General features: G+C 44.1%; 2 protein-coding genes across 2 annotated transcripts; both read left to right on the forward strand.

Annotated features, from left to right (window-relative positions):
• Positions 1–7,099: 7,099 nt before the first annotated feature.
• LOC138647761 (microtubule-associated serine/threonine-protein kinase 3-like) lies at positions 7,100–49,112 on the forward strand. The gene is made up of 14 exons (XM_069737014.1): positions 7,100–7,231; positions 42,205–42,269; positions 44,790–44,875; positions 45,090–45,298; positions 45,657–45,795; positions 45,882–46,014; positions 46,203–46,365; positions 46,466–46,564; positions 46,781–46,903; positions 47,602–47,681; positions 47,755–47,843; positions 48,169–48,242; positions 48,437–48,498; positions 48,721–49,112. The coding sequence occupies exons 2-13, from the start codon at positions 42,267–42,269 to the stop codon at positions 48,472–48,474; spliced, it is 1,236 nt and encodes a 411-aa protein (XP_069593115.1). The 5' UTR covers positions 7,100–7,231; positions 42,205–42,266; the 3' UTR covers positions 48,475–48,498; positions 48,721–49,112.
• On the forward strand, positions 33,679–36,034 carry LOC138647762 (piggyBac transposable element-derived protein 3-like). Its single transcript, XM_069737016.1, has 2 exons — positions 33,679–33,887; positions 34,264–36,034. The coding sequence occupies exons 1-2, from the start codon at positions 33,692–33,694 to the stop codon at positions 35,175–35,177; spliced, it is 1,110 nt and encodes a 369-aa protein (XP_069593117.1). The 5' UTR covers positions 33,679–33,691; the 3' UTR covers positions 35,178–36,034.
• Positions 49,113–72,089: the final 22,977 nt, after the last annotated feature.

Here is a 72,089-nt window from a genome sequence, read left to right on the forward strand (position 1 = left end):
TGGACCGGGTCAATTTTTACAATTCTGACCACTGTCCCTTTATGAGGTTATAACTCTGGAACGCTTCAACGGATCCCGGTGATTCTGACATTGTTTTCTCGTGACATATTGTACTTCATGATAGTGGTAAAATTTCTTTGATATTACCTGCGTTTATTTGTGAAAAAAACGGAAATTTGGCGAAAATTTTGAAAATTTCGCAATTTTCCAACTTTGAATTTTTATGCAATTAAATCACAGAGATATGTCACACAAAATACTTAATAAGTAACATTTCCCACATGTCTACTTTACATCAGCACAATTTTGGAACCAAAAATTTTTTTTTGTTAGGGAGTTATAAGGGTTAAAAGTTGACCAGCAATTTCTCATTTTTACAACACCATTTTATTTTAGGGACCACATCTCATTTGAAGTCATTTTGAGGGGTCTATATGATAGAAAATACCCAAGTGTGACACCATTCTAAAAACTGCACCCCTCAAGGTTCTCAAAACCACATTCAAGAAGTTTATTAACCCTTCAGGTGCTTCACAGGAATTTTTGGAATGTTTAAATAAAAATTAACATTTAACTTTTTTTCACAAAAAATTTACTTCAGCTCCAATTTGTTTTATTTTGCCAAGGGTAACAGGAGAAAATGGACCCCAAAAGTTGTTGTACAATTTGTCCTGAGTACGCTGATACCCCATATGTGGGGGTAAACCACAGTTTGTGCGCATGGCAGAGCTCGGAAGGGAAGGAGCGCCATTTGACTTTTCAATGCAAAGTTGACTGGAATTGAGATGGGACGCCATGTTGCGTTTGGAGAGCCACTGATGTGCCTAAACATTGAAACCCCCCACAAGTGACACCATTTTGGAAAGTAGACCCCCTAAGGAACTTATCTAGAGGTGTGGTGAGCACTTTGACCCACCAAGTGCTTCACAGAAGTTTATAATGCAGAACCGTAAAAATAAGAAATCATTTTTTTTTCACAAAAATTATCTTTTCGCCCCCAATTTTTTATTTTCCCAATGGTAAGAGAAGAAATTGGACCACAAAAGTTGTGGCACAATTTGTCCTGAGTACTCTGATACCCCATATGTGGGGGTAAACCATTGTTTGGGCGCATGGGAGAGCTCGGAAGGGAAGGAGCGCCGTTTGACCTTTCAATGCAAAATTGACAGGAATTGAGATTGGACGCCATGTTGCGTTTGGAGAGCCACTGATGTACCTAAACATTGAAACCCCCCACAAGTGACACCATTTTGAAAAGTAGACCCCCTAAGGAACTTATCTAGATGTGTGGTGAGCACTTTGACCCAATAAGAGCTTCACAGAAGTTTATAATGCAGAGCCGTAAAAATAAAACAAAATTTTTTTCCCACAAAAATAATTTTTTAGCCCCCAGTTTTGTATTTTCCTGAGGGTAACAGGAGAAATTGGACCCCAAAAGTTGTTGTGCAATTTGTCCTGAGTGCGCTGATACCCTATATGTGGGGGAGAACCAGCGTTTGGGCGCATGGGAGGGCTCGGAAGGGAAGGAGAGCCATTTGGAATACAGACTTAGATGGAATGGTCTGCAGGCGTCACATTGTGTTTGCAGAGCCCCTAATGTACCTAAACAGTAGAAACCCCCCACAAGTGACCCCATATTGGAAACTAGACCCCCCAAGGAACTTATTTAGATGTGTTGTGAGAACTTTGAGTCCCCAAGTATTTCACTACAGTTTATAACGCAGAGCCGTGAAAATAAAATAAAAAATTTCCCCTCAAAATTATTTTTTAGCCCCCAGTTTTGTATTTTCTCGAGGGTAAAAGGAGAAATTGGACCCCAAAAGTTGTTGTCCAATTTGTCCTGAGTGCGTTGATACCCCATATGTGGGGTGAACCAGCGTTTGGGCGCATGGGAGGGCTCGGAAGGGAAGGAGCGCCATTTGGAATGCAGACTTAAATGGAATGGTCTGCAGGCGTCACATTGCGTTTGCAGAGCCCCTAATATACCTAAACAGTAGAAACCCCCACAAGTGACCCCATGTTGGAAACTAGACCCCCCCACGAACTTATCTAGATGTGTTGTGAGAACTTTGAGCCCCCAAGTGTTTCACTACAGTTTATAACGCAGAGCCGTGAAAATAAAATAAAAAATTTCCCCTCAAAATTATTTTTTAGCCCCCAGTTTTGTATTTTCTCGAGGGTAAAAGGAGAAATTGGACCCCAAAAGTTGTTGTCCAATTTGTCCTGAGTACGCTGATACCCCATATGTTGGGGTAAACTCCTGTTTGGGCACACGGGAGAGCTCGGAAGGGAAGGAGCACTGTTTTACTTTTTCAATGCAGAATTGGATGGAATTGAGATCGGTCGCCATGTCGCGTTTGGAGATCCCCCTGATGTGCCTAAATAGTGGAAACCCCCCAATTATAACTGAAACCCTAATCCAAACACACCCCTAACCCTAATCCCAACGGTAACCCTAACCACACCTCTAACCCAGACACACCCCTAATCCTAATCCCAATCGCAAATGTAATCCAAACCCTAACCCTAACTTTAGCCCCAACCCTAACTGTAGCCTTAACCCTAACCCTAGCCCTTACCCTAGCCCTAACCCTAGCCCCAACCCTAACCCTAGCCCTAACCCTAACCCTAGCCCTAACCCCAACCCTAACCCTAGCCCTAACCCTAGCCCTAACCCTAGCCCTAACCCTAGCCCTAACCCTAACCCTAATCCTAGCCCTAACCCTAGCCCTAGCCCTAGCCCTAACCCTAACCCTAGCCCTAGCCCTAGCCCTAGCCCTAACCCTAGCCCTAGCCCTAGCCCTAACCCTAGCCCTAACCCTAATGGGAAAATGGAAATAAATACATTTTTTTCATTTACTTTTATAGTGGGTTTTTTAGCGGATTTTTATGATTGGCAGCCGTCACACACTGAAAGACGCTTTTTATTGCAAAAAATATTTTTTGCGTTACCACATTTTGAGAGCTATAATTTTTCCATATTTGAGTCCACAGAGTCATGTGAGGTCTTGTTTTTTGCGGGACGAGTTGACGTTTTTATTGGTAACATTTTCGGGCACGTGACATTTTTTGATCGCTTTTTATTCCGATTTTTGTGAGGCAGAATGACCAAAAACCAGCTATTCATGAATTTCTTTTGGGGGAGGCGTTTATACCGTTCCGCGTTTGGTAAAATTGATAAAGCAGTTTTATTCTTCAGGTCAGTACGATTACAGCGATACCTCATTTATATCATTTTTTTATGGTTTGGCGCTTTTATACGATAAAAACTATTTTATAGAAAAAAATAATTATTTTTGCATCGCTTTATTCTCAGGACTATAACTTTTTTATTTTTTTGCTGATGATGCTGTATGGCGGCTCTTTTTTTGCGGGACAATATGACGCTTTCAGCGGTACCATGGTTATTTATATCCGTCTTTTTGATCGCGTGTTATTCCACTTTATGTTTGGCGGTATGATAATAAAGCGTTGTTTTTTGCCTCGTTTTTTTTTTTTTTTTCTTACGGTGTTTACTGAAGGGGTTAACTAGTGGGCCAGTTTTATAGGTCGGGTCGTTACGGACGCGGAGATACTAAATATGTGTACTTTTATTGTTTTGTTTTTTTTATTTAGATAAAGAAATGTATTTATGGGAATAATATATATATTTTTTTTTCATTATTTAGGATTTTTTTTTTTTTTTTTTTTTTTTTTTTTTTTTACACACTTGGAAATTTTTTTTTTTTACTTTTTTACTTTGCCCCAGGGGGGGACAATACAGATCGGTGATCTGCCAGTTTGCACAGCACTCTGACAGATCACCGATCTGTCTGAGAGCAGTGCAGCGTTACCAAGTGCCTGTTCTGAGCAGGCACTTGGTAAGCCACCTCCCTCCCTGCAGGACCCGGATCCGCGGCCATTTTGGATCCGGGACTTACTGCAGGGAGGGAGGTAGGAGACCCCCGGAGCAACGCGATCACATCGCGTTGCTGCGGGGGTCTCAGGGAAGCCCGCAGGGAGCCCCCTCCCTGCGCGATGCTTCCCTGCACCGCCGGCACATCGCGATCATCTTTGATCGCGGTGTGCCGGGGGTTAATGTGCCGGGGGCGGTCCGTGACCGCTCCTGGCACATAGTGCCGGATGTCAGCTGCGATAAGCAGCTGACACCCGGCCGCGATCGGCGGCGCTCCCCCCGTGAGCGCGGCCGATCGCGCTGGACGTAATATTCCGTCCTTGGGAATTAAGGCCCACCCCACATGGACGGAATATTACGTCCAATGGCAGAAAGGGGTTAAAGGGAACCTGTCACCCCCAAAATCAAGGGTGAGCTAAGCCCACCAGCATCAGGGGCTTATCTACAGCATTCTGTAATGCTGTAGATAAGCCCCCGATGTATCCTAAACAAATGAGAAAAAGAGGTTAGATTATACTCACCCAGGGACAGTCCCGATCCTGTCCGATGGGCATCGCGGTCCGGTCCAGCGCCTCCCATCTTCATCAGATGACGTCCTCTTCTTGTCTTCTCACTGCGGCTCCAGCACAAAGTACTGCAGTGCGCAGGCCCCAGGCATCTCTGACCTTTCCCGGCACCTGCGCACCGCAGCGTGAAGACAAGAAGAGAACGTCATCCTAACAAGATGTGAGGCCCCGGACCGCGACGCCCATCAGATCGGACTGCCTGCGTGAGTATATTATAACCTCTTTTTCTCATCTTTTAGGATACATCGGGGGCTTATCTACAGCAACAGCATTACAGAATGCTGTAGATAATCCCCTGATGCTGGTTGGCTTAGCTCAACTTGAATTTTGGGGGGCCGGGGAGGGACCCGACGGGGCCGGGGAGGCGGAGGGACGTTTTGCTTTCTTGGGGTTTTTTTGTAGGAAATATACTCATCTATCTGACATTATCAGACACCCACAGTGCCATCACTTTGGGTCCTCGCATGGATTGTGGGGGCACAAGCATTCCACTTGGTGAAGAGAAGTCCAGTGATGAAATGACATCTGCAGGGAGGTCACTGCTCTGGATGACACAGGATGGGGTAAAGCCACAATACCTAGAATAAAACAGAAAAAATCATGCAGAAAACTCAAGTAGTGGCTGACACCAGTGGCCACCAGGCTAATACTGAACAGAATAGCGTGCGAGGAGAGAATAAAGCCCGGGATCTGGAGACATTATCACGCAGTTTTGCTCCCTGAGGTCATAGGTCAGTCATCATCCTGACGTCATGTGCTCCCAATAATATTAATGAGAAAGTTTTATGTTAAAAAAAAAAAAAACACACACAACAGGACCGACTCACCATCAGGCAGAGATTCTCATGTTAAGTAATATCAATCCCTCAGATCTCCATCATCATTCATCCCCTCCCCTGTTCCCCCCTCACAGGTAGCACTATACTTCCCTACACACCCCCCACCGCAAGTGACATCACACACTGACCTGCACAGTATGTGACAACAGCCCCCCACACCATGCAGACCCATGCAAATAACATCAGCCCCACTCAGCAGGTAGACCCCCCTGCACACAGATCCCCCACGCATGCAACATGACCCCCTTCCCAACAGAGACTCCAGCACACAGCCTCTCTTCCCCAGAGACCCCCAGCACGCTGCCCCCCTTCCCAACAGACACCCAGCCCCGCTCGCAAGGAACATGACCCTCTTCCAACAGAGACCCCCAGCATGCAGTCTCCCTTCCCCAGGCAGGCCCCTCCAGCACGCAGTCCCAGGCAAGCAATGTCACCCCCTTCTCCAGGCAGGCCCCTCCAGCGTGCAGTCCCATGCAAGCATCACCCCTGTCCCCAGGCAGGCCCCTCCAGCGTGCAGTCCTATGCAAGCATCACCCCTGTCCCCAGGCAGGCCCCTCCAGCGTGCAGTCCTATGCAAACATCACCCCCTTCTCCCCAGGCAGACCTCCTCCAGCATGCACATGCAGCCCCATGCAAGCAACATCACTCACTTCCCCCAAGGCAGACCCCCTCCAGTATGCACATGCAGCCCCATGCAAACATCACCACCCCTTCTCCCCAGGCAGACCCCCCTCCAGCATGCACATGCAGCCCCATGAAAGCATCACCCCCTTCTCTCCAGGCAGACCCCCCTCCACTATACACATGTAGCCCCATGCAAGCAACATTACCCCTTTCTCCCCAGGCAGACCCCCCCCGTCCAGCATGCACATGCAGCCCCACGCAAGCATCACCCCTTTCTCCCCAGGCAGACCCCCCCGTCCAGCATGCACATGCAGCCCCATGCAAGCATCACCCTTTCTCCCCAGGTAGACCCCCCCCCCCGTCCTGCATGCACGTGCAGCCCCATACAAACATCACCCCCTTCTCCCCAGGCAGACCCCCTCCAGCATGCACATGCAGTCCCATGCAAGCCCCCCTCCAGCATGCACATGCAGCCCCATGCAAGCAACATCACTCACTTCCCCCAAGGCAGACCCCCTCCAGCATGCACATGCAGCCCCATGCAAACATCACCACCCCTTCTCCCCAGGCAGACCCCCCTCCAGCATGCACATGCAGCCCCATGAAAGCATCACCCCCTTCTCTCCAGGCAGACCCCCCTCCACTATACACATGCAGCCCCATTCAAGCAACATTACCCCCTTCTCCCCAGGCAGACCCCCCCGTCCAGCATGCACATGCAGCCCCATGCACATGCAGCCCCACGCAAGCATTACCCCCTTCTCCCCAGGCAGACCCCCTCCAGCATGCACATGCAGCCCCATGCAAGCCCCCGTCCAGCATGCACATGCAGCCCCATGCAAGCCCCCGTCCAGCATGCACATGCAGCCCCATGCAACATCACTCCTTTCTCCCCAGGCAGACCCCCGTCCAGCATGCACATGCAGCCCCATGCAACATCACTCCTTTCTCCCCAGGCACTTACCTGATCTGTGACTATGGAGAACGACCCAAAACACTCCAAATCTTGCACAAAATCCTCGAAATCCCGCCATGACATCCACAGCTCCCTCCTGTCTGCTTTGCTCTATGGAGGAAGAGGCAAATCCTGCACAAAACACTCAAAATTCAAATCCTGCACGAAATCCCGCCATGACATCCACAGCTTCCTCATGTCTGCTCTATGGAGGAAGAAGCGCCGCCCCTTCCGGTCACATGGGCACGACGTCAGCAGAGGTCCCTTAGCCGACTTGGATTTAGCCTCTACCGGCGGGGTTGGAGAGACACGGGAGCAGCCATAGGGGTTTGCCCCGGGATAGGCGGTGCGTGTAGGTATTTATGGTCTTCCAATGATAACATGCTGGTATGTGTGACTGCTCATTAATAGCACGATACCGAGCGCTTCACATGGCTGTCAGCACATACATGGCCGGCACAACGCAGCCTGGGCTATGTAGTGTATGTGGCCAGCTGGGCCTCTCAGTGGGCGGCTCCTTTAGCTTTATTTATGAATTTTGTCCATTTTATTTAATGAACTGTGATCACTTAACTAGGTTTTGAATATTCCCTCTGTGTGCCTGACATCTAATTACTTAGATTTAATATACGGTAATTCGAAATGATATAGTTATTTTTATATAGCGCTAACATATATTCTGCAGCGCTTTACAGTTTTTTGCACACATTATCGTGTGTGTGATATAATAAAAAAAATATATATATATATATATATATATATATATATATATATATATATATATATATATATTATACACACATATACTAGATGGTGGCCCGATTCTAATGCATCGGGTATTCTAGAATATGCATGGCCATGTAGTATATTTCACAGCGATGTAGTATATTGCCCAGCCACGTAGTATATTGCCCAGCCACGTATGTCACGGGTTAAAAAATAAACAATAAATATACTCGCCTTCAGATCCATTGTAGTTGTAACATACTCACCTTTGGATCTGGCGCAGGCGATCAGCGCGGCTGCCGCCATCTTCCGTTCCCAGGATGCATTGCGAAATTACCCAGATGACTTAGCGGTGTTGCGAGGCCGCTAAGTCTTCTGGGTAATTTCGCAATGCATCACAGGGAACGGAAGATGGTGGCCGTCGCGAGCTGCTCGGCAGACAACGGAGGGTGAGTATAGCAGGTTTTTTTTTTTTTTTAATTATTTTTATCATTAGATTTTTTACTATTGATGCCGCATAGGCAGCATCAATAGTAAAAAGTTGAGGACACACAGGGTTAATAACGGCGGTAACGGTGTGCGTTACCCGCGGCATAACGCGGTCTGTTACCGCCGGCATTAACCCTGTTAGCGGTGGCTGGAGGGGAGTATGCGGGCACCGGGCAGTGACTGCGGGGAGTAAGGAGCGGCCATTTTCTTCCAGACTGTGCCTGTCGCTGATTGGTCGTGGCTTTTTTTTCACGACCAATCAGCGACTTGGATTACCTTGACAGACAGAGGCAGCGACCAATGAATATCCGTGACAGACAGACAGAAAGATGGAAGTGACCCTTAGACAATTATATAATATATATATATATATTTAGATGGTGGCCCGATTCTAAGGGCTCCTTTCCACTTGCGAGATAAACGTTCGTGTCTCGCATGTGAAAACCAAGCTCTGGCGCCGGCACTTGGGAGCGGAGCGTGCGGCTGCATGTATTGCTATGCAGCCACACTCTCCGCACTGGAGTGGCGGTGCCAGAGCTTGGTTTTCACATGCGAGACACGGACGTTTATCTCGCAAGTGGAAAGGAGCCCTAACGCATCGGGTATTCTAGAATATGTATGTATATAGCACAGGCCACGTAGTATATAGGAGCCATGTAGTATATAGCATATAAATTACCTGTGCTATATAGTATGTGGCTGCTATATACATACATATTGTAGAATACCCAATGCATTGTATATAATGCAGCCCACGCAGTATCTAACACAGGCCACGTAGTATATAGCAGCCATGTAGTATATAGTACTGCCCACGAAGTATATAGCAGCCATGAAGTATATAGTACTGCCCACGTAGTATATAGCAGCCATGAAGTATATAGTACTGCCCACGTAGTATATAGCAGCCATGAAGTATATAGTACTGCCCACGTAGTATATAGCAGCCATGAAGTATATAGTACTGCCCACGTAGTATATAGCAGCCATGAAGTATATAGTACTGTCCACGTAGTATATAGCAGCCATGAAGTATATAGTACTGCCCACGTAGTATATAGCAGCCATGAAGTATATAGTACTGCCCACGTAGTATATAGCAGCCATGAAGTATATAGTACTGCCCACGTAGTATATAGCAGCCATGAAGTATATAGTACTGCCCACGTTGTATAAAGCAGCCATGTAGCCCGCGCAGTATTTAGCAGTGTGGGCACATATCCCTGTTAAAAAAAAAAAAATTAAAATAAAAAATAGTTACATACTCACCCCCTGGGATCCAACGGCGCTGTGGCGATGGGTGCGCGGCTGCCGCCATCTTCCGTTCCCAGGATGCATTGCGAAATTACCCAGAAGACTTAGCAGTCTCGCTTCTGGGTAATTTCGCAATGCATCTCTGGGACCGGAAGGTGCGAGCGCATCGTCGGACTACGGAGGGTGAGTATAGCAGTTTTTTTTTATTTTTATTTTTTTATTATTTTTAACACTAGATTTTTTTACTATTGACGCTGCATAGGCAGCATCAATAGTAAAACGTTGGGGACACACAGGGTTAATAGCAGCGGTAACGGAGTACGTATCCCGCGGCATAACTCGGTCCGTCACCGCTGGCATTAACCCTGTGTGAGCGGTCCCAGAGTGCATGTTTTAAATCCCGTTTCCCTGATTGGTCGCGCCCAGCCGGCACGACCAATCAGCGAAGCGTGATTTAAATCCCGCGCTTTATGCTGCAGTGTAACGCAGTCAGTTTAACGGACTGCTACAACAATATGTGGGTGGCGGGTGCTGACTGGGGGAAGGAGTATGGAGGAGGTACTGACTGCGGGGGAGTAGGGAGCGGCCGGACTGTGCCGGTCACTCCCAAGAGTGCATTGCGGTCTCGCGAGGCCGCACGTCATCATCTCGTGAGACCGCAATGCATGGACCCGAGCGTCGCGAAGAGCGGGAAAGGCCTGGGCTGCATCCGGGGGCCGACGGACGATGAGTATATAATGTTTTTTTTTAAATTATTTTTAACATTGGATCTTTTTACTACTGATGCTGCATTGGCACCATCAATAGTAAAAAAGATGGTCACACAGGGTTAGGCCGGCTTCACACTCAGCGTATGAAAATACGGTCCGTATATTACGGCCGTAATACGCTGAAAAGTCCCGAAAATAGTGGTCCGTAGCTCCTCCGTAGGCAGGGTGTGTCAGCGTTTTTTGCGCATGGCATCCTCCGTATGTAATCCGTATGGCATCCGTACTGCGTGGTTTTCTCGCAGGCTTGCAAAACCGACATACCGCTATAGAAGTGATCCATGTGTCCCAAAAAGAAAAAAAATATATATATATACTGTCTATATATATATATATATATATATATATATATATATATATATGTATATGTATGTCAGTGAGACACATATATGTATATATATTAATATTTATTCCAGCGCTACACAGCTTGAAAGCCGGTAATTCAATTACCGGCTTTTTCTTTCTCCTTCCTAAACCCGACATGATTTGAGACATGGTTTACATACAGTAAACCATGTCTTCTCTCCATTTTTTTTGCAGATTCCACACTACTAATGTCAGTAGTGTGTATCTGCAAAATTTGGCCTTTCTAGCTCTTAAAATAAAGGGTTAAATGGCGGAAAAAATTGGAGTGGGCTCCCAGGCTTTCTAGGTAAGTTCCCACGATCTATGAACATCCAGCAGAGGGCGCCTCACCGCAAATGAAGCTAAATATAGATCATTGATCTATATTTAGCCTCATTCCCCGGGGTTTTGCAGCAAGGAGCAGCCTGCATTAGCGGAACTCCTTGCTGCAAAATGTTTTAACCCCTTCAGAAGGATTTACATCGTTGGACGTTACAGATCTGCGGAGGGTAAGTATATTGTTGGTTTATTATGTTTTTTTACTTACAGAACGAGGGTCTTCAGTGACTGGATTGGGTGTAGAATAAAATACTCCAACAACCATTGTTTTTATTTCATTAAAATAATTTTAAATAATGTGTTTGTGTTTTATTTAACCCTTTACTACAATTGGATTAATAATGGATAGGTGTCATAATTGACGCCTCTCCATTATTAATTAGGCTTAATGTCACCTTACAATAGCAAGGTGGCATTAACCCTTCATTGCCCCATATCCCACCGCTACACGGGAATGGGAAGAGAGTGGCCAAGTGCCAGAATAGGCGCATCTTACAGATGTGCCTTTTCTGGGGTGGCTGGGGGCAGATATTTTTAGCCGGGGGGGGGGGGGGGGCAATAACCGTGGACCCTCTCCAGGCTATTAATATCTGCCCTCAGTCACTGACTTTACTACTCTGGCGGAGAAAATTGCGCGGGAGCCCACGCCAATTTTTTCCGCCATTTAACCCTTTATTTTAAGAGCTAGAACGGCCAAATTTTGCAGATACACACTACTGACATTAGTAGTGTGGAATCTGCAAAAAAAATGGAGAGAAGACCTGGTTTACTGTATGTAAACCATGTCTCAAATCATGTCGGGTTTAGGAAGGAGAAAGAAAAAGCCGGTAATTGTATAGCTGTATAGCGCTGGAATAAATATTAATATATATACATATATGTGTCTCACTGATATATATATATATATATATATATATATATACCTATTCTATGTGTACACATTTATTCTACCTATTGGACTGTAAGCTGTCAGTGTGATTTTACTGTACACCGCACTGAATTACCGGCTTTTCTCTCTAACAGCGCTGCGTATTTCTCGCAAGTCACACTGCTTGTCCGTGTGTAATCCGTGTTTTTCACGCTTCCATAGACTTTCATTGGCGTATTTCTTGCGCAGTACGGTGACAAACGCAGCATGCTGCGATTTTGTACGGCCGTAGAAAGCCGTATAATACTGATCAGTAAAATACGGCAGATAGGAGCAGGGGCATAGAGAGTAATTGTGCCGTAGTTTCTGCGCTCTTACGTCCGTAAAACTCGCAAGTGTGAAGCCGGCCTTAATAGCAGCGTTAATGGAGTTCGTTACACCGCGGCATAACGCGGTCCATTAGCGCTGCCATTAACCCTGTGTGAGCGCTGACTGGAGGGGATTATGGAGCGGGCACTGATTGCGGGGAGGAAGGAGCGGCCATGTTGCCGTCGGACATGCGCCCGTCGCTGATTGGTCGTGGCAAAACAGCCACGACGAATCAGCGACTTGGGATTTCTGAGACAGACAGAAAGACGGAAGTGACCCTTAGACAATTATATATAGTTCGTGTGTATGTATATGTGTGTATATATATATTATATATATATATATATATATACGCACGCACGCTGAAGAGCCCGGCGTTGCCTGGGCATAGTAAATATCTGTGGTTAGTTAATGTCTCTTATTTTCCCATCATGCCTCTCATTTTCTCCCTTACACCTCTCATTTTCCCCCTCACTCCTCTCATTCCCCCCTAACACTTGTCATTTCGACCTCACATCTGTCATTTTCCAATCACTCCACTATTTTCCCTCACTCCTCTCATTTTGCACTCACACCTTTTCATTTTGACCTCACACCCCTCATTTTCACCTCAGTATATACATGTTTGTCATCTCCCTTATATATAGTATACACCTGCATGTCTTCTCTTGTATATAGTATATACCTGTGTCATCTCCTCCTGTATATATTATATACCTGTATGTCATCTCCTGTATATAGTATATACCTGTATGTCATCTCCCCTGTATATAGTATATACCTTCTGTATGTCATCTCCTCCTCTATATACCTATGTGTCATCTCCTCTTTTATATAGTATATACCTGTATGTCATCTCCTCCTGTATATAGTGTATACCTGTCATCTCCACTGTATATAGTGTATACCTGTCATCTCCACTGTATATAGTGTATACGTGTGTCATCTCCTCCTGTATATAGTATATATCTGTAAGTCAACTCTTCCTGTATATAGTATATACCTGTGTCATCTGCTCCTGTATATAGTATATACCTGTGTCATCTCCTGTATATAGTATATACCTGTGTCATCTCCTCCTGTATATAGTATATACCTGTGTCATCTCTTCCTGTATATAGTATATACCTGTGTCATCTCCTCATGTATATAGTATATATCTGTGTGTCATCTCCTCCTGTATTAGACCGCATTCACACATTATTTGGTCAGTATTTTTACCTCAGTATTTGTAAGCTAAATTGGCAGCCTGATAAATCCCCAGCCAACAGGAAGCCCTCCCCCCTGGCAGTATATATTAGCTCACACATACACATAATAGACACTGACTAGCCATGTGATAGGCACCTGGGTGTGGTGACACCTATGTAATGGAGGTGTGTTTGGTACATGGGAGCGAGTGCTGGCTAGTCTGAGCCAGAGCAAGGAGGCCTGTGAGATGCCTCCTTAGTGGACGGTCTGCTAACTGTGAGCGATACAGACCGGGGTCAGTGAGAGACGTCTGTGGGATACCTCTGAGGATAAGGGGCATCCGGGGAACCTGTGAGATGGTCGCCAACAGGTAACTGACTGTAATCCGTGTTATGCTGACCGGGGTCATTGAAGGACTGTGGTTCCACTGTAAAGCCCAGTGTGTACAGACGGTGTTCAGGCTGTTGCACACTACAAAGTTCCTGAGGTTGCGGTTTATGCAAATCGAAAATAAACCAAATAGACTGTTTTTGTAAGAAAATCGTGCCTGTGTGCGTTTATCTCGTTGCCAAGCGAGTGTCCCCCAAGACACGCAGTAAGCGCTATCTTACAATACTGATTAGCTAGATGAACAACCCTGGTTGCTGCATTAAGGATGGACTGAGCGAGGGGGAGGCCAACTAATAGAGTATTGCAGTAGTCCAGGCGGGAGTGGATCAGGGTGACAGTGAGGGTTTTTGTTTCCATGGTGAGAAAAGGGTGGATTCTAGAGATGTGCTTTAGGTGAAAGCAGCAAGAGATTGTACAGTATATGGGAATGAAGGACAGATTGGTGTCAAACGTAACACCCAGACAGCGAGCCTGCTGCCGAGGTGTTACTATGGTGCTACCCACGGAAAGGGAAATGTCAGATTTAGGGAGGTAGGTAGATGGCGGGAGCAGTAAAAAGATCAGTTTTGGAGAGTTTCAGATAGAGAATGGACATGATGTTGGAGACTGCGGACAGATAGTCACTGGCGCTCTGCAGTACAGCGAGGGTAAGGTCATTTTGGACTCCTTTTTTATATTGATTTAATGTAAATCCATAAATGTACATATCCACATATCCAATATAGATACTTGCTAGTTTAGTTTTTGGTTAATCAGATGTGCAGATGCAAAATATTCTATGATTTATGCCCCCAATAATGATGCCATCTATATACACGTAAGGGTACGTTCTCAGGAATTGCTGCAGTTTTGACAATGCATAGTTATGCAGCGGCCAGCTGTTACCATAAAGTAGATGGCGTTTCTAGAAATCCCATGTCCACAGACTCCCCCCAGATCACCCGTGGAGACGGACATGCGGCACGTCTTTCAGGACCTCAGCATGTCTATTTCTCTTGCAGAGACGTGAACCTCCGCAACAGAAATTACATCCATACAATGCACTGAATGCAGTAAATCGCACGGTTCAGTGATCACATGCGGAATTATCTATGTTCAATAGACTGCAGCGCTTTGGACACAGCGAACATGTGCTGTGTCCAGAGCGCTGCTCATTCTGGCTCGTGGGCACATAGCCTAAAGCTAGCGCTGGTACTATATATCAAGTGATCCACATGTTGATGTGCTGGTAACCCTGATGTGCGTTCCAGCAGCAGCCTTCTTCCATGTTTGGTGTCATGTCAGTGAAACTTCTCCTTAGAACTGTCTCTTCAATGAGAATGATACTGTAATTACTGGTCATGTTGTGCATAGGATAATCCCAGCACCACACCAATACATCCCAGCAGGTGATGTGAGGGTCCTGGTCATGGGTAGAGCCACATGAGCAGGACTCGGCTGTATGACCCAAGGCCCTGCCAGCCTAAGGTGCATCGGTCGTCTGCGCAATCCAGCATTGTTAGAAGATGAGCATATATTGGGGGGGAGGGAGAAAGTATATTTTTTTTGTGATTTGTTTTGAGGCACTGTGGCCGCATCTTCTACTGTATGAGCGGTCACGTGGGGCCGCTCATTTACAGTAATGAATATGCAGCTCCACCCCTATGGGAGGTGGAGCCGCATATTCATGATTGTAATGGACGGCCTCACGTGACCGCTCACAGTAGAAGGTGCGGCCAGGACAGGAAGCAGCGCCAGCCAGCGAGGGAGCCGGGTGAGTATTTTAATAACAGCGGGGGGGTGCGCACAGGGGGTGGGGTCATGGATCTTTATTTTAAACATGATTATTCATGTCTTCTCTACAGCAAACGCTGCTGCAGGGAAGATATGAATCGCGGCTTCAGCACCAGATGCAGGGGACAGCGCTAAACTTTAGCGCTGTCTCCTGCACGGCACATGGACTGCACACGGACAACGTCCATGTGCGGTACGTGTTTTACACGGACCCGTTGACTTTAATGGGTCCGTGTAATCCGTGCGCTCCCACGAACACTAACATGTCTCTGTGTTTGGCACACGGAGACACGGTCCGCAAAAAATCAATGACATCTGCACAGATGCATTGATTTCACTGTGTCTACGTGTGTCAGTGGCTCCGGTACGTGAGGAAACGGTCACCTCACGTATCGGAGCCACTGACGTGTGAAACCGGCCTTATCCAGTTCCTTGCTATTACCTTTCAAGCCATATTTAGTAATCTAGCAATTGCCACATTCAGGTTGTTATCCACCTTTATCTAGATATCTCAGCAAGCCAACCACCGGTTCCCTTGGGACCACACATCTATAAGCCCCTTCCACCAACCAAAAAAACCAGCCAATCTTGGACACGTCCACATCGTGAAATAATCCAGCATTTTCATTCTTACACCTAGGGCATTCAGAGTTAGATCGCAATCCAGCCTTATACAAAACATCCAGAGACTTATATACTTACTAGATGGTGGCCCGTTTCTAACGCATCGGGTATTCTAGAATATGTATGTATATAGCAGCCACATAGTGTATATATGTGGGCGAACCTTCAGGGCCCGGATTGGACTCATCAGCCACCTCCGGACCCATAACTATTAATTCTATTCTAACCCTGAAGTCATGGTCATCTTCGAAAACGAAGGACGAACATCAGTGTATATATAACAGGCCATGTAGTATATAGGAGCCATGTAGTATATAGCATACAAATAGTACGTGGCCTGTGCTATATAGTATGTGGCTGCTACATACATACATACATACATACATACATACATAAGAATACCCGATGCGTTAATACAGGCCACGCAATATATAACACAGCCCAAACAGTATATAACACAGGCCACGCGATATATAGCAGCCACGTAGTATATAACACAGGCCACGCAATATATAGCACAGGCCACATAGTATGTAACACTGGCCATGTAGTATATAGTACTGTCCACGTAGTGTATAGCAGCCATGTAGTATGTACTCCTCGCCATCACCGAAACCTGACTCGCCCCTTCTGACACAGCCTCCCCTGCTGCACTCTTACGGTGGCTTCCACCTTTCTCACACACCCCGCCCCAGCAGCAAACATGGTGGGGGAGTTGGTTTTCTCCTGTCAGATAACTTCACCCCAATCCCACTACCACGCTCTGTTACCCTCCCTTCCTTTGAGGTGCACTCTGTGCGCATCTACTCCCCCTCCAACCGGCTGTCATTTACCGCCCCCCAGGGCCAGCCACCACCTTCTTTGACCACTTCACCACCTGGCTACCTAATTTCCATTCTGCGGACATCCCCACTATCATCATGGGCGACTTCAACATCCCCATTGACTCTTCCCTCTCAGCTGCCACTAAACTTCTATCTCTCACTTCCTCCTTCGGCCTCACTCAATGGTCTTCTGCAGCCACTCACAAAGATGGTCACACACTGGACCTCATCTTCACCCGCCTCTGCTCCCTATCTAACCTCTCTAACTCACCTCTTCCACTCTCTGACCACAACCTTCTCACATTCTCATCTCTCTCCACTCCATGTCTACAATCCCCACCGCACAAACTTTCACACCCTTGCAGAAATCTTAAACATCTTGACCTACATTTATTCTCTGAATCCCTCCTCCCTCTCACAGACAAGTTCCATACACAATGCAGATGATGCTGCCGCTCTATATAGCACCACAATAGCTGTAGCTTTGGAATCTGCTGCCCCACTTACACATACCAAAGCTCGCAAAATAAACAAACAGCCCTGGCACACCAGCCTGACCAAAGAACTGAGGCGAGCTTCCAGGGCTGCTGAGCGCAGATGGAAAAGATCCCACTCCAACGAGCACTTCATCGCATTCAAGCAGTCCCTCACTACTTTCAAGACCACACTCGCCACAGCTAAACAAACCTACTTCTCATCTCTCATATCCTCCCTGTCTCTCAACCCTAAACAGTTATTCAACACCTTCAATTCTCTCCTCTGTCCCCCAGCACCTCCTCCCTCCCCACTTATCTCTGCTGAAGACTTTGCCTCATTTTTCAAGCAGAAGATTGATAGCATCAGAGACAGTTTTGGTCAACAACCCCCCAGAGCCCTTCTTCTCGACTTCCCAGCCCTCCATCTCCAAAACCAACTTCTCCACCATTACAGAAGATCGACTCTCCACTCTACTCTCAAGATCGCCTCTCACCACCTGTGCACTTGACCCGCTCCCATCCCACCTCATCCCAAACCTCACCAGTCTTCATCCCAACCCTAACCCATCTCTTCAACCTATCACTAACAACTGGCATTTTCCCCTCAAGCTTTAAACATGCCTCCATCACACCTATCCTCAAAAAGCCCTCTCTTGACCCATCCTCTGTATCTAGCTATCACCCTATATCACTTCTCCCTTATGCCTCCAAACTACTGGAACAACACGTTTACCTTGAACTGTCCTCCCATCTCTCTTCTTGCTCCCTCTTTGACCGCTTACAATCTGGCTTCCGGTCACACCATTCCACTGAAACTGCCCTAACTAAGGTCACCAATGACCTCTTAACCGCCAAGAGCAAGCGACACTACTCTGTCCTCCTCCTCGACCTGTCGGCTGCCTTTGACACAGTTGACCATTCTCTATTATTACACACCCTCTCATCCCTTGGCATCACAGACTTGGCCCTATCCTGGATCTCATCATACCTAACAGACCGGACATTCAGCGTCTCCCACTCACACACCACCCCCTCACCTCGCCCCCTATCTGTCGGAGTCCCGCAAGGTTCAGTCCTTGGGCCCCTGCTCTTCTCCATTTACACCTTTGGCCTGAGACAGCTCATAGAATCTCATGGCTTTCAGTATCATCTCTATGCTGATGACACACAGATCTACATCTCTGGACCAGATATCACCTCCCTACTAACCAGAATCCCTCAATGTCTGTCCACTATTTCATCCTTCTTCTTCGCTAGATTTCTGAAACTTAACATGGACAAAACAGAATTCATCATCTTTCCCCCATCTCACGCAACCCCCTCCAACGAACCTATCCATTACAGTAAATGGCTGCCCACTCTCCCCAGTCCCACAAGCTCGCTGCCTCGGGGTAATCCTTGACACTGATCTCTCCTTCAAACCACATATACAAGCCCTTTCCGCTTCCTGCCGACTTCAACTCAAAAATATTTCACGAATCCGTTCATTCCTCAACCAAGAATCTGCAAAAACCCTAGTCCATACCCTCATCATCTCTCGCCTTGACTACTACAACCTCCTGCTCTGTGGCCTCCCCTCGAACACTCTTGCACCCCTCCAATCTATTCTAAACTCTGCTGCCTGACTAATCCACCTGTCCCCCCGCTATTCCCCGGCCTCTCCCCTCTGTCAATCCCTTCACTGGCTCCCCATTTCCCAGAGACTCCAGTACAAAACCCTAACCATGACGTACAAAGCCATCGACAACCTGTCTCCTCCATACATCTGTGACCTTGTCTCCCGGTACTTACCTACACGCAACCTCCGATCCTCACAAGATCTCCTTCTCTACTCTCCTCTTATCTCCTCTTCCCACAATCGTATACAAGATTTCTCTCACGTATCACCCCTACTCTGGAACCCTCTACCACAACACATCAGACTCTCGCCTACCATCGAAACCTTCAAAAAGAACCTGAAGACCCACCTCTTCAGACAAGCCTACAACCTGCAGTAACCACCGATCGACCAAACCGCTGCATGACCAGCTCTATCCTCACCTTCTGTTATTCTCACCCATCCCTTGTAGATTGTGAGCCTTCGCGGGCAGGGTCCTCACTCCTCCTGTACCAGTTATGACTTGTATTGTGCAAGATTATTGTACCTGTTTTTACTATGTATACCCCTCCTCACATGTAAAGCGCCATGGAATAAATGGCGCTATAACAATAAATAATAATATAGTACTGTCCACGTAGTATATAGCAGCCATGTAGTATATAGTACTGTCCACGTAGTATATAGCAGCCATGTAGTATATAGTACTGTCCACATAGTATATAGCAGCCATGTAGTATATTGCAGCCATGTAGTATATAGTACTGCCCACGTAGTATATTGCAGCCATGTAGTATATAGTACTGCCCACGTAGTATATTGCAGCCATGTAGTATATAGTACTGCCCACGTAGTATATAGCAGCCATGTAGTATATAGTACTGCCCACGTAGTATATAGCAGCCATGTAGTATATAACGCAGCCCACGCAGTATTTAGCAGTGTGGGCACATATCCCTGTTAAAAAAAAAAAAGAAAAAAAAATTAAATAAAAAATAGTTACATACTCAGCCCCTAGGTTCCAACGGCGCTCTGGCGATGGGCGCGCGGCTGCCGCCATCTTCCGTTCCCAGGATGCATCGCGAAATTACCCAGAAGACTTAGCGGTCTCGCGAGTAATAGCCAGTTTCCTACTCCACACTGATGAGGGGCAAATACCCCAAAACAGCTGTCTGTGGATGGATACCATGTTTTGGCATAGGTGGTTTTCCTTTATGGATGCTGCCCTTCCCGTGGTTGTTCCTTCCCGGTGAAAGACCTGGCTATTTATTGCTTGCGTTGAGAAACACGTGATGGTGTCTCTGCGGCTTTTCTACATGCATTTGCATATTTCCCATAAGGGATGGGGGCAGTGTTCTGGATCACTGCGTTGAGAAACACGTGATGGTGTCTTCGCGGTGTTGGATGTTTTGATCTCCCCGAGGTCATTCATCCTTATGTTTATAGGTATTATTCCTACGCAGTCCTCGGTAGCACAGCTGCTAACCCCCAAAGGTCTGGTTCGCTGGATGGAGACACTGAACCAGACTCGGTAGGATCTAGCGACTGGCAGACAAACCGGATATTGATGAATTTGGGGATAAGTTCTCATTCAGATAAATGGGGCTTGAAAACCAGATCCGGTACAGTCAATGCAGCTTCAGGGTTCACGTGCACACTGGAGAGGTTATACTGGAAAAGGTGATGACTTAGGATGGGGACCTGGCAACATACAGTTACCCAAGCAACCTTTGTATTTTCCCTACATTTTGTTTGTGCACCTTCCCATTTGGGGAAGGTGCTTTTTATACAAGATGCTTCTTGGCTATTGCCTGGGGGCATGTTTGCAGGTGTGCATGCTGCCTTTGGGAGCCTGTGCTTTCACTAGGTGTCCCCAGACGGAGGGGAAAGGGGAACCAGGCATGTCAAACAAAGTGTAGAGAACTGTCTGAGGCCTTAAAGTTGTACTGCAGATTTGGGGTGCATCAATGTCAGAGCGAACTATCCGTCAATAGAATTAAATTAAATACTATGGCAGGGGATGGAGGAGGACCCCACTCCTGGCAGTGACATAAAACAGCTAGACTGCAGTTTGCCAAAAATGTACATGAGCAAGTCCAAATCCTTCTAGGAAAGCATTTTGTGGACAGATGAGACCAAGATAGAGCTTTTTGGTAGGGCATCTTATAGTACTGTTTAACAAAAAAGAATGGATTAAGGCCTACAAAAATAACACAGTACCTACAGGCAAATATGGTGAAGGTGCAAAGATGTTTTGGGGTTGTTTTGCTGGCAATGGATGCCTTGACTGTATGCAAGGCATCATGACATCTGAATATTGCCAAAGGATTTTGGGTTGCAATGAAAATAAACATGTAATTGCAATAACTGTGAGAAATACTTCAGTTTTGTGTGTATTACAGTCATTGCAAACTCCACAATAGCAAGAACTGCTAGCTCTCACCTCCAGTCGTTTATACAGGCCGACTGGACACCCGTTGCCAGTAGCATGTGGCTAGCAGAGCAAGAGGAACAGAACTAAAAATTATATATAAATATATATATATATTTTAAACACACGCACTTATTAGGAAAGTTATATTTTGATCACATGATACTTTTTATACATGTTGTCCTACTCCAAGCTGTTCAGGCTTGAGAGCCAACTACCAAGTAAGTAAATCAGGTGATGTGCATCTCTGTAATGAGGAGGGGTGTTGTCTAATGACATCGAAACCCTATATAAGGTGTGTTTAATTATTAGGCAACTTCCTTTCCGTTGGCAAAATGGGTCAGAAGAGAGATTTGACGGGCTCTGAAAAGTCCAAAATTGTGAGATGTCTTGCAGAGCGATGTCTTGAAATTGCCAAACTTTTGAAGCGTGATCCCCGAACAATCAAGCGTTTCATGGCAAATCGCCAACAGGGTCGCAAGAAGCGTGTTGGGCAAAAAAGGCGCAAAATAACTGCCCATCAATTGAGGAAAATCAAGCGTGAAGCTGCCAAGATGCTATTTTCCCCCAGTTTTGCCATATTTCAGAGCTGCAATGTTACTGGAGTAACAAAAAGCACAAGGTATGCGATACTGAGGGACATGACCAAGGTAAGGAAGGCTGAAAAACGACCTTTGAACAAAAACAAGATAAAACGTCAAGACTGGGCCAAGAAATAACTTAAGACTGACTTTTCAAAGGTTTCATGGACTGGTGAAATGAGAGTGACTCATGATGGGCCAGAGGCTGGATCAGTAAAGGGCAGTGAGCTCCACTCCGACTCAGACGCCAGCAAGGTGGAGGTGGGGTACTGTTATGGGCTGGGATCATCAAAGATGAACTTGTGGGACCTTTTCGGGTTGAGGATGGAGTGAAGATCAACTCCCAGACCTACTGCCAGTTTCTGGAAGACAACTTCTTCAAGCAGTGGTACAGGAAGAAGTCGGTATCGTTCAAGAAAAACATGATTTTCATGCAGGACAATGCTCCATCACATGCCTCCAACTACTCCACAGCGTGGCTGGCCAGTAAAGGTCTCAAAGAAGAAAAAATGACATGGCCCCCTTGTTCACCTCATCTGAACCCCATAGAGAACCTGTGGTCCCTCATAAAATGTGAGATCTACAGGGAGGGAAAACAGTACACCTCTCGGAACAGTGTCTGGGAGGCGGTGGTGGCAGCTGCACGCAATGTGGATCGTAAACAGATCAAGCAACTGACAGAATCTATGGATGGAGGCTGCTTGAGTGTCATCATAAAGAAAGGTGGCTATATTGGTCACTCATTTTTGGAGGTTTTGTTTTTGCATGTCAGAAATGTTTATTTCTAAATTTTGTGCAGTGATAATGGTTTACCTGGTGAAAATAAACAAGTGAGATGGGAATATATAATAATTGCCTAATAATTCTGCACAGTAATAGTTACCTGCACAAACAGATAACCTCCCCTTTTATATTTGAGTCTTTTCGGTTGATTGAGAACATAGTTGTTGATCAATAATCCTCAAAAATACAACTTGCCTAATAATTCTGCACACAGTGTGTGTGTGTGTGTGTGTGTGTGTATGTCCGGGATTGGCATCTGCACCGTCGCAGCTACAGCCACAAAATTTTGCACAGTCACACGTCTGGACCCTGAGAGCATCATAGGCTATGTTGTGAGATGAGATTTTAACCCCGCGCTTTCCAGTTCACCAAACAATTTTGCCCCTATCTACATAATGGGGAAAAGTGAAAGGAAAAGTGTTGGAGGCAAATTGACAGCTGCCAGATGTGAACAAGAGCGATGGCGCCAAAGAGTATATACAGTACAGTTGCTAAGGTGGGGCCCCGACATGGGATACTCACCACACGGGGATATGAACACACACACAAAATGGGCCACACACTACCACGTGCTTGAACACATATACCACCCTCAGCACACATTTCACCACACATACACCAACCTCGCCACATAAAAGTCGAAACACAAAAGTCGCCACTCAAAACTCGCCACGCGCAAAACTCGCCACATGCAAAAACTAGGCTCACGCAAAACTCGCCACAAGTGCAAAACTCACCTCATGGAAAACTCGCCACACGCAAAACTTGCACACGCGGAAAAATTGACACATGCACAAAAGTTGCAACACATGCAAAAGTTGCCTCACACAAAACTTGCACATACTCAAAAGGCACCACACATAAAACTCGCCATAGGCAAAACTCGCCATAGGCAAAACTTGCTGCACACAACTTGCTACACTAACCTGTCACATGCAACTCGACACACAAAAAGTTGCTACACGCATGTTGCCACACAAAACTCATCTCACAAAAGTCGCTACATGCATGTCGCCACACGCAACTCAACACACACAACTTGACAAACGAAACTTGCCCTAAAACACACAAAAGTCTGGAATTATCCTTCAAAAATAAAAATCTGATTAATAAGCAGACAAACTACAAGAGCAACAAATGTACCATATAGGAAATACGGCAGCTGTCAGTCACATGACCTGTCTATTATGTGTATGTGTGAGCTAATATATACTGCCAGGGGGGAGGGCTTCCTGTTGGCTGGGGATTTATCAGGCTGCCAATTTAGCTTACAAATACTGAAGTAAAAATACTGAGCAAATAACGTGTGAACGAGGTCTAATACAGTGGATGACACACAGGTATATACTATATACAGGAGGAGATGACACACAGGTATATATATATAGAGGAGGAGATGACATACAGGTACATACTATATACAGGAGGAGATGACATACAGGTATAAACTATATACAGGAGGAGATGACCTACAAGTATGTACTATATACAGGAGGAGATGACATACAGGTATATGCTATATATAGAAGATGACATACAGGTATATACTATATACAGGAGGAGATGAGACAGATATATACTATATACAGGAGGAGATGACATACAGGTATATACTATATATAGAAGGAGATGACATACAGGTATATATATATATATAAGATGACATACAGGTATATACTATATACAGGGGAGATGACACACAGCAGGTATATACTATATACAGGGGAGATGACATACAGGTATATACTATATACAGGAGATGACATACAGGTGTATACTATATATAAGGGAGATGCAAACATGTATATACTGAGGTGAAAATGAGGGGTGTGAGGTGAAAATGAAAAGGTGTGAGTGCAAAATGAGAGGAGTGAGGGAAAATAGTGGAGTGATCGGAAAATGACAGATGTGCGGTCGAAATGAAAAGTGTTAGGGGGGAATGAGAGGAGTGAGGGAGAAAATGAGAGGTGTGAGGGAGAAAATGAGAGATGTGAGGGGGAAAATGAAAGATGTGATTGGGAAAATGAGAGGTGTGATGGGAAAATAAGAGAAGTGAGGTGCTATAACTAACCACAGATGTTTACTATGCCCAGGCATCGCCGGGCTCTTCAGCTAGTGTGTATATATATATCTGTGTGTGTGTATGTCTGGGATTGGCATCTGCACCGTCGCAGCTACAGCCACAAAATTTTGCACAGTCACACGTCTGGACCCCGAGATCGTTATAGGCTATGTTGTGAGGTGAAATTTTAACCCCGTGCTTTCCAATTCACCAAACAATTTTGCCCCTATCTACATAATGGGGAAAAAGTGAAAGGAAAAGTGTTGGAGGCAAATTGACAGCTGCCAGATGTGAACAAGGGGGACTTAAAGAATGAGAGCGATGGCACCAAAGAGTATATACCGTACAGCTGCTAAGTTGGGGCCCCGACATGGGATACTCACCACACACTGGGATATGAACACACACACAAAATGCGCCACACACTACCACGTGCTTGAACACATATCACCCTCAGCACACATTTCACCACACATACACCAACCTCGCCACATAAAAGTCGAAACACAAAAGTCGCCACTCAAAACTCGTCACGCGCAAAACTCGCCACATGCAAAACTAGGCTCACGCAAAACTCGCCACACGTGCAAAACTCACCTCATGGGAACACTCGCCACACGCAAAACTTGCACTCGCGGAAAAATTGCCACATGCACAAAAGTTGCAACACATGCAAAAGTTGCCTCACACAAAACTTGCACATACTCAAAAGGCACCACACATAACTCGCCACGCGCAAAACTCGCCATGCGCAAAACTTGCTGCACACAACTTACTACACTAACCTGTCACATGCAACTCGACACACAAAAAGTTGCTACACGCATGTCGCCACACAAAACTCATCTCACAAAAGTCACTACATGCATGTCGTCACACGCAACTCAACACAGACAACTTGACACACGAAACTCGCCCTAAAACACACACAAGTCTGGTATTATCCTTCAAAAATAAAAATCTGATTAATAAGCAGACAAACTACAAGAGCAACAAATGTGCCATATAGGAAATCCGGCAGCTGTCAGTCACATGACCTGTCTATTATGTGTATGTGTGAGCTAATATATACTGCCAGGGGGGAGGGCTTCCTGTTGGCTGGGGATTTATCAGGCTGCCAATTTAGCTTACAAATACTGAGGTAAAAATACTAAGCAAATAACGTGTGAACGAGGTCTAATACAGGAGGAAATGACATACAGATATATACTATGTACAGGGGAGATAACACACAGGTATATACTATATACAGGAGAGATGACACACAGGCATATACTATATACAGGAGCAGATGACCTACAGGTATATACAATATACAGGAGGAGATGACATACAGCTATATGCTATATATAGGAGGAGATGACATACAGGTATATACTATATACAGGAGAAGATGACACACAGATATATACTGTATACAGGGGAGATGACACACAGGTATATACTATATACAGGACAGGAGGAGATGACATACAGGTATATACTATATAGGAGATGACATAGGTATATACTATATACAGGGGAGATGACACACAGCAGGTATATACTATATACAGGGGAGATGACATACAGGTATATACTATCTACAGGAGATGGCATACAGATGTATACTATATATAAGGGAGATGACAAACATGTATATACTGAAGTGAAAATGAGAGGTGTGAGGTGAAAATGAAAAGGTGTGAGTGCAAAATGAGAGGAGTGAGGGAAAATAGTGGAGTGATCGGAAAATGACAGATGTGAGGTCGAAATGACAAGTGTTAGGGGGGAATGAAAGATGTGATGGGGAAAATGAGAGGCGTGATGGGAAAATAAGAGAAGTGAGGTGCTATAACTAACCACAGATATTTACTATGCCCAGGCAACGCCGGGCTCTTCAGCTAGTGTATATACAGTGGGGCAAAAAAGTATTTAGTCAGTCAGCAATAGTGCAAGTTCCACCACTTAAAAAGATGAGAGGCATCTGTAATTTACATCATAGGTAGACCTCAACTATGGGAGACAAACTGAGGAAAAAAAATCCAGAAAATCACATTGTCTGTTTTTTTAACATTTTATTTGCATATTATGGTGGAAAATAAGTATTTGGTCAGAAACAAAATTTCATCTCAATACTTTATAATATATCCTTTGTTGGCAATGACAGAGGTCAAACATTTTCTGTAAGTCTTCACAAGGTTGCCACACACTGTTGTTGGTATGTTGGCCCATTCCTCCATGCAGATCTCCTCTAGAGCAGTGATGTTTTTGGCTTTTCGCTTGGCAACACGGACTTTCAACTCCCTCCAAAGGTTTTCTATAGGGTTGAGATCTGGAGACTGGCTAGGCCACTCCAGGACCTTGAAATGCTTCTTACGAAGCCACTCCTTCGTTGCCCTGGCGGTGTGCTTTGGATCATTGTCATGTTGAAAGACCCAGCCACGTTTCATCTTCAATGCCCTTGCTGATGGAAGGAGGTTTGCACTCAAAATCTCACGATACATGGCCCCATTCATTCTTTCATGTACCCGGATCAGTCGTCCTGGCCCCTTTGCAAAGAAACAGCCCCAAAGCATGATGTTTCCACCACAATGCTTTACAGTAGGTATGGTGTTTGATGGATGCAACTCAGTATTCTTTTTCCTCCAAACACAACAAGTTGTGTTTCTACCAAACAGTTCCAGTTTGGTTTCATCAGACCATAGGACATTCTCCCAAAACTCCTCTGGATCATCCAAATGCTCTCTAGCAAACTTTAGACGGGCCCGGACATGTACTGGCTTAAGCAGTGGGACACGTCTGGCACTGCAGGATCTTAGTCCATGGTGACGTAGTGTGTTACTTATGGTAGGCCTTGTTACATTGGTCCCAGCTCTCTGCAGTTCATTCACTAGGTCCCCCCGCGTGGTTCTGGGATTTTTGCTCACCGTTCTTGTGATCATTCTGACCCCACGGGGTGGGATTTTGCGTGGAGCCCCAGATCGAGGGAGATTATCAGTGGTCTTGTATGTCTTCCATTTTCTAATTATTGCTCCCACTGTTGATTTCTTCACTCCAAGCTGGTTGGCTATTGCAGATTCAGTCTTCCCAGCCTGGTGCAGGGCTACAATTTTGTTTCTGGTGTCCTTTGACAGCTCTTTGGTCTTCACCATAGTGGAGTTTGGAGTCAGACTGTTTGAGGGTGTGCACAGGTGTATTTTTATACTGATAACAAGTTTAAACAGGTGCCATTACTACAGGTAATGAGTGGAGGAAAGAGGAGACTCTTAAAGAAGAAGTTACAGGTCTGTGAGAGCCAGAAATCTTGATTGTTTGTTTCTGACCAAATACTTATTTTCCACCATAATATGCAAAAAAAATCATAAAAAAACAGACAATGTGATTTTCTGGATTTTTTTTTTCTCAGTTTGTCTCCCATAGTTGAGGTCTACCTATGATGTAAATTACAGACACCTCTCATCTTTTTAAGTGGTGGAACTTGCACTATTGCTGACTGACTAAATACTTTTTTGCCCCACTGTATGTGTGTGTATATGTACATGTAAACGATATCTAAAAGGAAATTGCTAAACCTGATGTTGCAGGAATGGTTCTTTATGGAGAGAGGCACTTCAGTTTACAAAATGGACATTCTCACAGCGAACTACATCTTCCAGAATGAGACACAGACCTAAACATTAGATCAAGGTTATGCCCAAAACTCCCTTTTTTAGAGAAGGATATATCCCTGAGAAGGGTACTTTTCTGTCTCTGCCTAAACTAATCTTGGCTGTTTTCTTCCCAGCATATCTCCCTGCTGTAATTACCTGATCACTACAGGATGTCCCTACTTCAATGGACGGGGAATGTCAGATCTTGCTCACTCAATCTGTTCTCATTGATATGTCTTGACTCTGGAGATGTCTGTGTGGGGTAGTGGGTTTTTTTTCTTCCTCTCCCCTGACAAAGTACAATGGGTCCTAAAAGTCCTATGGATTTCCTAGTACTCCCTGGAGGCTGGCTCTTGTGTACCCTGTAAGTCCCTATCATAGACCAGATACAAGAACTACAAACTAATAGAAATATAGTGCATCAAGCCATAATCCACATTGACTAATGGTTAGATGACCCTATAAGTAACCATTTAAAATATATGGACACAACCTATGTCCCAATGTGTTAAGGTACCGTCACACTCAGCAACTTTACAACAAGAACGACAACGATCCGTGAGGTTGCAGCGCCCTGGATAGCGATCTCGTTGTGTTTGACACGCAGCAGCGATCTGGATCCCGCTGTGACATCGCTGGTCGGAGCTAGAAGTCCAGAACTTTATTTGGTCGTCAGGTCGGCGTGTATCGTCATGTCTGACATCAAAAGCAACGATGCCAGCAACGTTTTACATGGAGCGAACAACCAGCGAGAACGATAAGTGAGTCGCCGCTACGTCACTGGATCGCTCCTGCAACGTTCTGGAGTTACTGTGTTTGACGTCTCTACAGCGACCTAAACAGCGATGCTGCAGCGATCGACTCGTCTATATCGCTGCAGCGTCGCTAAGTGTGACGGTACCTTTAAGCGATACGACCTGGCCGTGATCGTTGGTAAGTCGTTGTGTGGTCGCTGGGGAGCTGTCACACAGCTTTCTCCAGCGACCAACGATCAGGGGAAAGACTTCGGCATCGTTGAAACTGTCTTCAACGATGCCGAAGTCCCCGGGTAACCAGGGTAAACATCGGGTTACTAAGTGCAGGGCCGCGCTTAGTAACTCGATATTTACCCTGGTTACCATTGTAAAAGTTAAAAAAAAAAAAAAAAAACACAGTACATACTCACATTCCGATGTCTGTCACGTCCCCCGCTGTCAGCTTCCCGCACTGACTGTGTCAGTGCCGGCTGTAAAGCAGAGCACAGCGGAGACGTCACCGCTGTGCTCTGCTTTACAGCCGGCGCCGCTGTCAGTCAGTGCGGGAAGCTGACGGTGGGGGACGTGACAGACATCGGAATGTGAGTATGTACTGTGGTTTTTTTTTTTTTAACTTTTACAATGGTAACCAGGGTAAATATCGGGTTACTAAGTGCGGCCCTGCGCTTAGTAACCCGATATTTACCCTGGTTACAAGTGAACACATCGCTGGATCGGCGTCACACACGCCGATCCAGCGATGACCGGGTGATCAGCGACCAAAAAATGGTCCTGATCATTCCCCACGACCAACGATCTCCCAGCAGGGGCCTGATCGTTGGTCGTTGTCACACATAACGAGATCGTTAGCGGGATCGTTGCTACGTCACAAAAAGCGTGACGTTGCAACGATATCGTTAACGAAATCGTTATGTGTGAAGGTGCCTTTAGAGCCTGCATTCTATTGAGTGCTTATCTCAAATGCAAGATAAACATGCACAGTGTACACAAAGCTGCTAATCAGTGGTGTACAGAGTTAGGGTACCGTCACACTATAACATTTCGATCGCTACGACGGTACGATTCGTGACGTTCCAGCGATATCGTTACGATATCGCTGTGTCTGACACGCAGCAGCGATCAGGGATCCTGCTGAGAATCGTACGTCGTAGCAGATCGTATGGAACTTTCTTTCATCGCTGGATCTCCCGCTGTCATCGCTAGATCGGTGTGTGTGACACCGATCTAGCGATCTAGCGATGCGATCCAGCGATGCGTTCGCTTGTAACCAGGGTAAACATCGGGTAACTAAGCGCAGGACCGCGCTTAGTTACCCGATGTTTACCCTGGTTACAAGCGTTAAACTAAAAAAAAAAAAAACAGCACATACTTACATTCTGGTGTCCGTCAGGTCCCTTGCAGTCTGCTTCCCGCACTGTGACTGCCGGCCGTAAAGTGAAAGCAGAGCACAGCGGCTGTGCTTTCACTTTACGGCCGGCAGTCACTGAGTGCGGGAAGCAGACTGCAAGGGACCTGACGGACACCAGAATGTAAGTATGTGCTGTTTTTTTTTTTTTTAGTTTAACGCTTGTAACCAGGGTAAACATCGGGTAACTAAGCGCGGTCCTGCGCTTAGTTACCCGATGTTTACCCTGGTTACCCAGGGACCTCGGCATCGTTGGTCGCTGGAGAGCTGTCTGTGTGACAGCTCCCCAGCGACCACACTACGATTTACCTACGATCACGGCCAGGTCATATCGCTGGTCGTGATCGTAGGTAAATCGTATAGTGTGACGGTACCCTTACAGGGCTTACCAGTCAGCGAACTGATAGATATGCAGCTGATAAAACAGGTTTTAATGTAATCTGCATCACCCAACAAATTAAGTGACTTGTCACTGAAAGCGGGGTCTACCGTTACATTATGTTCCTCTCAGATGGGGTAGCAAAAACCTATTGATATATTGCCTTTAATTAATGAATACAGGCTCCTTGTTAGATATTTAGTATCAGTACAGAGAACGCACAAACACATAATATGGGGGGAGAAGACATGGATATGAATGTACATCCTGCAATTTCAATGTCTCCCAGAAGATGGCAGTATATAACCACAGAACTAATGTTTACTAGCAGTTAAAAAGAAACAATATAGCAAATAAAATAAAGCCAATGTTAGAAGGCACTAGTCCACTCCGAGTGTAGGGTCCAAAAATTCGTTCTAGGAAAGGCTTGTCTGCAAAATCACGGGGGTAGGTCTGATATTGATCCCATGTATCGCATCATACTTGACAATAAAGTCTGACCATGAAAAGCGATGTGACAGCAGTCAGCTGCTATCTGTGTGCTGTCTGTTTCTCGAGAAGCTTTTTTTTTTTTGTGTGTCTTGCTGATTAAGGGAAAATGTAAACACCTGTCTATTTTTCAAACTTTTTATCTTGCATATGACCACAAAGGACTGCTTAAAACATTCCACCCCATCTCAGTTCTTGGTGTGTTTTTTTTCATATTATATAAACACACTACCCCCATAAGATCTTTTTTAAAGACCTTTCTTGGATGACTTTTTACATGTCGTTTAACTATTTTTATTGCTGATCTTCCCTGTGGCTGGGACTGGTGTATTAGCCCCAGTTACAGGGAAAATTCACCTACTGCCTGCATTGCTGAGCTTACTGGGTCTGCGTCACCTCTGGCGCCAATCCAATGAGGTCTGTGCTGGGTCTTCCAAACTTCATGACTTTGTTATGCTAGGTGAGCACTGAAGCCAAGCAGCGGCCATTAGTGGACGGCTTTGCTCACACTTCCTTTCGACAAATCTCTGCTGTCTGAAGGAGTTGTAGGAGCTGTGGCCTTTACCAGTCATTGATGGAAGACCCGGCGAAGACATCGGTGGAACGGCGTTGATGTGAGTGGTTTTTATTTTACACAGGAGTATATAGTATTTAAGAAGAGGGTTTTCTTAGTGGACCACTCCCTTTCATTATTTGGTTGCAATTATTGCATCTAAAGATGACCCCTTTAACCCCTTCATGACCCAGCCTATTTTGACCTTAATGACCTGGCCGTTTTTTGCAATTCTGACCAGTGTCCCTTTATGAGGTAATAACTCAGGAACGCTTCAACGGATCCTAGCGGTTCTGAGATTGTTTTTTTCTTGACATATTGGGCTTCATGTTAGTGGTAAATTTAGGTCAATAAATTCTGCATTTATTTGTGATAAAAACGGAAATTTGGCGAAAATTTTGCAATTTTCACATTTTTAATTTTTATTACTAGAACTACTGATGGAGTCATTTTGACTCCTTTCGTTTTTTATTTCTCTTCTGTGACTACATTTTTCAGAATTCCGGCTTGAAACTCGGTGACTTTTCCTCAAATATGATGTGAAAAAAAAATTTGGGAGAATAAATAATTTTGGTAAAAAATTTGCGTGTTTTTTTTCTAAATTTACCAAGAACTACTGAAGGGAGTCATTTTGACTCCCTACTATATTTTGAGGTCCTTTTGTCACTAAATGTTGCTATAAAGTTTTGTGCATAGTTTTTTCACTCTGTCTTATTTACCCTGATGTTCATATAGATGTAGTTCAATTTACATGTCAACTTTTCACATTTTCCATGTGTTTTACCTGCTTGTATTACTGTGTAATGCTGAACAAAATAGCTTGTTTACTCTAGGCTCTTATCTTATGCTAATGAAGGGTGGTGTTTTTCTAAGGTCCTAGCAGGAGACAGTATTCTGGATAGTATTAAGAAAAAAGGAGCGCACTCAGCTATCTTAGGTTGGTGCTGGCTGTACTTGGGAAAAACCCAACAACAAGTCCAATATAGAAAAATCAGCCGCACTCTTATGGTATATCTTTGCAAAAATGTGATGTATTTATTCACATGTGTTGAGACAAAATTTTCATATATATACACACACAGCAGGGAGTATAAACGAAGTAGTAACGTTTCGACCCTGCCTAGGGTCTTTCTCAAACTGCGTTTTCTAGATAGTGTGAAAAATAAGAAGTGTGGTCCCTTTAAGGGCTCCTATTGTTGTGGTGTCAGGTCTTCCTGCTTCTGTGGGCGTGTGGACACGCCCACAGAAGCAGGAAGACCTGACACCACAACAATAGGAGCCCTTAAAGGGACCACACTTCTTATTTTTCACACTATCTAGAAAACGCAGTTTGAGAAAGACCCGAGGCAGGGTCGAAACGTTACTACTTAGTTTATACTCCCTGCTGTGTGTGTATATATATGAAAATTTTGTCTCAACACATGTGAATAAATACATCACATTTTTGCAAAGATATACCATAAGAGTGCGGCTGATTTTTCTATATTAGTATTCTGGATAGTAACTTTACTTTCAGTTCAGCTGAAGAGACAAAGAGAACAGACGCAGACATACGAGCTCTGAAGACTCATACAGGTATGAATTGTTATGAAATAGTTTAGCTGTCTGTCAACTGATTCAGCCCACCTACTTTTGAAGGTGGCAGAACAGTTATTATTTCTTTTAGTTTTCATTTCATTTCTATTTTTCAGCAGGGAACTATATAGAATTATGGAATTTGTGAGGAATATGGAGAGAAGACGTTTGATAAAGCCTCAGGATATTCTGGCTACTTTGCAATCCATACCGGAGGATGAATCGGAATCCGAATTGCAGGAACATGTATTTGATTCTGACAGTGATGAAGATTTAATTCCTCAGAACATATCAAGTGAATCTGAAGACTCAGAAGGAACAAATCCAGAAGGTAAGTAGTTATGTGTATTTATTTGTTCATCCACACACTGAGTTAGGGCCTGTGCACACTAGCAGAATTCTAGCCGCAATACAGGCCGTACCTGCCCGCTCATGCCTGAAGCTCCGCTCCGAACCCCGGGCTGGAGCCGCTGTCAGGGACAGAGCAGCGCTTGCTTACGCGCGAGCACGGCTCCGTCCCAGACAGCGGCTCCAGCCCGGGGTTCGGAGCGGAGCTTCAGGTATGAAACTCCGCTCTGTACCTGAGCGGGCAGGTACGGGCCGGATTGTGGTGAGAATATCCGGTCGGATATTCCGCCGCTAATCCAGCCAGTGTGCACGGACCCTTACAAAACAAAAATTCTAAATATTCATCAACTTTTTTCCAGATATTCCAAGCACATCAACTGGGGATCGGGCTCATGCAGTTATGTTGCCTCGTGACCATCCTCCTGGTCGTGGACAGAAAAAATCAGCAAAACGTCCCAGAAATGAAAGAACAACAGATAACGATGGCGGCGAAGGTAATGCAACAACAAACACCAGAGAAGGCGAATCTGAAGGAATACTAGTTTCAGCGGATGGTATTCAATGGAAACCTGTTGAAATTGGACAATACTTGCCTGGTAGGCGTGACAGCCAAAATATTCTTCGAGAAGCACCTGGCCCTACAGGATACGCCAGAAGAAATATCATTATCGATAGTCCTTTGAGCGCATGGCGTTTATTTTTTAATTCATATATATTGACACATATAAAGAACTGTACGCTTGCAGAAGCATGCAGGAACAATAATTTACAGTTTACTCTATCTGATGAGGAGCTAGATGCATTCATTGCGATATTCTATGCTCGTGGAATATCTGGCACGAACCGTCACTCGATTAGCAGTATTTGGTGTAATGACTGGGGAATACCGTTTTGCAAAGCGACAATGTCTAGGGACCGCTTTGTTGAAATTATGAGGTTTCTCAGATTTGATGAGAAATCTACTCGATCGGAGAGACTGCAAACGGACAAGTTTGCTCTATTTTCTACTGTGTGGGACAGGTTTATTGAAAATTGTATTGCGTGTTACAAACCTGGCCCATACATAACGGTGGATGAGCAACTTTTCCCAAGCAAAACTAGGTGTCCATTCACGCAGTACATGCCTTCCAAACCAGATAAATATGGCCACAAATATTGGCTAGCTGTTGATAAGGAGAGCAAATATCTGGCAAATGGCTTCCCTTATCTAGGCAAAGATGACACACGCCGTGCTGAGGACCGTTTAGCTGACCATGTGGTAATGAAGTTATAAGACCCGTTTTTGAAAAAAGGTCGCAATGTTACAACCGATAATTATTTTACTTCATTAAAATTAGCTAAACAGCTAAAAAGCAAAGGAACAACCATCGTGGGAACACTGAATAAGATAAGGCGAGAACTGCCTAAAGAAATAAAATCCATGAAAGAGGAATTGTACAACACTAAAGTGTTTAGAAATGAAGACAATTTTACACTTACAGTATATCAAGGAAAGCCCAACAAAAATGTTGTCATTTTGAGTTCCGTCCATCCAGATGTTGTTGTTGCGTCTGATTCCGCCAAAAAAACTCCAGAAACGGTAAAGTTTTACAATGAAACAAAATATGGAGTAGATGTAGTGGATCAGATGGCACGAAAATATACCACACGAACATCCACAAGGAGATGGCCTGTTCATGCATTTAAAAATGCCTTAGACTTTGCGGGTATAAATGCATGTATAATATTCAAGGAGATTACCCACCAAAAAATGTCACGCAAGCCATTTTTGCAAACGCTTGTGAGAGAGTTGAGTGGTCCTTATGTCACAGATAGGGAAAAGAGTTCCACGTCCCAAGTTTCTACATGTTCAGAAGTGATGGTTCAAACAAAATTTTGCCAGATCAAAGAAAAGTGCAAGAAAAATAGATCTGTCGGCAATCGTAAGACTTGTGGTAAGTCTTTGTGTGGGCAATGTACTGCCATAAATCAAAGGCAATGCCTAAAATGCGAAACACCAAATGTTTAGAAGGTGAATTCTGCGCCATATTTTCATTTTTATGCTCCTCCACCTACATTTTCTCTGCTTTCTGTTCTTCAGTTGTTGTTTATATGTGTGCACTTGAATAAAAAAAATGTTTGAAAAACGTCTATTATAATTATTGTTATTTTCTGTAGAAAAATAAGAAAAGCAGAAAAAAAACAATCAAAAGCATTACTGTTGGATCTCACAATAATAATACATTACAAAAAATATGATTATTAATAAATAACCACAAATGAAACTCTAAAAATAAACGAAAACAAGCAAGGAGTCAAAATGACTCCTTTCAGTAGTTCTAGGCGGGGTCACGAGTCCAGTAGTCCTAGTGTTAAACCAGAGAGTTATGTGCCACAAAATAGTTAATAAATAACATTTCCCACATGTGTACTTTACATCAGCACAATTTTGGGAACTATCCTAGAAAGCTCCCAGGCTCGAGATCATAAGAGGCGCCCTCTGCTGGTTGTCCTCATATGAACTCGAGCCAGGGAGCTTTCTAGGAAAGTTCCCACAATCTAGGAACAGCCAGCAGAGGGCACCTCACCGCAAATGCAGGTAAATATAGGTCATTGACTTACTTTACCTTCATTCTCCGGGGTTTTGCAGACATAAGCAACGTTGCATTAGCAAAGCTCGTGGCTGCAAAATATTTTAACCCCTTCAGATGGATTTACATCGTTGGACAATTGACGCCTCTCCATTATTAATTTGGCTTAATGTCACCTTACAATAGCAAGGTGACATTAACCCCTCATTACCCCCATATCCCACCGCTACACGGGAATGGGAAGAGAGTGGCCAAGTGCCAGAATAGGCGCATCTTCCAGATGTGCCTGTTCTGGGGTGGCTGGGGGCAGATGTTTTTAGCCGGGGGGGGGGCAATAACCATTGACCCTCTCCAGGCTATTAATATCTGCCCTCAGTCACTGGCTTTACCACTCTGGTGGAGAAAATTGTGCGGGAGCCCACACCAATTTTTTCCGCCATTTAACCCTTTAATTTACTTGCTAGAACGGCCAAATTTTGCACATACACACTACTGACATTAGTAGTGTGGAATATGCAAAAAAAAAAATGGTGATATGACATGGTTTACTGTATGTAAACCAGGTCTCATATCATGTCGGGTTTAGGAAGGAGAAAGCAAAAGCCGGTAATTGAATTACCGGCTTTAAAGCTATCTAGCGCTGTATGAAGTAATAATATATATACATATATGTGTCTACTGACATATACATATATACATAACCGACATACGGCTATACAAGGGATCCATGTGTTAAAAAAAAAAAAAAACATATACACTGTGTATATATATATATATATATATATATATATATATGTTTTTGGTTTTTTTTAACACATGGATCCCTTGTATAGCCGTATGTCGGTTATGTATATATGTATATGTCAGTAGACACATATATGTCCGCTGCGGATCCGCAGCCAAATCCGCACCGTGTGCACATAGCCTAATTCTAAAGGTATGTGCACACGCTGTGGAAAACTCTGTGAATCCGCAGCAGTTTCCCATGAGTTTACAGTTCAATGTAAACCTATGGGAAACAAAAATCGCTGTACACATGTCACTTCTTTCTGCGGATTCTGCAGCGGTTTTACAACTGCTCCAATAGTAAACTGCAGTTGTAAAACCGCAACGAAATGCGCAGAAAAACCGCGGTAAATCCGCAGCGGTGTAGCACTGCGGATTTATCAAATCCGCTGCGGAAAAATCCGCAGAGGACTAGAATACGTGTGCACATACCGAAACCCTAGTTCTTACCCCAACCTTAGTGGAAGAAAAAAAAAATTCTTTATTTTATTACTGTCCCTACCTATGGGGGTGACAAGGGGGGGGTCATTTAGTATTTTTTTTATTTTGATCACTGTGATAGGTCACAGTGATCAAAATGCACTTGAAACGAATCTGCCGGCCGGCAGATTCAGCGGGCGCACTGCCTATGCGCCCGCCATTTTGGAAGATGGCGGCGCCCAGGAAAGAAGACAGACGGACCACGGGAGGCTCAGTAAGTATGATGGGGGGGGGATTGGAGCATGGGGGGGTGGATCGGAGCATGGGGGGTGGATCGGATCACGGGGGGGGGGGTGGATCGGATCACGGGGGGGGGGGGTGGATCGGATCACGGGGGGGTGGATCGGATCACGGGGGGAGGTGGATCGGAGCACGGGGGGGTGGATTGGAGAACTGGGGGGGTGGATCGGAGTGCAGGGGGGTGGATCGGAGTGCAGGGGGTGTGGTTGGAGCACGTGGGTGGGATTGGAGCACGGGGGCGAGCGGACAAGAGCACGGGGGGAGTGGACAGGAGGACGGAGGGGAGCGGAGCTGTGTACCGGACTGATCGGAGGACTGGGGGGGGATCGGTGGCGGTGGGGTGGTGCAGACCAGTGTTTCCAGCCATGGCCGATGATATTGCAGCATCGGCCATGGCTGGATTGTAATATTTCACCAGTTTTAATAGGTGAAATATTACAAATCGCTCTGATTGGCAGTTTCACTTTCAACAGCCAATCAGAAGCCACCCCCCCCCCCCCCCCTGGGCTGTACTACCACTCCCCCTGTCCCTGCAGATCGGGTGAAATGGGAGTTAACCCTTTCACCCGATATGCAGGGACGCGATCATTCTGTGATACAGCATATGTGTCACAGGTCGGATTGGCACCGACTTTCATGATGCATACGCTGTGTCACAGGTCGGGAAGGGGTTAATATACCGCATTTTTCAGACTATAAGACGCACCCCAATTTTGGGGTGAAAATTGCAGAAAAAAAGATTTTTTTTATAAGATGGGGGTCCGTCTTATTGTCCGAATTTACAGTATCTTACCTGAGGGCTGGCGGTGGCAGAGCAGGGTCACAGGAGGCATGGTGTCAGCAAAGGTGGGGTGATGCGGTGTGGCGTGCACCTGAGCAGGGTCCCTTCCTGCTTAGGTGGGCGACGCCACAGCCTGGTGTCCATGAAGGGGGGTTGCAGCAGTGGTATGGCGACGGCAGAGGTGCGGGGATAAGGAGCGGTATGGCATGAGCAGGGTCCCTTCCACAGGTGAGGTGACGCAGCGGCCCGGTATCCATTCCAATGTGAGCAGCAGAGCTGGGTTAAATACCGGTTTATCGGTGGCGGCGGCCATCTTCCTGAGTCCGCGCGTGCGCAGATGGAGTGCTCTGCTTCCCGGGGCTTCAGGAAAATGGCCGCGCGTGCGCAGATGGAGATAGCGGTGGCCATTTTCCTGAAGCCGAGATCTAAATCTGCGAACTCGGCTTCAGGAAAATGGCCACCGCGATCTCCATCTGCGCACACGTGGCCTCCCGCGGCCATTTTCCTGAAGCCCCGGGAAGCAGAGCACTCCATCTGCGCACGCGCGACCTCAGGAAGATGGCCGCCACCACCGATAACGCCATGATTCACCCGGCTCTGCTGCTTACCGGGCTGCTGCATCACCCCACCTGTGGAAGGGACCCCGCTCACGCTATACCGCCTCCTCATCCCCGCACCTCTGCCGCCGCCACACCACCACCGGTAAGCCTGCATTACGACTATAAGGCGCATCCCCCATTTCCTTCCCCTTCTTTGAGGGGGGGGGAGTGCGTCTTAGGGTATGTGCACATGTCAGGATTTCTTGCAGAAATTTTCCTGACAAAAACCGGACATTTCTGCCAGAAATCCGCATGCGTTTTTACCGCATTTTTGACGCGTTTTTTGTGCGTTTTTTCCCAAATGCATAGAATTGCGGGAAAAACGCAGAAAATCCGCAAAAATAATGAACATGCTCATTTTTTTACCGCGATGCGTTTTTTTCACGGAAAAAAACGCATCCATGTGCACAAAACATGCAGAATGCATTCTAAATGATAGAATGCATAATGTATGCGTTTTAAATGAGTTTTTATAGCGTTTTTAGCGTGAAAAAAACACGAAAAAACCTGAACGTGTGCACATGGCCTTATAGTCGGGAAAATACGGTAACTGAAGAAAAGTCTTTGACTGTAAAGCTAAGGTTAGTGGACCATATAGTGGCTACATGATATTTGATTGGGCAACAAAGGCGGTTTTTCATTTAGACAGTCCTGATAAAGTGCACAGTTGCTTCATTTATCAAAGCTGCCAACTTCTGTGGAAAATGGAAGCTGAGCTCCGAGTCTTGGCACTTGGCAGTTTTGATAAATTGGGTCCAGTTAATCTGCCCATCTACTAGATGTTTAATAAGACCAGATAGGGTTATAACTCCCCAACAAAAAGGAGTTGGCTGAAAATGTAGTAGCAAGGCTGAAACCTACTATGTAATAAGCAGTATTGCTGGACACATTTTCAGATAAGAGCTGGGTAATGTGGATCCGTGTTTCTCTATGGTTGGTGATGGGCTACTGCACAATTGTTCCCTGAAAACAGTGAGGCTGCCTTCACACTATCAGTATTTGGTCAGTATTTTACATCAGTATGTGTAAGCCAAAACCAGGAGTGGAACAATCAGAGGAAAAGTATAATAGAAACATATGCACCACTTCTGCATTTATCACCCACTCCTGGTTTTGGAATGCAAATACTGATGTAAAATACTGATAGTGTGACGGCAGCCTGAGAAATATTAATTTCACTGCAGCATTAGTAAACTGATTTCAGTCCTCTCAAAAATGCCAGAAGTAGATGAGCCACTCAGAATATAGGTCTGCCTACCTCTACACCAGGGGGTGGGCACTTAATGTCTCTTAGGGGCCACATGAGACACTGACTGTTGTGGACGCCAGAACAAAACATCCGAAAATGTATTTCTTCTCATTTGTTGTTCTGTATTAATTTTGTCACTTAATATTGAACAGAATGAAGTCTGACTCTGCTCCTGCTAATGCGTGTTGTGATGGGGCTTATTGTAACCTGTATTCTTGCCTGTAGCAGAGAATCCAAACCATGTCATTGTCTCCTGATCAATAGATCCCACACACAGTAGGATGTCCCCAGAGCCCCTCAAACAGTATATCCATTCACAGTATGTCGCCACACCCCCTTACATAGGAAAATGTCCTGACAAAGCCCCCTACAGTTTAATGTTCCCATAAGGCCCCCTGATACACAGAATGATGTCTCCAGAAAGGCCCCCTTACAAAGTACAATGTCTCCAAACAGTCCCCCCGTGCAGTATAATGCCCCCTTGCACTGTATTATATTCCTCCAGCCTCACTACATAATATTATGTCCCCACAATTTCCCACATTGTTCGGTCAATTAAAAAGAAAAGCGAATAAAGCTTCTCCACTCCTCGCCATATATTGAGCCTCAGGCACAGCTGGCGTGATGTATTGGCGTCTTCACGCCTACTGGGCTCTCAGACACACAGGCTCAGAGGAAGCTGAAGTCTCTGTTCCTTCATTTTCACCGGTATCTGTATCCGGAGTATGAAACTGAGATATCGGTGGGAAGGAGGATGGTGCGTAGTACGTGACGCCACTGTATCCAGCCCTTTGGCTGTCTCCGGCCCAGCTTTACAATAAACCATTGAGTTTCCCCAGTCAGATGTCCGCATTGAGACATACATGTTCTATACATGGTTGTACAGATGGGACACCTGCCCTTTATAGCACACAAGTCCACCAAAACCCTTTTATCTGCTACATGGATCAAATCTCCCATACATGTTGACTGATCTGTGAAAATCAAAGATGGCACATCAATTCCTTTGCTGTTTAACATGGTAATGGGTAGTGAGGAGAAGCCTCACAATTCTCTCATCTGAGAATCTCTGCTGAAACTTTGACATTCGGCCCATTTTTACATGACTGAAATCGCTGACATCTGAGGCTCGTCCAGGATAACCAAGTGCAAACAGCTCTGTCCCGGCAATCCAAGTCAGACGAGCACAATCTGCATTATTCCACTGGGCCCAGGGCTATATTGTGGGCACTAATGGCAAATCTCCTCATAAAGTGCAGCCAAGAAGAACACCATTACTCCAGACTAGGAAAAATACCAAAGTGATGGATAGAAGTGTCACGTGTGGGGAATCTTTTTTAATTGTTGTGAAGTGACATTACCAGTTGTTGTTGCATACAGGTTTAAACAGGAGAGAAACCTGTGGCTCTAATCCCCAATAATACCCTCTTTGGCAAAAAACAAATGCTTGTCGCATATGGTATCTCAACTTGATATAGATCTGAGATTTGCCTTTATTTCTTCCTTCAGCCATTCCTTGATGCATTTACTTGTATGTTTAGGGTCATTGTCTTGTTGCAAGGTGGATTTTCTAATAAGCTTTAATCTCTTGACAGATGGTCGTGCGTTATCCTCAAGCACCCTCTTGTACAACGGAGTATTCAACGTGGCTTCAGTGATGGTGAGCTGCTCATACTCTATGCATGCCCTGAATCCAAAAAACGTTGCCATTTTCACCCCAAAAAATGTGATTACTTCAGTCAAATGGGTGGTTTTTTTTTTTTGCATATTGAAAAAAATAAAATTATTTAGTTTATATATGAATACCATTTTTATAGATTTTTGTTTACACTTTTGTTTTGCATCCACTGCAGGCCAGTGTCCTCTATACATAACCAAGCTCCAGCCTCGAACGAAGCCTATGCTGCACCACACTATAGTGTAGGTGTCCTTGCACTCAAATTTGGGAGGAAATAATGGTCTTCCTGCCCTCACCCAATCCCCCCCCCCCCCCCCCCCCCCCATGTTATTTGTTTTACACTTACCAGTAATATTTCGACTGGAATCTTGCTCTTCATCTGTGATTTGCCTGCACTGTAGTTGCTGGAACTTTCTTTTCCTCACATTCCAGCATGCATTTTGTCTCATTTTCCAATGTCCAAGTGGGCAACTAAAGTGTCGCATAGAGACAATTTGTGTAGGTTGCATACGTGATATATGCGGTGCCGGCTTCTGAGGAGCACAGGGTGCTAAGCAATCAACCAGAAGGTACCATGGTAAGTATTTATATGTGAGCTGGAATAATGGAAAGCTATCAATAATATTTCAATTATAAAGGCTTAGCTCTGGGCTGCTGTACATATAAAAAGGTGCAAAAAATGGTTTCCAGTACATAACCTATGTTCCTTGTAATATACATTTTATAGTTAGTCTTCACCCTGGTTGTGCTAAAATGTGTGTGTATATAAAATACATACAGTGGGGCAAAAAAGTATTTAGTCAGTCAGCAATAGTGCAAGTTCCACCACTTAAAAAGATGAGAGGCGTCTGTAATTTACATCATAGGTAGACCTCAACTATGCGAGCCAAACTGAGAAAAAAAAATCCACAAAATTACATTGTCTGTTTTTTTAACATTTTATTTGCATATTATGGTGAAAAATAAGTATTTGGTCAGAAACAAACAATCAAGATTTCTGGTTCTCATAGACCTGTAACTTCTTCTTTAAGAGTCTCCTCTTTCCTCCACTCATTGCCTGTAGTAATGGCACCTGTTTAAACTTGTTATCAGTATAAAAAGACACCTGTGCACACCCTCAAACAGTTGACTCCAAACTCCACTATGGTGAAGACCAAAGAGCTGTCAAAGGACACCAGAAACAAAATTGTAGGCCTGCACCAGGCTGGGAAGACTGAATCTGCAATAGCCAACCAGCTTGGAGTGAAGAAATCAACAGTGGGAGCAATAATTAGAAAATGGAAGACATACAAGACCACTGATAATCTCCCTCGATCTGGGGCTCCATGCAAAATCCCAACCCGTGGGGTCAGAATGATCACAAGAGCGGTGAGCAAAAATCCCAGAACCATGCGGGGGGACCTAGTGAATGAACTGCAGAGAGCTGGGACCAATGTAACAAGGCCTACCATAAGTAACACACTACGCCACCATGGACTCAGATCCTGCAGTTCCAGACGTGTCCCACTGCTTAAGCCAGTACATGTCCGGGCCCGTCTGAAGTTTGCTAGAGAGCATTTGGATGATCCAGAGGAGTTTTGGGAGAATGTCCTATGGTCTGATGAAACCAAACTGGAACTGTTTGGTAGAAACACAACTTGTCGTGTTTGGAGGAAAAAGAATACTGAATTGCATCCATCAAACACCATACCTACTGTAAAGCATGGTGGTGGAAACATCATGCTTTGGGGCTGTTTCTCTGCAAAGGGGCCAGGACGACTGATCCGGGTACATGAAAGAATGAATGGGGCCATTTATCGTGAGATTTTGAGTGCAAACCTCCTTCCATCAGCAAGGGCATTGAAGATGAAACGTGGCTGGGTCTTTCAACATGACAATGATCCAAAGCACACCGCCAGGGCAACGAAGAAGTGGCTTCGTAAGAAGCATTTCAAGGTCCTGGAGTGGCCTAGCCAGTCTCCAGATCTCAACCCTATAGAAAACCTTTGGAGGGAGTTGAAAGTCCGTGTTGCCAAGCGAAAAGCCAAAAACATCACTGCTCTAGAGGAGATCTGCATGGAGGAATGGGCCAACATACCAACAACAGTGTGTGGCAACCTTGTGAAGACTTACAGAAAACGTTTGACCTCTGTCATTGCCAACAAAGGATATATTACAAAGTATTGAGATGAAATTTTGTTTCTGACCAAATACTTATTTTCCACCATAATATGCAAATAAAATGTTAAAAAAACAGACAATGTGATTTTCTGGATTTTTTTTTTCTCAGTTTGTCTCCCATAGTTGAGGTCTACCTATGATGTAAATTACAGACGCCTCTCATCTTTTTAAGTGGTGGAACTTGCACTATTCCTGACTGACTAAATACTTTTTTGCCCCACTGTATATGTATGTATGTGTGTGTGTGTGTATAATATGTATATATATATAATACACGATTTGTTTTCCTGCAGCTTCTATATCTTAGTATACTTATATTTTTTTTTTATTTATTTTTTTTAGAATGTGATCAAATCCTCGATCCCGGCAGGAATGCCACATATGAGCGACTATGAAACGTCCAAACTGATCAGCAGTGGAACTTTTGGGTGAGATTTCTGTTAACACGATCCACATTTCTCAGGGTTCCTTATGACATTGCTTTTACCTCTGTGCTCTGCCATTCAGTGTTATCATGGGTAAATGGGTTTCTAGTGACATCCTGACTTCTAGAATTAAACGTTAGTACATAACCTCATGTAGACTTGTATAGATGAACTGTTAGTAAGGATTTATCTTATTCCATGGATTCTCTCTCTCCAGCGCCATCTACTTAGTTCGCCATAAAGACTCGCAACAGATCTTTGCTATGAAGAAAATAGCTAAGCTGAACCTGGATACTTCACAGATGGTGGAACGGGCCTATCTGGAGAGGGACATCTTAATATTTGCAGAATGTCCCTTTGTGGTCTCCATGTTCTGCTCCTTTCCAACTAAATCTCATCTGTGTATGGTCATGGAGTATATAGGAGGTAGGACACGTACATTGTAGCTCAGCTCATGTCTGCTCACATCTTATTACCTCTTATCATTCAGACTTGTCCACATGAATGGTTACATCCCCCATAACGTATAGTAAATGATCTATTACCAAGATGCCCGGAAAGTCATTGATTTGTGTGATCTCCTCTGTAGGTCCACACTGAGCATGTGGATATCTCCATCTGTAGACAAGATGTGGCATCACTTATAGTTACATGGACGACATTTCCCCATGACTTCAGACTAATGTGCACTACATATATCTGTATATCTTCTCTCCTGCTTCTCATTATACATCATGGTGATCTGTATAAACCCATCACCAGTCATGTTTCCCTTCTTTTGTAGGTGGAGATTGTGGGACCCTTCTAAGCACCAGGGGTCCTTTATCTGTTCCCTTGGCCCGTTTGTTCTTTGCAGAAGCGGTGGTTGCTGTAGAATATCTGCATAGTTACGGTGTGGTGCACAGAGACCTCAGGCCGAAGAAGTAAGCGCCCCCTGTAGTTTAAAAAGAGGGGAATGTTATGATTTATTTTCACAAAGCTGGTGAGGCTAAACCATCTTCTCTCACAGCCTCCTGATAACCTCTGCTGGACACATTAAAGTCACCAATTTTGGGCTTTCAAAAATTGGTATTATGATGCCAAAAACCAACACCTACAAGGAATTACCAGAGAACATCAGCAGAGAGTTCCAGGATAGTGAGGTCAGCATTATTTAAAAACTCGCCTTGATCTTTACAAATCTCATCACAGTATTGTCTCCTCCATGTTCTCCATTTATAGAGATCTTTTCCATTGATCTGATCTGATCTTTCATTGAGAGAACTTGTCAGAGCTATGGTTTCACCAATCTCATAGTTATTCATTTTTTTTTTTTTCTGTTGATTTGCAGGTCTGTGGCACCCTGCATTATATAGCCCCAGAGGTCATCCTGAAGAAAGGCTATGGAAGACCTGTTGACTGGTGGTCAATGGGGATAATTCTACATGAATTCCTTGTGGGATGTGTACCTTTTGCTGAGGATATCCTAAATAATCTTCATAAAAATGTTATTGGTAAGTAGAATAATTTGATCATTGTTCTCACTGGTTACAATGGTTGCATTCTTTTGCTTTATATTACAGTTCATTAAAGGTTTTATTTTCTATACAACAGGAGACATAATTTGGGACGGTGATCACACTCCTCCCCCAGATGCTCAGGACCTAATCACTATGCTGCTGAGAACAAATCCTATACATAGACTTGGGACGGGTAACAGATTCTAGTATTAATATTTACTTATGACACCAAAGACATATCACTAATGTTTATGAGGCACTTCTCTATCAGCTCGTCCTTTTCTTCTTCTCCATACTATGATTTTGTCTATCTCATTCATACTAATGAAGTTATATTAAAAAAAAAAATAAGATATGTATCAGTCTCTGACAATATGCACTTCATCACTTTTTTGTATTTGTTTTGCAGGAGGAGCATTCGAGATCAAGGATCATCCTTTCCTGAGTGACTTAGACTTTGACAACCTTCTTAGTCAGAAGCCGGAGTACATTCCTCCACCTGTGTCAGACGTGGACACCAGCTTATTTATCAGTAAGGCCTCTTTCACACTTCAGTTATTTGGCGTCAGTCTAAAACCGCCATTTTCCTCAAATAACGGATCCGTCATTTTTTTTGACGGATCCGTTATTTTCCCATAGACTTGCATTAGTGACGGATTGTGACGGATGGTCGTCCGTTCCATCCGCCATGCGACGGATCCGTCGAAATTTGGCGGACGTTTTCTGAAAATAGACGGACATTGAAACGTTTTTTGTCACCGCCGAAATGGCGGATCGCGACGGATCCGTCGCGTCCGCCATTCCATAGAATGGCCGCCTATGGGCGACGGATCCGCCGCAACAGTTTTTTCGGCGGATCCGTCGCCCCAATCCGTTTTTTCAATTGCGCATGCTCCAAAAAGTAGATACTTCTCCCAGACAACCCCCAAGTAACGGATCCGTCAAAAAAACGGATCCGTTAGAACCGTTTTCGCAACAATTGTGACGGATCCGTCAATCCGTCACTATGTCGGTAGTGACTGACGCCAAAAGACTGAAGTGTGAAAGAGGCCTAAGTTGAATAAGATGTCATCTAGACTAAGCCACTGTCTTTCGTCGTCTTTAATATGTCACTATCAGTTTACATTAATATTAGTGATAAATGGTGACTGTTATACTGACAACCTCTAATAATAATTAATTACCGATGTCTTCTCAATCACTCGGATATACTCAACCATCTGGTCTCAGAGGATGAGGAGGACACAAGCGAGGACAGCGAGAGCTTTGACTTCCTAAATTTTTCATCCTCTTCTGAAAGGCATGCTAAAGTACGTATGTAATCAATAAATCCAAAATATGTTAAAAAAACAAAAACCCTCATAACTTATTGTCTGCATTTAGCTCTGTGCCACTGCTGCCAGGATCAAAAATGAGGATCACAAGTCTCATCCAGACTGTACTCCAGCATCCACCCCAAACATCTCAGAAATGTGAGTAGGCTACGGGATCATTTCTGGGAGCTCCAGGCTGATATTTGTGCATAATATCAAATTCAGCATCCACTGCCCCATGTTTAGTGGTCATTGTGTTTTTGGCTTTAGAAACCACCGGTGATGGTGGCTCATTATTGTGGCTGGTCATTAAATTTTTAGTGCTGCCCACAGTGTAGGAGACATTGTAGTATTGCATGCCAGACATTCTTGGTAGTTTTCAGCTCTGCTCTATAAAAGGTAGTATTAAGATGTTCTTCTAGTTAGACAACCCATTGTCTACTGCAATAACTTGTGATTTACATGTTTTTCTGCTTCCAAACAGGCAGAAAGAATCTGTTCCTGTATCTAATAGAGACAGTGCTATTAGCAGCTTGCCATCCTCGTCCCCATTGTCAGGTATGTACAGGTCTCAAATATTTCCACATGGTTTTTCTGCAATGGGTCTTTTATATTATTGATGTGTCATGGATCCCAATTATGTTGACCATGGGCCCATACTGTATCCCTATTTTCATTATCCATTTTATGGCAAAGCCGATATAAGAAAATATTGTTACTGAGTTGTGTTTTTTTTATTTTTTTATGATCAGAATTTTCAGCTCAGGAAGAAAAAAAATCTGCAATCTGAGTGAGAGCCGAAAAAAATTACAAGGTAATTGTGAGAATCGGCTCCATGTTGTGTGATGCCAGTCAGTGAGAATAATTCTTATGGAGCAGATATCATTCATCAGTGATGGGATTGTCACATGTATGATAACTAACAATGATCCTGACCTCTGTATGATGAGATTCCTCTGCCGTCCAGCCACAGTGACCGCACAGTGGTATCAGGTCATATGGAGCCCCAGCTCATTATATTTACTTCTTCTCATAGGTTCAAACTTATCCTGCCAGAGTGGATTATCCAGGGCTGCTCCTGTATTTGCAGGTTCCACCTAGAATCATCTAAAAGCGAAACCTCCATCTAGCGCCCTGAAGTATAGCAGATCCGCCAACACTGCTGGAGCTGTATAGAAGGATCTTCGCCATCTTCCTGTGGCTTCTGTTACAGCTGTACATGGTCATGTTTCACACTTGTCACCAGGCTACGTAGTAGTCATACTGCTTGCCTGATTTGACTTCTACTGATCACTTGGTATATGACCCTCGTCCTTCTATCCTATTCTACTTTTTTTAATTTATGCAAAAAAATGTTACATAATGTTTTTTAACATTTGCAAGACATCACTTACAGTATTTAAATAAAGTATCATATTAACTTCTGGATATGGCATGGACCCTCATTTATTAGCACATGAACCAAACTATATAGCCCAATGAAATGAAAATACACAACACGTTTTGTTTTTTATTTTTATTTTGTCAAAGGCGACCACTTGAGTCACAGTGTGAGATGCAGGAGCTGCCTGCCATACAGCAATCAGCAGGCAGCGATTCAGGGGCTCTGACTTGCCATAGTAGCAATGCCAGTCTACTTCAAGGAATCCAATGAATCTACCAAAGATCCTCATTCCTGTGCCTACTGGCTACGCCACCCCCAGATGACGTTACCATTATCTTATCCTTAGGCTAGTCACCAAATCTCAGCCTATGCACCACCATTATGTAACAGCTTTTTTAATTTAATAGAAGTCCACCATAACTTGCCAGCCATTTCCACCTGACTCCCCAACTGCAATATCACAGATATGACAGCAATATCACAATGTGATTCAATATAAATCTCCTTTCATTCTGAATTTTAACTTTCATTTATTGATCACCCATGACAGCACCACAAGAGAGGGGACCTGCCCACAAAGGACAAAACAACTTCAGACTATAAAGGCGGCACTTCTCACATCGGTTCGTATCCTATCCTTGATGTAACCTGGTCAGGCTTACCTGTGTTCTTGGAAGAAAGGATGAAGACAGACGTTTCCTTCCAAGACTTAGCCAGCCGGCTAAGGCTGCAGGTAGGGTATCCAGGACAGAGCAGTCACTTGCAGACGCCTGACGACCCCAGAGCCCTCCATCACCAGTCAGGGCATGTCACTTGCCTTGTGTCCGCGTATACGTGAAAGCTCCCTTGGTCCCATCGTGGCACCTCCAGAAATCCTGCAGAGGCAGAGAAAGGATCTCTGTGCAATTAAGCGTAGCCGAAACCGGGAGTACCGCCCTCCTGGATGTCAGAGGACAGGAGGTGGACATGATGACAAGGAGGTGATGCAACCGGGGGTGCGAAGGATGACTTGGTCAAGAACGCACGCAAGTGATGTGCCCAGAGGGCGAACGCACCGGAAATGCACACCGGAGGGTGTGTGGATGATGCGGGGAGCTGCTCCTTGCCGGAAAGGTGTGTGGAGTTAACGCCAGGAGGCATGTGATCCAGAAACGCCGGGAAGCACCGGGGCCAGTATAAAGGTAAACTGGCACCTCTGGTCAGGTGCTTCCTACCTCACTTGTCCTCATACTAATATGGAGACCAATTTGAAGCAGCAGCCACAGAGGGAAGTCCCAGGAGCGAGTGGAGCATCATCATCCCCGTGTCAGTGGAGGGGGCAGCCAGACCACGGAGAGACGGGGGTCTGCAATAGAGAGCAGATCTAGTCAGCGAAACTCCTGCAAAGTGGACTGTCACATACCTTCTTCTCAGCACGTGACTGGGGGTTGCGCCTGCAAGGGTTAATATAATCTCACTCAGTCCAGCATTCACCCTCTGTCGTGTGCTGCAATAGGAGCATACATCACACCCCGACACAGACCACACACCCCGTTTCATACACGCTCCCACTACTCACCGAATACACAGGTGATGAGTCCTGGAAATATTACTACTATATGCCAATCACCAGGATCACACACTAAGGCCATGGATTCTTTTAGAGCCTACAAGGTTCAAACTTATTAAAGTTTTAAGCTTTAATAGAAAAGGGTAGTGCTTACACTAAAAGGATATAAAAATGGGAATAAAAAGTGACATACAAATATGCAAAACAGTTATAAAAATAAAGGGAGAAAACTTACAGAAATATCTAAACTTTGCAGTATGGCATTCTGCTCCCTGAGGGGGGATGAATATGGAAAGGCTCACATCAGCTTGGCTGCCCCTCAATCTGTGAATGTCTTTCTATGTGTAATGGCCTAATTTATGAAGTTAACCCTGGGGTCAGATTTCTAGACCAGCCTCTCAGGTTAATATTCTAATCCTTGGATTGTGACTGGATCCTGGCTATTTTACCAATGAATACATTATTTTTCTTTGAACACTCTTTGTGCAATCTTTCCATCTCCGAGTAAATATACATTGTCAGGCCAGAGTCACACTAGAGAGTTTTACGAACGTATGAGGCGTACAGTAAAATCACACTGACAGGTTAGGATAGAATAAATGTCTACACATAGTGTGTGTGTATATATATATGTGTGTCAGTGAGACATACATATATATGCATGAAATATTTATATTTCATATAGCGCTAGATAGCAGAAAAACCGGTAATTCAATTGCCGGCTTTTGCTATCTCCTTTCCAAACCCGACAGGATATGAGACATGATTTACATACAGTAAATCATCTCATATCCCTTTTTTTTTTTATGCATATTCCTCACTACTAGTATTAGAAGTGTATGTGTGCAAAATTTTGTGGCTCTAGCTGTTAAAATAAAGGGTTAAATCACGGAAAAAATTGGTGTGGGCTCTCATGCAATTTTCTCCGCCAGAGTGGGAAAGCCAGTGACTGAGGGCAGATATTAATAGCCTAGAGAGGGACCATGGATATTGCCGCCCCCCCCCCCCCCTTCCGCCCACAGCCACACCAGAAAAGGCACATCTGTAAGATGCGCCTATTCTGGCACTGAGCCTCTCTTCCCACTCCCCTGTAGCTGTGGGATATGGGGTAATAAAAGGTTAATGTCACCTTGCTATTGTAAGGTGACATTAAGCCTGGTAATAATGGAGTGTTGTGAATTCTGTGGTTAAGCTCCCTCCTGTGGTTATGAGTGGTACTTCGGCTGGTTCTGTCTATGAGCTTCCTCTGGTGGATGTGAGTGGGGCTGCGGCTTCTGAGTTTCCTTCCTCAGGTGACGAGGTTAAGTCGTTAGGTGCTGCTCTATTTAACTCCACCTAGTTCTTTGTTCCTTGCCTCCAGTCAATGTTCCAGTATTGGTCTTGCTCTCTCCTGGATCGTTCTTGTGGCCTGTCTGCCCTGCATAAGCTAAGTTTTGCTTGTGCTACTTTTGTTTGCTATATTTTCTGTCCAGCTTGCTATATTGGTTTTTCTTGCTTGCTGGAAGCTCTGAGACGCAGAGGGAGCACCTCCGTACCGTTAGTCGGTGCGGAGGGTCTTTTTGCGCCCTCTGCGTGGTTGTTTGTAGGCTTTTGTGCTGACCGCAAAGCTATCTTTCCTATCCTCGGTCTATTCAGTAAGTCGGGCCTCACTTTGCTAAAATCTATTTCATCTCTGTGTTTGTATTTTCATCTTTACTCACAGTCATTATATGTGGGGGGCTGCCTTTTCCTTTGGGGAATTTCTCTGAGGCAAGGTAGGCTTATTTTTCTATCTTCAGGGCTAGCTAGTTTCTCAGGCTGTGCCCGAGGCGCCTAGGTCTGGTCAGGAGCGCTCCACGGCTACCTCTAGTGTGGTATGATAGAATTAGGGATTGCGGTCAGCAGAGTTCCCACGTCTCAGAGCTCGTCCTATGTTATTAGTAACTATCAGGTCACTTTGTGTGCTCTTAACCACTAGGTCCATTGTGGTTCTGAATCACCAGTTCATAACAGGAGAGGTGTCAATAAGACATCTATCCATTATTAATCCAATATTAATAAAGGGTTAAAAAAACACATTTGGAAAAAAGAATTTTAATGAAATAAATACACATGGTGTTGTAAAATCTTTATTATACGCTCAATCCAATTGAAAACCCTTGTCACCTGAAACAAAGTTAAAATAAAAAAAACAACAATATCCCATACCTTTCTGGCGACCTGTCATGTCCCACTGTCCCACGGTGTAAATCCATCTGAAGGGGTTAAATAATTTTGCAAGCAGGAGCCTGCTAATGCAGCTGTTGCCCCTGCCTGTAAAAACTGGGGAACCAGTCTCAGTGGACCCCCCTCTTTAACACATACCACGATTCATGATGCACAGATACAGCAGAGAAATATACCACAGCCAAGTAGCATATAACACAGGCCACGTAGTATACAACACAGCCCACGTAGCATATAACAGCCACGTAGTATATAACAGGCCACGTAGTATATAACAGCCCACGTAATATATTGCCCAGCCATGTATATTGCACAGCTACATAGTATATAGCACAGCCCACGCAGTATATAACACAGCTACATAGTATATAGCACAGCCCACGCAGTATATAACAGCTACGTAGTATATAGAACAGCTCATGTAGTATATAGCACAGCTCACGTAGTATATTGCACAGCCCATGTAGTTTATAGCAGAGACGCAGTATATAACAGCTCAAACAGTATATAACACAGCCCACGTAGTATATAACAGCCCACATAATATATAGCACAGAGACGCTGTACATAACACAGCCCACATAGTATATAGCAATGTGGGCACCATATCTCTGTTAAAAAAAAGAATTAAAATAAAAAATAGTTATATACTCACCTTCCGTTGGCTCCCGGATCCAGGCGAGGCGTTTAGCGATGCTCCGGTCCCAAGAATGCATTGTGGTCTCGTGAGATAATGACGTAGCGGTCTCGCGAGACCGCTACATCATCATCTCGCGAGACCACAAGGCATGGCCCAGAGCATCGCGAAGAGCGGGAAAGGCGCCGGAAGGTGAGTATATAATGATTTTTTATTTTTTTTAAATTATTTTTAACATTAGATATTTTTACTATTGATGCTGCATAGGCAGCATCAATAGTAAAAAGTTGGTCACACAGGGTTAATAGCAGCGGTAACGGACTGCGTTACACCACGGCATAACGCAGTGTAACGCAGCCATTAACCCTGTGTGAGCGCCTCCAGCCGCGACCAATCAGCGACGCGGGATTTCTGTGACAGACAGACAGAAGTGACCCTTAGACAATTATTGTGTATGTATATATATATATATATATGTATATATATATATATATATAATATATAATTGCCTAGAATACTACTTCCTGCAATTTGTGCCAACTTCCGTGGCTATGTCCGGAGCTAATGTCCGGAGCTAATGTCCGGAGATTAATTGCCTAGAATACTACTTCCTGCAATTTGTGCCAACTTCCGTGGCTTTGTCCGGAGCTAATGTCCGGAGCTAATGTCCGGAGCTAATGTGCGGAGATAATGTCCGGAGCTAATGTCCGGAGATAAGTGACGTCAACAGTGTCCAGTGTCTGATTGGTTGCCGCCTGCTGCGAGCGACCAATCAGAAACGTGCCGTACTGTGACACACTCCGCCCGCCATTTTGGTGTGATTTTTGAATTTTTACCTCACAGCAAGTTTCTACTGCGTGGAGGCGGGCCCAGTGACGTTGCTCTTCAAGCTCCTGCCGAATTTCGTCAAAAAAAATGATAATACCATTTACCAAAACTATATATATTTAGTTGTGAAGTGGTTCAGTGACATTTTCACACCAATTTTGAACTTTTGTTTGGTGTTTTCTCCATATACTGCCTATTATTTTTGTTCTTTCTTACTATTATTTATTAATTGTATTATTCTTACATTTGAATAAATAAAGTATATATGGATTCTAGACTCCCGATTCTTTAGAATCGGGCTGCCATCTAGTATATATATAAAATCATATAAGTTTTGACAAATATTTGAGCCCATGCATCCATTCTATGTCCATTTTGCAAGCTGGTGAGAAAATCTCGCCATACAGATGACACACGAATAATTTTTTGAGAAAAAAAATCGCATTCTCGCATTGAAAATGGCTCAATGTTCAGGAGCTTTTCTGCGTATTACGGCCGTAAAAAACGGACCGTATTTCCCTACACTAAGTGTGACGCCTGCCTCAGTCTGCAATTTGGCATCTTCCCATCAAAGGCACCAGGAGGTGTGAAGTGTTTCCAATTCTGTATGTGTTCTCAGGACATTCCTCCTGGGGGTGACTGGAGACCAGGAGACGGCCTGCTCAGGAGAACATAGGTCATGACCTTTGTGAGAGCTGCAGTCTAGAACAGATGCCAAGTTACTGCTGGTCATACATCCATACATATACATATTCCACTACATGGACAAATATGCTGCCTCCAGGGATGATATCCCGGCTGAGAGATGTCCTTCCTTTTAAACTGGTACCATTCGATTGCATCAAGGTTGTAAGAGAACTTTGTGAAAGTAACTGGGTTTTCTCTTGTCATTTATTGCCAGGGAAAGAAGTGTCTAAGGCCGGTTTCACACATCCTGATATTTTCGGTTCCGGAGATGTCCGTGTGTGTGTAATATTTGTGCCACACCAGTATCACACGTATCGGTGCCTGGGAAACAGCGGTACTGTTAGTGCTGTTCTCTGGAGCTGGGTGCTAAAGACGTCTCTCCTCCATTCTTCCCTGATCAGTGTGAGCAAGGGAGACTGTTGAGAGTAATATTCAACTGATATCAGCGAGAGCAGGCGGTGGCTGATGGTACTACTACTCCCATCAGCCTACATCTGCTGCCGCTAATAAGTGAGAGCAGGTGGCGGCTGATGGGATTATTCATCACCTGCCGCCTGTGCTATAAATAAGAAAAAACTGCGTGTGTTCCCATGTATTTTTGATAGCCAGACAAAATGACATATATGGGCTACAACCCTCCTTTGTCAGCTTCTTCAAGAGAGGTTTTGTCAAGAATAGAGGGTTGTTGTTTTTTATTTATTTAAAAATAAAAGTGGGGTCCCCCATCCATTTTTTTTTTTAAACAACCCGCCTTGCTAAAGCAGAGAGCGGTGGGCTGATATTCTCAGGCTGGTATGGGGCTATGAATATTGCCCCAACCCCTCCCCCAGCCTAAAAATAGCCATCCAGAAAAGGTACATCTATTAGCTTTGTCCAGCTCTTGCCCTGTAGCGGTGGCAAGTGGAGTTCGTATTTGTGGGGTTGACATAGACAACAGCAAGTATAAAGTTCTTTATTTGAAATAAAAACAAAACACACTTTTACATTTTCATTTAACCCCTTAGTGACCACCAAATACACCTTTTTACTGACCTGCAATATAAGAGACTAACATCCCCTGACGGGTGATAATCCTGTAGCTGTCAGCTGCACATTATAGCTGACAACTTGCAGAATCAGCCAGGATCACTGTTGGTACCGACTATAGTCGTTTAACCCCTTAAATGCTTGTCTATAGTGAGTACAGCATCTGGATGGTTAACAGTGTGGGGGCTTCCTCTTTAACCCTAATGGTACCCTGAGATCTTCATCACGTGGTCCTGATGGTTATCATGGCATTTTATGGCCAAATAGTGGCCTTAAAGTGTGCCGGCTATAGGGGCCTTTTAAAAGTTATCAAAATTTAGGTGGTAAAAACAAACTTTCATTCCTGTCATGCCACTTTGCATTAAATCCTGAAAAGCACCTGAAGGGTTAATGAACTACCTGAAAGCAATTTTGAATATGTTCAGGGGTGTGATTTTAAAATGGTACCACATTTGGGGGTTTCCAATATATTGGACCCCAAAGTCACTTCACAACTAAACAGGTTCCTATAAAAAAGTTTTGTACATTTCCTTGAAAAAGTGCTACTGCTACATTTTGTAACTTTCTAAAATCCTATCAAAATTACTGTAAACAAATGATGCTGATGTAAAGCAGACGTGTGGGAACTGTTATTTATTAATGTTTTTGTGTGGTGTGACTGTCTGGATTAAAGGGATAATCATTCAAAGTTTGAAAATTGCAATTTTTAAAAAAAATGTTGTCAAATTTCTGGTATTTTTAGAAATATGTGTCATGAAAAAACTATCTCAAAATTATTATTATTATTATTATTATTTATTTATATAGCACCATTGATTCCATGGTGCTGTACATGAGAAGGGGTTACATACAAGTTACAGATATCACATACAGTAAACAAACTAATAATGACGGACTGATACAGAGGGGCGAGGACCCTGCCCTTGCGGGCTTACATTCTACAGGATTATGGGGAAGGAGACAGTAGGTTGAGGGCTGCAGGAGCTCTGGTGTTGGTGAGGCGGTAGCTTCGATAGTGATGAGGCGGCAGCGGTGTCAGTGCAGGCTGTAGGCTTTCCTGAAGAGATGAGTTTTCAGGTTCCGTCTGAAGGATCTGACTGTGGTTGATAGTCGGACGTGTTGGGGAAGAGAGTTCCAGAGGATGGGGGATATTCGGGAGAAGTCTTGGAGGCGATTGGATGAGGAGCGAATAAGTGTGGAGGAGAGAAGGAGGTCTTGGGAGGACCGGAGATCACGTGAGGGAAAATATCGGGAGATTAGTTCAGAGATATATGGAGGAGACAGGTTGTGGATGGCTTTGTAGGTCAGTATTAGTAATTTGAACTGTATACGCTGAGGGAATGGGAGCCAGTGAAGAGATTTGCAGAGGGGGAAGCGGAGGAGTAGCGAGGAGAGAGATGGATTAGTCGGGCAGCAGAGTTAAAGGGACACTGTCACCTGACTTTGGAGGGAACAATCTTCAGCCATGGAGGCGGGGTTTTTGATTCACCCTTTCCTTACCCGCTGGCTGCATGCTGGCTGCAATATTGGATTGAAGTTCATTCTCTGTCCTCCATAGTACACGCCTGCGCAAGGCAAGATTACCTTGTGCAGGCATGTACTACGGAAGACAGAGAATGAACTTCAATCCAATATTGCAGCCAGCATGCAGCCAGCGGGTAAGGAAAGGGTGAATCAAAAACCCCGCCTCCATGGCTGAAGATTGTTCCCTCCAAATTCAGGTGACAGTGTCCCTTTAAGGATGGACTGGAGAGGTGCAAGGGTGTTAGCAGGGAGGCCACAGAAAAGGATGTTGCAGTAGTCAAGGCGGGAGATGATGAGGGCGTGCAATCAATTGTATATTCAAGTAGTTTAGCGTTACTACATAAAAAGACGCTGGTCAGATTTTTTAAAAATTGGCAACGAAAATAAAAAAAATATCACTCACCAGTCAGACGTTCTGTCCCACTCTGTAATCCATGTCTGGGGACTAATAGTTTTCAACCAGGATTGTGCCAAGATGCGACTGTCCAGGCTGAGAACCATTGATGAATGAGCTGCTGCGAGCGCAACATCAGTGATCAACAGTGACCTCATGGAGATTACAGTGGGTCACTGAGGCTGCTCTCCCAGCCGGGCTGAACCGTGGTGACCTCAGCAATGTGAGGAAAAAGTCACTGAGTTCACTGCAGTTAAGCTCAGTGAGTTCACTTCAGATTAAAGGTCTGTGGTGAACTTGCATGCATTATGGCGTGGGACAGAACGTCTGACAGGTGAGGGATATTGTTTTTTATTTTTGTTTTATTACAGGAGCTGAGAGCTTCAATGGATTGGGTGTTAGGTGAGTATAACAGTTTTCCATTTTTATTTAAGAATGACAGTGTGTTTTGTTTTGATTTCAAATAAAGGACTTTATTCTGGCTTTATTTACAATACAACTATAGGATTAGTAATGGATAGGTGTCTAAACACCTCTCCATTACTAACCTGTGGGCTTTATGTCACCAGACAATACAAAGGTGACATCAACCCCACAAATATGAACCCCACTTGCCACCACTACAGGGCGAAGGATCAGGCACATGGGGGCCAAGAACCAGGGACATTGGGGCCGGGGACCAGGGGTAACTGGGCCGGGGACATGCGGGGACCAGAAACATGGGAGGCCAGGGACATGGGAATCAACGACCAGGGACCAAGAACCAGATACATGAGGGATCAAAGACCAGGAACATGGGGACTGAGGACCAGGGGGCCAAGAACCAGGGACATGGGGACCGATGACCAGGGGGCCAAGAACCAGGGACATGGGGCTGGGGACCAAGAACCAGGGACATTGGGGCCAAGGACCATTGACATGGGGGGCAGGGACTTGGGGTACATTATTAATTAAAGGGGCCACATTGAGGGACTTAATTACTCTATGGGGGCCAAAATGTGTAACCTACATTATTAGTTTATGGTGGCAAGTGGATGGACATAATTACTGTAGGGGTCAATTAAGAACATTACTGCTATAATATAATTTACTTTTTTGAATACAGTTTTCCATGGGGAAAACAAAAGGAGGGTCCTGTTACTGTGCAGGACGGCAATATGTTGCCTTTTTTCTTCATCTGGTATATTGTGTAAGTCAGGGACTATGTGGGGAATGTCCTCTAGAAGCGATCAGCTATTGTGATTGTTATTTTCTGCAGCGGTGAGTCCTGGCTGGTAGAAGTGATGGCGGTCTGTGCCATTATGAATAAGAAAGTGAAGATAAAATATGAATAGAAAAGTCACTGGTGAGTTAGTGTGTTACTTGTACACTTACAGAATACACTACTCAAAAAATAAATAAAGGTAACACTTAAACAGTGAACCTCCAAGTCACTCACATTTCTGTGAAATCAGCCTGTCCAGTTATGAAGCAACACTGATTGTGAATCAATTTCACCTGCTGTTGTGCAAATGGAACAGACAACAGGTAGAAATGATAGGCAATTACCAAGACAACCCCTATAAAGAATTGTTTCCGCAGGAGGAGTTAACAGACCATTTCTGTTTGCATCCTTTTTTGCTGTTGTTTTGGTCACTTTTGCATCTTATGGTTCTGTACAGTAGCATCAGGCGGTGTCTACAACCCTCAGAAGTTGCTCAGGTAGTGGAGATAACAGGAGACAGGCTAGTACACCAGGAGATGTGGAGGGGCGGTAGGAGGGCAACAACCCAGCCTCAGTACCGCTACCTCCTCCTTTGCGCAAGAGGCTGCAGTGGCAGAGCCCTGCAAAATGACCTCCAGCAGGCCACTAACATCCATGTGTCTTTTCAAACTGTCAAAACCAGACACCGTACAGGACAATTGGCATTTGCCAGAAAACACCAAGATTTGCAGATTTGTTATTGGTGTTCTGTGCTTTTCACGGATGAGAGCTAGTTCACACTGAGCACATGTGAGTCTGGAGACGGAGTGGAAAATGTTCTACTGCCTGCAACATCCTCCAGCATGACCGGTTTCACAGTGGGTCAGTAATGGTGTGCGGAGACATTTATTTGGAGGGCTGTGCAGCCAGCCGTGTGCTCGCCAGAGGTATCCTTACTGCCATTAGGTATCGGTATGAGTTTCAGACCCATTGCGAAACCACATGCTGGTGCACTAAGCCTTGGGCTCCATCAGATTTGTAACAAATGGAAACGGAGGCACAGATGTAGAAGTTCACATTCGTATTTATTAAGGTTTGATGTGGAACCACTAGACCACAGTCCGGGGGGCTCCGAAGGGGGCGTTACTGCGTGAGCCCCAGACACCCGTAGTAAGTCCCCTCGAACAGGGACAGAATGGAATGCCTGGAGGACACGGGTGCTACCTTCAGTTAGACCCCGTACTCATGGAACAGACGGGCCAGCAAGGTTAGCGGGTATTGCGGAGTTGACTGGAGGATACCGGGTGTAGAAGCTGGTGCCGGTGGTTCTGGCGTGGTCCGGAAGTGAGGCTGACGGACTGGCAGGACTAGACGGGTCCAGTGTAGATACTGCGGATGCAGTCCAGATTAGCCGGGTAACTGGTAGCAGAAGATCTGTGGAAACAGACAGAATAAGCGGAGTTCCTTGCAGATACTTCAGAAGCAGAAGCGCAGAATAACAGGACCCGTAAGTTAGCAACAGTAGACACTTGTTGCTCCGGCGCCCTCCCTATGGTGGAAGGGCTAGAAATAATAGACAAACACACGCCATTGGTTAGAGGCAACATTTGGAAAATGCACACTGTCTCTTTAAGAGACCGGGAGCGAGCGCGCGTGCGGCCTAAGAACCCTGCCAGGGAACCTGCTGGCCGCACGCCAGGAAGCAGGAGAGGAAGGAGGGGTGGGGGCTGTGTCCAGACAGCGTGAAGCCGGCACAGAGCGAGAGTCCTGACGGAGACCCCCTGGAAGTACAGTAAACAGACCGGGTGTAACAAGATTGCAATGCTAGGCTTCATGTGGCTGAAATATATCAGCAGTTCCTGCATGATACTATGGATTGGCCTGCCCATTCCCCAGACCTGATTCCAATCAAGCACAATCAAGCACATATGGGACATCGTGCCTCGTTCAATCCACCAATACCACGTTGCACCACAAATTTCCAGGAGTTGACTGTTGCTTTAATCCAGGTCTGGGAGGAGATCACTCGAGAAACATCTGCCGCCTCATCAGGACCATGCCCAGGCATTGTAGTGAGGTCATACAGGCATATGGAGGCCACACTCACCTCTAAGCATCATTTTCTTGTCTTGAGGCATGTCTACTAAAGATAGATCAGCCTGTAATTTGATTTTCCACTTTGATTTTGAGTATCATTCCAAATTCAGACCTCCATGGAATATTCATTTTGATTTATATTGATTATTGTTGTATTTTATTGTTCTCAACGCATTCCACTAAGTAATGAATAAAGATTTGTAACTGGAATATTTCCTTCAGTGATATCTAGGATGTGGTATTTTAGTGTTCCCTTTATTTTTTTTTGAGCAGTGTACTATATACAAAGCTCCTATATAATGTAACTGGTGATCCCTGTATTTACCTGTACACTATATACAGAGCTCCTGTGTATAATTTAACAAGTGATCCCTGTGATACATGTACATTATATACAGAGCTCATATTTATATTGTCATTTGGTAAGTCACTTTATTACCTGTACACTGACACTGTATACAGAGCTCCTGTGAATGACACAAATTATCCCTGTATTACCTGTATACTGACACTATATACAAAGCAGGATAGAAAGGACACACTGGCGCTCCTGGAAGTGAACACGGCTTGTGACTCCTGGTGATACGGCAGGCTCTGTGCGGGATCCTGTCTGGATTGTGTTCAAAAGTAATAGTAAAAGATGTAAGTTTTTAACTGAGCCACCTTGTGCAGCACTAATGCTGCATTCGGTCAAGGTCACTCAGCCCCTCCGTGCGCCACCTCCTCTGCAGTCAATAACGTCCCTGGTGCCTGCGCTGTAAGTTCCCATCATGTGATGGGAGTCGAAGGGCAGTGCAAACAGCGCATGCCCGAAAAAAAAGAATGTGCAGGCGCCGGGGATATTAATGACTGCAGAGGAGGCGGCGCCCAGAGGGGCTGAGGGATGGCTGGAAGGCGTTTGTGTGCGGGGGGAAAAGACATGCCCCCGGACAGACTACAGGCATGAGGGGCAAATTATAAAAACAAATATTTTAGCGTTAGAAGGGACCCCAACTAAAAGAGCCACCTTGACAGAATGCAGCATTAGTGCTGCACAAGGTGGCTCTTTTAGTTAAAAACACCTGGGGGGGGGGACTATGGCGGAGTGCATTATACTATATGGAGAGCTATTGAATGCATTTAACTATATGGAGGACTATTTGATAGTGTATTGTTCTATGGATTATGGGGTGTGCATTATACTATATGGAGGACTATAGCGGAGTGTAATATACTATATAGAGGTCTATGGGAAGTGTATTATACTATATGGAGGGCTATGGGGTACATTATACTATATGGAGGTCTACGGGGAGTGTATTATACTATATGGAGGACTATGGGACACATACTATATGGAGGACTATGGGGTGTATATTGTACTATATGGAGGACTATGGGGTGTACATTATACTATATGGAGGACTATGGCGGAGTGCATTATACTATATGGAGGGTTATGGGGCACATACTATATGGTGGACTAGGGGGAGTACATTATACTATATGAAGGACTATGTCGGAGTGCATGATACTATATGGAGGGTTATGGTGCACATTATACTGTATGGAGGACTAGGGGAGTGCATTATACTATATGGGGATTAGGGGGTGTGCATTATACTATATGGAGGACTAGGGGGTGTGTATTATACTATATGGAGGGCTAGGGGGAGTGCATTATACTATATGGAGGGCAAGGGGGAGTGCATTATACTATATGGAGGACTAGGGGGAGTGCATTATACTATATGAAGTGCATTATACTTAATGGAGGACTATGGGGAATCATTATACTATATGGAGGACTAGGGGAATTACACTGTATGTAGGACTATGTGGTGCATTACACTATGGGGAGTGTACTGTACTATATGAAGGACTATAGGGGTGCATTATACAATATGGAGGACTATGGCATACATTATACTATATAGAGGACTATGGGGATTATATTATACTATAAGTAGGATTATGGGTAGTGCATTATACTATATGGAACACTATTGGGTGCATTATACCATATGGAAAGTTATTAAATGAATGCTACTATATGGAAGACTATGGGGTGCATTATTCTATATGGAGGACTATGTAGTACATTAAACTAAACAAGCAAAATGTTTCCTATTCATCCAGTGATTGAATTGTTTATGCTGGAACAAAACTCATTGTCCTCAGCAGGACATCACCCGCTGAAAACTGTAGATATACTGCTAATAAGCTGATACTGTATGGGGATAGATTGATCTACTAGCGATCGTTCTGTCCTCATAATTCTTCCTCAGCTGCTGTAATGAGGCCTGGAAACAAGCTGCGAAGGACTTTGATATTGTCGATCACACTCCTTTAACAGCCTGAACTCAGCGCATGTAAACGCACCCAAAATGTTAGTGTGATGGTGCAATATGTGAGCATTTGGGGCCCCACTTTAAACTTTTGCCTATGGCCCATTGATCAGTAGAAAAGGCCCGGACAACTCATTTAAAGCACCACTCCAGCGGGTTTTTATTATTGCAGTGATGGAGTGGTGCTACTAATGTGAGTGTGCACTTATGTGTTACACTTGCCAGCCGTGGCTATGCTGTTATCGGAGTTGCTCCAGTCTACAGCAGTTTGTGTAACCCTCAAAAAATATTCATCAGACCGAATTAAATAATAAATAATATTTTATTTAAACATAATCACAAATATATCACCATAATAATACAAAGATGGAATTTTTTATTGATATTGATAATATTAAAAATATTTAATAATTTTTTTTTAATAAAAAATATAAGCAAAGTGTGGGGATCAGTAAGTAAATCAATTAAGAACTATGTGTGCACAGGGCAGGGCATACTGAAACTGATTGGCACAAAAAAAAAATTAATGGTAATCCATACACCTAATATACAGTATGTGCATAACATATATGTAAGCAAATTATAATATGTGATTTATATAAATAAGCACTTTAACCCAATTTATTTAATAACCATTATCAAAAAAGTGCAAAGTGCTAATAAATATAAAACCAACTAATTCATACAACGTAATAAATAATAGTGCATACTAATGTGGATGATAATAAGTTGGTGCAAAAAAATATATAATTTGTACAATATATCAATAAAAACTACCGTAAGTGCCTAGGAAAAGTAACCACAATACCAACCAGTATCAGGACGCCACTGCCCCGCACACACCACTCTAACGCACGTTTCGCTTTCCGCTTCGTCAGGGAGTGATGTGAGCAGGGTACAAAGGCATTATATAGCAAGAACGCAGCTGCAAATTTTCTAAATCAGGAGACACCATAAGTATATGGCGCTGCGATTGCCCACGCTGCTGCCGCCATCACTGGGATCGGGACCCGGAAGTGTGTCACCGAGTGCGTCCACAAGGACACAGTCAGCGGCGCATCTCCCAGAAACCCTAGCAAAGGAGAGAGGCGGCGCATACGCATCACGGCGCTCAGCGTCACCGCAACCATATTAAGTAAGGGAGAAAACAACATTATTAAAAAGGGCAAATATTAATTCATGAAAAAAAATAATATAATTATGCACATTATCCCATAATATACCAAAATATACTCGAATTAATAAGGTGTCATCATAATACGCTAAAATATATTAAAGAAACAATTAAATATAAATAAAAATATCTACTATATAATTGTCTAAGGGTCACTTCCGTCTGTCTGTCTGTCTTTCTGTCCCGGATATTCATTGGTCACGGCCTCTGTCTGTCATGGAAATCCAAGTCGCTGATTGGTCGTGGCAAAACGCCCACGACCATTGCCACGACCAATCAGCGACAGGCGCAGTCCGGAGGCAACATGGCCGCCCCTACCTCCCCGCAGTCAGTGCCCACTCCGTACTCCCCTCCAGTCAGCCCTCACACAGGGTTAATGCCAGTGTTACCGGAGCGTGGTGTAACGCACTGCGGTTACGCAGCTATTAACCCTGTATGACCAACTTTTTACTATTGATGCTGCGTATGCAGCATCAATAGTAAAAAGATCTACTGTTACAAATAATAATTATAATAAAAAAAATGTTATTCTCACCCTCTGACGTTTCGGTGCTAAGGATGCTATGGGACAAGGACCTGCCATGACGTCACAGTCATGTGACCGCGACGTCATCACAGGTCCTGCGCTCATACCAACCCTGGGACCAGAAGCTGCTGCGTGCACCGCACACAGGCGAGAGGACTACAAGGGGCTCTTCAGAAGGTGAGTATGTTTATTTTTTATTTTTTGACCTGTTACATACGTGGCTGGGCAATATACTACGTGACTCGCCAATATGCTACGTGTCTGTGCTGTATACTACGTGGCTCTGTGCTGTATACTACGTGACTGGGCAATATACTACATGGCTGGGCAATATACTACGTCACTGGGCAATATAATACGTAGCTGGGCAATATACTACGTAGCGGGGACAATATACTACGTAGCTGGGCAATATACTACGTGGCTGGGCAATATACTACGTGACTGGGCAATATACTACGTAGCTGGGCAATATACTACGTGACTGGGCAATATACTACGTAGCTGGGCAATATACTACGTGACTGGGCAATATACTACGTGGCTGGGCAATATACTACGTAGCTGGGCAATATACTACGTGGCTGGGCAATATACTACGTAGCTGGGCAATATACTACGTGACTGGGCAATATACTATGTAGCTGGGCAATATACTACATGACTGGGCAATATACTACGTGACTGGGCAATATACTACGTGGCTGGGCAATACACTACGTGGCCGGGCAATATACTACGTGACTGGGCAATATACTACATGGCTGGGCAATATACTACGTGGCTTGGCAATATACTACGTCACTGGCCAATATACTACGTAGCTGGGCAATATACTACGTAGCTGGGCAATATACTACGTGGCTGGGCAATATACTACGTGGACATGCATATTCTACAATACCCGATGCGTTAGAATCGGGCCACCATCTAGTAAATAAATAACAGAAAAAGTATATATATATATATATATATATATATACCGTGTATAAAATCACCATGGCGTAAAATCATTTATATTATCCTTAAATACACCCATATTAACAATATTAATTAGTAACAAAGAAAATTGATTGTTATCTTAAATATATATATATGTGTAACTTTATCTTAATTACATTGAATATAAAATTTGCTCAATTTCTTTATTCTATACATGATTGAAAATAATCCAAATCCTGACCTACTAAAACTACCAGCCCTCCTACATAAAGAATCTAGATTTGTGCGAGCTACAGAAAACTTGAAAAGCCTTAGGGGTTGCTTTCCATGTGGCAACTGCATCTCATGTCCTAACATCAGTCGCATTGCCACTTTTGATTCAGTTGATAGTGGAAGGACTTTCACTATCAATTATCATATAACCTGCAACACTATACAGGTTGTATATGACGCCGTGTGCAGTTGCCCAAAAATATACATCGGACTAACTTCTCGTCGTTTGGGCACACGCATACGTGAACACGTGCGTGATATAATGGCTGCAAAAAATGAGATGGATATGGGATTGACCACATTCAATGTGGCATCAGAGGTGGTGATGTTAAACGCATCCTGGCACAACGAGAGTGTCGTTGGATCACCACGTTGGGCACCATGACACCCAAGGGCCTTAATGAGGCGCATGAATTCTCTTCATTTCTTTAATATAGTTGTCTGAGGGGATATATTCATCAGTTTGTCTTTACCATATACCATCAGTTTTAATTTGGTATCTCTGTTCTTTTATTATATTTTAGTGTGCTTATACTCTTGTTCATATCCATATGATTTCTGACGTTGGGAGTATTCATGAGGGAGAATGGAAGACTGAAGAATCCTATCAATTACCCTTGCATGGAGGAATATTAATGATCTGAAGTGGATTGTCTTATTTGTATGAAATATGATGTATATTGCCTATTGCTAGTTGGACATTTGATTTGATATGCCCTATAGGTCCATGCGATCGACTATTTCTTTTGATCATTTTTTGATCAATTGTACCTATCAATATTGAACCATGTGGCAATTACATAATCCATTTTCCCTGATGTGTCCCCAATGTCGGCTTATTCATTTTGCCTATGGCTTTAGTATATTTTAACTTATTAACCTATTGGTTCAATTTTGTCTATGCAGAATAAAGTTTTTTGTATTATCTATCTATATAGTGGATAATTCACCTAGTTCACTTGGCACTTTATTGCACTAGTCACCTTAATTTAGGATACCTGTATAATTTGACAGGTTTTTATCTCAGCTCTATACTTTCCCCGATGGTGGTCCCGTGCCATACATTATGGACGTGATGGAGGCCGACCAGAGGAGATAGAGGGCTGAGACACACTGAGTAAACTTATTTGCGGTTCACACATGCGCATTGCTTCTTTCTCGCATCGGCACTTATTTTATGTGGATTTATTTGGTTATTGTATTGAACCAATGCACCTTACAAGCACCTTGTCACCTTCCACGCTGGCACAATGTTATTCGCTGCTCTTTACCTTTTTCTTGGTGGCGGTCCCATGTTGTGTGGTGTGGGCGTGGCGCTGACCCGCTCACATGACCGGGACTTGTTCACTGGGACTGAGGCTTGAGGCGCACGAGGACATTTGCCTGCGTTTCACACATGCGCACTGGTCAATTTCACTTTATCACGTGATCGGATGTAATCACTATTTATACCGGACTGAGATCCCTATTTAGCCACGACCCCTGAGGAAGCGGCAACACACGAACGCGAAACGCGCGTTGGGGTACGTGACCAGGATCCAGACGGGATATTCTGAGATATATGGGTAATTAGCCTCCTTACCTCCTAACTTAATCTCACATGTTGCGGTCTGTTTATTTATGGTGTATGGCGATCTTACTAGCATAGTTTGTGCAATTGTACCACTTGTTTCAATTGCTATGCATCGGACTCACTAGCATTCATGTGTAGGCAATAAATATTTTTGTTATGATACTAGATTTACTATTGTCCCGACTGAACCTGGATCATTGGTTGTATCCATGGTTATAGTCACAATGTATTTTTTACAAATTGTTATTCACTATATACGATTTGTGTTTTTAGGTGAAAATTGATTATATGAATTTTCAATAAATGTGATTTTTTGTTACTTTTTGGCCAGTTTTGACTCTTGTTTCTCCAGTGCAACTATTATTTATTACGTTGTATGAATTAGTTGTTTAAATAAAATATTATTTATTATTTAATTTGGTCTGATTAATATTTTGGAGGGTTATATATTTTGGTTGTGTTCATTGACTACCGTATGTATTTTTGATAGTATTATTTCTGAAATTTCTTTTCTATATAGGATTTTGCTTTATTTTTATGGAAAACACCAGTAAGGGTGGTGTTATAATAAGGTAATTCAGTACCACAATGGACATAGAGGTCAGAGCACATACAGTGACCTGACAATAACCCAAAAACATAGAACGAGCTCTGAGACGTGGGAACTCTGCTGACCGCAATCCCTAATCCTCTCCAACCACACTAGAGGCAGCCGTGGATTGCGCCTAACGCTCCCTATGCAACTCGGCACAGCCTGAGAAACTAGCTAGCCTGAAGATAGAAAATAAGCCTACCTTGCCTCAGAGAAATACCCCAAAGGAAAAGGCAGCCCCCACATATAATGACTGTGAGTTAAGATGAAAAGACAAACGTAGAGATGAAATAGATTTAGCAAAGTGAGGCCCGACTTTCTGAACAGAGCGAGGATAGGAAAGGTAACTTTGCGGTCAACACAAAACCCTACAAAAACCACGCAAAGGGGGCAAAAAGACCCTCCGTACCGAACTAACGGCACGGAGGTACACCCTCTGCGTCCCAGAGCTTCCAGCAAACAGGAAAAAACAAATAGACAAGCTGGACAGAAAAAACAGCAAACAAAATAGCAAAGCGGAACTTAGCTATGCAGAGCAGCAGGCCACAGGAACGATCCAGGAGGAAACAGGTCCAATACTAGAACATTGACTGGAGGCCAGGATCAAAGCACTAGGTGGAGTTAAATAGAGCAGCACCTAACGACTTCACCACATCACCTGAGGAAGGAAACTCAGAAGCCGCAGTACCACTTTCCTCCACCAACGGAAGCTCACAGAGAGAATCAGCCGAAGTACCACTTGTGACCACAGGAGGGAGCTCTGCCACAGAATTCACAACAGGGTGGTTTCACACTTGCGTTTTTGTCTGCAGCGTTTTTTTCCCTATATTTAACATTGAAAACGCATGCGTTTTTTTGTGTACGCGTTTGGTCGCGTTTTGTGACGCATGCGTTTTTTTACTGCATGCGTTCATTTTCTGAAATGCTACTTGTAGTATTTTTAGAAGCGTTTTTTGGACCAAAAAAAAAACGCATGCGTTTTCATGCTTTTTTTTGGGTAAAAAAATACATTGGAGTCAATGGGGACGCATGCGTAATTTTGGTGCATGAGTTTTTGCGGTAAAAAACGCATGCGTTTTTTTAATAAAAAACCAGAAAACACACTGATATGCCACCCCCAACATAAAGGTGATAAAGGGAACCTAACCCTACCCCTAACCCTAACCCTAAGGGATCCTAACCCTAACCCTACCCCTAACCCTAAGGGATCCTAACCTTAACCCTAATCCCTTTATGGTTAGGGTTAGGGGTAGGGTTAGGATCCCTTAGGGTTAGGGTTAGGGTTAGGGGTAGGGTTAGGATCTCTTAGGGTTAGGGGTAGGGTTAGGGTTTGGATCCCTTAGGGTTAGGGGTAGGGTTAGGGTTAGGATCCCTTAGGGTTAGGGGTAGGGTTAGGGGTAGGGTTAGGGGTAGGATCCCTTTAGGGTTAGGGTTATGATCCCTACCCCTAACCCTACCCCTACCCCTAACCCTAACTATTTCTGTTTATAGTGGGTTTTTTACTTTATTTTGATGATTGGCAGCTGTCACACATTTCTCAGCATGCGTTTAAAAAACGCAAACGCATGTAAAAACGCATGTAAACGCGTCAAAACGCCGCGTTTTTTTCACCACATGCAAAAACGCATGCGTCAAAAAAACGCAGCGTTTACACGCGTTTACATGCGTTTTTTCACCATGCGGTTTTTTGCGTTTTTTACCGCAAAAACGCACCCCAAAAAACGCCAATGTGAAACCAGCCTTATATGGATTATAAAAACCGTGATACGAATTGGTTGTAACAATTATCTACCATGGTAAAAGATGTAGGACTTAATGGGACCAATGAAAGTAATGCCAGTAGCCAGGAGGACAAAATTCTTCTGAAAGATTCATTGTTTAAAAGAACTAAATCCTGGTGGAACAAAAATTAATTGGAACAATATTTGCAACGGAATTTGATCCCTCGAGGCCTGCGGATACAGGTATTTACCTCTTTTCCATTGGAAGATGAAACACTGTTAAAAAAAAGTGGGAAGATGCCTGTAATTTATGTTCTCGTACTTTTATGGAAATCTTGATTGAGGTTGATAAGAAGAATTTGGAACATTTTGAGACTAATATTAAAATGCTACAAGGGAAACTACAGAAAAATCTCACTAAGGAGCAGTTATTGAAATTAGATGATGATTTAAATGCATCTTTTACCAAATGGGTATCTGAGAATCAAAAACTCAAATTATCTAAAGTTCAACGAGATCTTCAAGACTATCAGACTAAAAAAATTTATAAATGGCGTGGGAGACCATCTTTGAAGAGATCGGAATCAGTTAGTTCAATAACAAGTGCTAGTTCTGTGAGCTCTATGAGTATTCCTGAAGGTGACTCCATGGAGGTTTTTAATAGATATAATACAAGATTTAAGACCATCAAAAGGAAAGGCTTTAATCATCGGGAACAGGAATCAAGTAATGACGGTGCCCTTAAGGTACCGTCACACTCAGCGACGCTGCAGCGATATAGACAACGAGCCGACCTAAACTAGATCACTGGAGCGTCGCTGTTTAGGTCGCTGTAGAGATGTCAAACACAGCAACTCCAGAACGATGCAGGAGCGATCCAGTGATGTAACAGCGACTCACTTATCGTTCTCGCTGGTTGTTAGCTCCATGTAAAACATTGCTGGCATCGTTGCTTTTGCAGTCAAACATGACGATACACGCCGACCTGACGACCAAATAAAGTTCTGGACTTTTAGCTCCGACCAGTGATGTCACAGCGGCATCCAGATCGCTGCTGCGTGTCAAACACAACGAGATCGCTATCCAGGACGCTGCAACGTCACAGATCGTTGTCGTTCTCGTTGTAAAGTTGCTGAGTGTGACGGTACCTTTAAAGTAATAAATTTATCAGATATACAGGTGACTTCTGATCAAATCTCTGTGTTAGCTTTAGGTTTGGGTTTTTACCCAACGGCTAAGTTGGATCATTTTTCAGCAATTAAGGACACCTTCCTTTTTGCAATAAAATTGTTGTTGAAAAAATATCATACTGATAAAATGTCTTGCAATAATATTTTTTCTACAGAAGAAGAAATGGAGGCACTACAAGCATTAGAGGATTTGATTGCGGAACAGCAAGTAACACCAGGTAAATTTCCGGAATATATAAAAAAGAAATCTAAATGCTTCCCTTCTTTGACACTTAATTCATCCATTGAGATTTTTGTGAAGATGGTATGTGATGAGATACGACGATTACCATCAAATAGATCTTTTGATAATCTCAGTCATGAACAACGGATAGCACTGGGTGAATTAACAAAAATGAAAGAAATTGTTTTTAAACCATCTGATAAAGGTCAAAATATTGTTGTTTGGCCATGTATACAGTATGAAAAAGAAGCGTTCAGGCAGTTAAATGACCCTTTATGCTATGAACGATTAGCTCAGGATCCAACTTTGGTGTATCAAAAGGAATTGTTTATAATAAACAATAATAATAA

The sequence above is a fragment of the Ranitomeya imitator genome, chromosome 8, assembly GCF_032444005.1.
Source record: "Ranitomeya imitator isolate aRanImi1 chromosome 8, aRanImi1.pri, whole genome shotgun sequence".
NCBI lineage: Eukaryota > Metazoa > Chordata > Amphibia > Anura > Dendrobatidae > Ranitomeya > Ranitomeya imitator.

Excerpts from the sequence above, each read along its gene's own strand:
- LOC138647762 (XM_069737016.1), top strand. The coding sequence starts at position 33,692 with ATGGAATTTGTGAGGAATATGGAGAGAAGACGTTTGATAAAGCCTCAG. Across the intron at positions 33,888-34,263 it reads AGAAGGAACAAATCCAGAAG|ATATTCCAAGCACATCAACT; the intron begins GTAAGTAGTTAT and ends ACTTTTTTCCAG.
- LOC138647761 (XM_069737014.1), top strand. Across the intron at positions 45,299-45,656 it reads GGTCATGGAGTATATAGGAG|GTGGAGATTGTGGGACCCTT; the intron begins GTAGGACACGTA and ends CTTCTTTTGTAG. Across the intron at positions 46,565-46,780 it reads TATACATAGACTTGGGACGG|GAGGAGCATTCGAGATCAAG; the intron begins GTAACAGATTCT and ends TTTGTTTTGCAG.